The sequence below is a fragment of the Clytia hemisphaerica genome, unplaced genomic scaffold (genome assembly GCF_902728285.1).
Source record: "Clytia hemisphaerica strain Z4C2 unplaced genomic scaffold, Clytia hemisphaerica genome assembly, whole genome shotgun sequence".
Taxonomy (NCBI): Eukaryota; Metazoa; Cnidaria; class Hydrozoa; order Leptothecata; family Clytiidae; genus Clytia; species Clytia hemisphaerica.
Window position 1 is genome coordinate 182,563 of NW_027104475.1, and position 54,883 is coordinate 237,445.

Genomic DNA, 54,883 nt, shown 5'->3' on the forward strand with positions numbered 1-54,883 from the left:
AAGACTAGAACCCCCAATACGAGACTTGCATGACCGACAAAAAATCATCATCATCAAAACTTGTTAATTATCAGAATCATTTACTCACTGGAAATACGCAAACTTTCTGAAGTTTTTTTTTTTTTCGGTTGTGCTTCTTTTAAAATAACGAAGATGAAAAGTTACCTCAATCCCGCGAGTAAAAAAACTTATTCCGACTAGTACGAAAGTGCGCTCGCGCGGCGAATAGAATATCTCGCAAATTAATATATCCAAAAACTGAGGAAATCCTTTTTTTTATCTTAGGTGACGTCACCATCGATCCTGATTGACAATGGAGACCAAATTTGGCAATGCATAATTATTACGAGCGGCCGCGAAAGTTGTGTGATGCAAATTGCGCGAGAAACCAAGGACATGATAGGTAGCTGGACTGAGTCAACGGCTATTTCTCTTCTCTTTTAACACGGCGCGTAGCGAATCCGCGAACCCCGTCAGCGGTTGAGAATTTTTTTCAATAATTAATAATTAGTTGTGCAAAGTTTTAGTTCTAAGGACTTTTTTTGCCAAGATTATATTTGACTTTATCTGATAAAGATTTTTAAAATAAATTTGATTTATCAAAAACCTTGAAAAAACCGGAAAAAAGTAAATTGAATACGTAAGTTATTTCAAGTTTTTTTCAAATATTTTAAACAACTCTTAGAGGTTGAAGTTGAAACTGAGAAGAAAAATTGAGTAAAAAATAGCCTAAACTCCCTAAACTTTCACCAAAGTTTCCAATCTTAATGGCTTATCAAGATGTCGAACAGGGAAGCTACGCATATACAGCTGAAAAGCCAAAATCTAACATCATTCACGAAAAAAATTTGTTAATGATTGATGTTAAGGGTAATAAAACTCATTGAGTAATTGTTCGATTTTGTTTTTTATTATTGCTATCATGTCAAAGGATTTCATAAAATATCTTTAGCAACAAACTTTCCGTGCAAATTCCATCTGTCTGACGATGGTTTTTCATTGTTAAGTACTTTTATTAAAAAGTATTTCTGATTGGTTGAAAAAACATGAGGAACGACCTCTTATTGGTCAAAGAAAGACAATATCTATTATTACGACGACACACATGGTTCAAAGAAAATAAATTTGTGCTCAGTCCAGCTACGCTATACAAGTGTCCTTGNCAAATTAACATAATAAACTAAATTATTAAGTTGAAGATGACTTTTCTGCCATCATAGTCCATATAAAAAACGAAGCTTATTGTTTTAACTTTTTGTTAGCTCTTGGGATTGGTTTAAGATTTAATCACATGATCAAAAAGCGCGCAAAACAAATAATTTCTCAAACACAAGTTCAAGTAAGAAACAATGGAAAGAAACAACTTCCAGACCGAGGTTTATTATATGGACCATGCTGCCATCAACAGCAATAGTATTTTTGAAAAATATGTTTGCTAGCATTGCAAAACTTCATCTAGCCTGGGAATCCAAGCGTTAAACTTTCTTCACAGTCTAGTTTATGATATTTTTGCTGCTGGTTTAACGCTTGGTGCAGGTAACTCGCCTGCAGGGAGATTTTTCCCTGCAATGCAGGTTCGGCCTGATTGGCCAGCTTTCGGCGTATTACTTAGCAGTACTTTCGCGCGCATTTTGATAATTTAGATGCGCGCGCATAATTTATGGAAAAAGCTGACTTTGCAGAAAAAAGGAAAACAAATGAAAATGAAAACATAGATTCATTTAGAAACAAAATGGCTGTTGACTGGAAGTCTAAATACATGTGGCTGATGTTTTGATGTGGTTTTTAGTAGTTTTGAAAGTCTTTAGAGCTTGTGAAAGAGTTTTTATGGTAAGTTGATTATGTGTGTTTGCCTGGGTTTCCAAAGTTCAGAAAGTCTGTCAACAAGGGTTCACACACAGACTGTTTATAACATTCTGTGCCAGACTAATCTACCTGCACCAAGCTCTATAATTTTAGAACTTTGTGAGGTGAGGTATTTTTTGTTTTTTCTAAAATTATGAGCTTGGATTCCCAGGCTAAACTTCATCTTCATCAACTTAAGTGTTTTTGCTTGTGCCCATCTAGCTTTAACACGCTTGATTCTATTTTGTTCTGACGAAAAACCCACTTTTTCTTCTTTATCAGTAGATGGCTTATGATAATGCAAAAGCTCTTTTATTTTCTATGACAATTAAGCTAAAAACTATAAATAACAATGCTCAAAATTATATTACAAAGATTACAAGGATTACAAATTATTTATCTTCGAGTTCTTTTTTTTCTTATTTCAAGAATATAGGTATGTATATATGTTACATTCTTGACATTGAAAATGTTGAAAGCTAAACACTGTCTCATGTTATTTTTGTATTACACACATTGAGTTTAAAGCCCGAAGGGCTAGAGTAGAATCTCTTTTCAGGCAAGAAAAAGAGAAGCCTTAAAAAATGCGCCGTATTTTTGACGTCAAAAAGACTTGAATCTAGCAATTCCTTTGTTTACGATTGATATTATTTTCGAAATTTAGCGGTAAATTTTAGTTTCAATCTTTCATTTGTGTAAAAACCAGGCGAGCCGCTCAAGGCCGTGCAGCTTTGGTAGGATTTGTTGGCTTTTTCCAACCAAAGAGATTGACTTCTAGCATTCGGCTTCTACTTCATTGATTATTGAGAATATTTTCTTTTGATCGCTGAAATTCAAAGTCTGAATCATTCAGTTTCTAAAGTTGGGCTTTCTATAAGATCTCTAGTCTGGGCACCGCAACAATACCTAAAGATCAGTCCAGTAGATGAAATGCTTCTTAATTAATAATGGGACTATTTTCGATGAGACATAAATTCGAGGGCAAATTCTAAACCGTTATTCGTAGTCTAATCCTCATCTATTCTTTATATATTCCTTTTTCAACATTTCCTTCAACTTGCAAAGTTTTCTTCATCAATTGTGAGGAGGTAGCAACCATCTTTTTCTTCAAAATGAAAGCACTCAGGGCGAGAATGATTACTCCTAAAACAGCAATCACTGAAATTCCTTCTGGTCTTGCGAAAAACCCTTCATCCTTTTGTGCTGATGAGTGTCCTACAATATGAAAAGTTTAAAGTTTCATCCCGCTTTATGCCACTAAGAGGAGGAGCTAGCAAATATCAGACAATCATAAAATTCGTGTACGATTTGCGAAAATCTACATTCTTCATATTTACTTATCAAGGGCTCATCAATCGTACGCCATCACACATGAAAAAGCCCCAAATCACACCATTACGGGAAGCAACTGGAGTAGATTCTGTTGCCTAGTTGACAATCGCTCAAAGACAGTTCTTTTGCTAGATAGCTCCAAAGGTTTGACTCCAAATTGGGAGACATATCATAATCAATTTAGTAAGACAAGGACCTAAACCTAAAATTCTAACCTTGGTTGTCTGGAGGGTTGATTATGAAAATAGGTTGACTAGAGATTGTTGTTTTCTCAAGAACCAATGAATCACTGACAGCTCTTCTTTTTCTGTTTGTCTGACCACATCTTTTGCATTCTTCGCTCAAATCAGCAAAATCTTCATTTTTACAAATCAAAACTTCACATACGATGATGACTGCATTAGAGTTTCCAAAATACCTGAAAGCTAGCATTTCCCATGAGAACTGATGGATTGCACTTTTTGAGGATGTAATAGCTGTTGTCACGTCATTCTGAAATAAAAAGATATTTTTCATGTTGAATGTAAAGTCTATCTGACTTCCCAGAGCTGATTAGGGGGAGGGGTACTAGCTCGGTCCTCTGAGAACCGGCCTTAGCCCTTTCCGTACCCATGTCCAGTATATTTGACATTGCGGAAATTTTTGAGCAGCTAATGGCAAGTATATTTGTCATTGTGAAAACTTTTTGAGCAGCCGATGGCATATATTTGGCATTGCGGAAATTTTTCGATATGCCTATGTCAATTAAATTTGACATTATGGACCTTGTGGCTAACAAGTGGATGACAAATATACATGCCATCGGCTGCTCAAAATATTGTAGTTATTTTCACCCGCCGATAACAACTGCATCGCCTCGAAAGTTTTTGTCAATTCTTGTGTTATTTTTTCCCCATGGGCACGGAAAGGGTTAGGGAGACCAGATGATTCTTAGGAAGAAAGTGGAAATACTATGTTTTCAAGAGAGATTTTTTTTATTCTTTGGTGAGGGATTTGTGAAATACACAGGGCACATCATTGGAAAACTTTACTCTCTCGAGATTTCTGAATCAATCAAAACATGAAAATCTGTGTGTATTTTTGTTCTAGTGATCAAAACATTTTACTTAATTCATGAAAAATCTAACTTATAAGGTTAAGGATTTAAGGTTTAAACTGCTTTGTTGCCTTAAGCGATAAGACATTATATACTATCAGTATTTTGGAATAATTCCGGACGATTGCTCATTTGAAATACCCTTTTAAAATGTCTAACCTGTCTTTAATCAAATCATATCTTCCAGAACCATCAGTTCTGGTTGCATAACAATCTTGTGGAGAAGTTTTAACAGCATTTGGAGCATCTACAATATCTAATTGGAATTCCAATTGTTCATTAATTGTCACCATTTGTATTTCTTTGCCATCGCCTGGCTTTGTCACTTTCATTTTTAATGAAAATTCAGATGTACCGTCTAAATTGAACATACAAAGCGCATTAGATACTCTTCGAACGATAGAAGCTCAAAAATTGGAACGCAAAGTTGTTTTCCCTTGGTTAATTATTCAAAATGCAAACTAGCTTTACCAATCTATTTGAGAAGATTTGTTTTTAATAATTTTCAGGGATATTTACACCATGGTGAAACTTTTAGGCGTTTGCTCCTGAAATTCTGACTTGAATATGTTAATAAGATAAAACTTCACAAATGTTTTTTTAATATCACCATGTCCGAACCAAGTTTCGAAAATCGGCTCTTAGAGAGTCTGATTTTTTACATACTTAAGAAAGGATTCGCTGAAGCCCGATCTATGACATCAATATTCAGTTCTTCGGTAAGTCGTCTGTCAAGGAAACATTGAACAGTGAAGTTATCATTAGAATGGCGATAAATCAAATCTGAATCATCTTTTGGTCCATATGAAATAATGATTTGCTTCTCAAAGACAATCTGATCACCCGAATGATAAGCCTCGACGCCACAGTCCGTATAGTTTGACGCCATCCAAAGACGGCCTGTAAAAAAAGGTTTTATTTTTACAAAAGTGTTCCCGTTTCATATCAGACACATATTTCATATCAGTACAGTGTCTACCTTTTGTTATATCATGCTTATATAAGCAAAAAAATGTTTTTCTGTGCCTCTTTCAGACGGAAAAACATGAAGAATGTGATTTACACCCAGAGGTAGCAAAGGTGATTCTGAGCCATTTTTTGTGAGAAAGAAGTCATCAAGAATCAGACGGTGGAAAACAAGTTTAACTTGAATCAAATGACAAATGATATGCCCGAAAAAATATTTACAGGTAGGTTTATAACACAAGGTGTCTTGAAAAAAAAGGCTCTGAATATTCCGCTTTTCGGATTTATTGTGCTTTGTATTATCGACAAAAACAAACTGATAATTGTTAAAACTTCTTTTTTCGGACATTCTGTACAAAGGAAGATCCTCGTAGTTTCTCAATTTTCACATAAAATACGATTTAAATTCTCTTTTTATTCGATACTGTCAGAAACATTTGCGCCTGAAAATTTCAAAAAATTAAGAATAGCCCAGTCTGAGCCAAAAATTGCAAGTTCTTATAGAAAAACGTGTATTGTAGGTAGAAATACACCTATTTCCTATTATCAGATTCATGAAAAAACGTCGAGTAAAGCTCTGACCACATCTATTGCCTTTAATCGAAACTAACCTGTCACTATACTACTACCGCAAGAGGTTTATCAATCGAAACCAATCAATCAGCAGTAATATGTTTTCTAAATAAGGTTTAAAGTTCAACCAAATATATAATTTGTAAAGGCCAATTAGATCAATATTCAAAAACTGTTACTATAAATAGATATCAATTGCACTTCGAGTCTCGAATTGTTCTTATCCTGTTCTTATTTATAAGGTGTAATTAACCCTATTCGTACTAGGGGGGGGGGCTCTTTCTGTTCGGAAGTCAAACTATTGGTAATAGCTCCTGAAATAATAGAGCTTTTGCCGTGAAATTTTCTGTAAATTCCTAACTTTTATTTTGCTTCAAAATAAAAAAAAATTTGACACCTAAATATTTTCACACCTTGAGCATGATGACATTTCTGACAGTAAGGTGTCACAAAAATTGACACTTTTCCAATACAAATTTATTTTTAATGTCAAATATATCGTTTAAACCGTAATTTATTGAATATTTAGGATAAAATAAGCATTTTAAACTCTGGCAACTTTTTTCTAAAGCCTTTGTTAGAATACAATAGCTATTTATAAGAACAATGGAAAATTTCGGTTTTTGCTCACTTTGGGCATGATGAGTGACGTCATCAAAAAAAAAAATTTGTCAAAAGTTACCTTATGTGACAAGGATCTTGTGTGCCAAATATCATCCAAAAAGACCCACTAGATCAAAAGTTAAGGGGTGGTACAGGAAAAGCCCCCCCCCTAGTTCTGAACCGCCCCTAAAAGCCTAGTATGAATAGGGTTAAGGTATATTAGGCGTCATACCACTTTTTTACTACTTTGATCTCTAAATTGTTGATATGGTATGATAAATCTCAGGCTCAGCATTTGTTCTTTAATTGTTCTAATTCTTTTGACGATTTTGAGCCTCATTGTTCTTATAAAAAAGTGTAATAAGACTGGTGACAAACCCCTTATTTTTCATGGATGTCTCTGTATAAAAGATAACGTTACGAAAGACTAAAAAAAGTTAGGCGTTTTTAATGCAAAATTAGAATAATTTATTTACTCTCAGTAAGACTTCTGATAGTTTCCTTGACCAAAAGAAGTCCCTATTTAATTAATGGTACTCAATGGTTTAGGAACAATGACCAAATGGTCTAAAGCGTCATTGCCTAGAGCTAAGGGTTCCTGGTTTGAATCCCCACCGTTTCCAATGTCCCGTTCATCCACAAATAGCCGAACTGGCTATACCTGTGGACCCCGTGAAAACAAATGGAAGACTGTCTAAAAATTTTACATTGTTGAGTTATCCACACAGAATATCGACGCAATTTATTAATGACAACGAGAAATAAATACCTTTAGAGATCGTGTCAGTGGAGTTCGCATTAAATATTCCGCAATCTTTATTACCAGCAAATTGAATGGAATATGGTGCAGGCTTTTTGCTCAAACCCTTCATACTTAAACCAGCGGCAAAACCATATGGTTGACACGTTAGATCCATGAATTTTTCATCTGTAAATTGTAAACAAATTTTATTTTCGTGTTTCTCAAGGGGCAGTAAAGAAACGTCAGGCAATCCATAGAGACGCCTCCATAACTCGAAAAAGCACGTGGAACTTACATTATTTGATTTATAGATTAATTCCTAGTGTCAGTTATGAGTTATGGTGATTTACATTTTTAAGCCCGTGATATTGAAAATATACAATAAGGTTTGAGTTAACTCCAGTTTAGACAGCCGACTTTGATCACTGTTATTCTATTTGTTGGAGTAGGTGAAAAGTGGGCAGAAAGTTGGTAGTCAAATCATTGCTTAAAAGATATCATTGTATTGAATAACTCTCTATCAGAATACTGTATCTATCAGAACTCATTTATTGATGTCAAAAAAGGACAATGCATTGGCTTTAGACAACTTACTTTCTACCCACATTAATTCACAAATAGGCAGGGCAAAAAGTGGACCGTCTTAACCAGAGCATATACATGCTTACCTGTACAATTCGTTGGCAAAATAGCTTCATAAATTTCATTTTGAAGAAAGCTCAATTCATCTGGATGATCGCAATGAAAGACCCTGGTGCTGTCACCAGAAATCAAATCTAACTCCCTACTATTATATTGCGATCCTATACCGATTGATATAACTTTAACTCCTTCACCATGGATCTTTTGTACAGCTTCCTGTAAAATAGTGTATCCCTTACGGAACTTCCACGCGTTTTAAATGCATCGAATTTTTCATTGAAATTTGAGTTTAATTGCAATTTAAATGTAGTGAAACCTGGACCTGGACAAAAATGTTAAACGAATTTAAATCGCATTGCTAGAGTAAAAACTTTGTAAATAAAATGCATCATGGAATAGCATACAGTATGCACTTTAATTGCATTGAAATAACATTTGAAAAAATAGGATATATAATTCATTAGGATTTCATTTCAAATGCATTGACTTTTTTGAAAAATTTTATAATTTGTTGATACTTCACAATTACAAATACATTTTTAACATGAAAAAGAGAATTGTGGAAAATTATAAATACATTTTTAATGAACGGCGTCAAAATTAAAATCCACTTTAAATAGCGGACAAAATTTCAAATGAATTGAAAATCAAAATTTAAAATGCCTTTTCAATATCCGAAATATTTCTTATAGGAAAGATTTTTCATAAGAATTGAGAATTTGTAATGCATTATTTTTCTTTTCTTTGTAAGAATACCACTACCAGTATTCGGGTCCTTATAGGGATTTTATCAGGGCATTTTCTGATTATTTTCCAAGGTTTATCGATGCTTGTAAGGGGTATACATTGTTGAGCTGTATTCGATGGGTTATTGGCTAATATTCACTCAGATTAACTGCGTTTTGAGATACAGGATACAAGTCTAATCGTTTGTATTACAAATGGAATTTTTTATTTAGTAGAGTAAACAGAAGTTAAAGTTAAAATTTACAACGAAAATTATAATAAAAGATTAAAAATTAAAAAATTGAAAAATAAGATGGCGTCTTCGTCTTTTGTTTGGTATATCGTGATTTTAATCATCCTTCAATTGTGTGTCAGTAGTCCGTCGGTATATTATGGTTTTACCTGAAAGTTAGAAAGAAAATAAATATTAATAGATAAATTTTGGAAATAACATTGGAGTTGTTAAATGTAAGCCAAGAAGAGACTCTTCCTAACATAGCTCATGGCCTGACGGACATTTGACTGACACAACTGACAACTTGGCTTGCTAAAATAAAACTTTTAAACATCAATTTTCTCAAATCTTTTGTGTTCTAATTGCTCGTAATTCAATCAAACTAAACCGCCAATACACAAAACAATTTAGCTAACTAATTTGCTACAATTATCAATGGAGCAGAGCAATTTACCCAAATTATTCGAAAAAAATAAATGTATTATAAACGTATCTAAGAATTTTGAACGTAAAAAAATTGTCACAAATTTTTACAATTTTGGTTAAGTTTCTTCTGCATTGAAGAATAAATCAAACATCAAGAACGATATTTTCTTTGTGATAAAAACAAGATTTCTGTCCTTATTATTGTGAACTAACTCAACTTACAAATCCATGGAAATACTGTGCTAGTCTCGTTTTTACAAGTAAGACAGAAAATTAGACCCTAGATTTTCATTTTTTTTGTCAGACAAAAAAGTTTTGATTAGAATCAGAAAAAAAGTTGCGCCATTATTGTGAAATACTATATGATATGTGATAATAATAACATCAAAAACTTTTGTTCATAATTTGCGGAAAAATTCATCCTACTTCAGGATCATGCGCTACTTGCAACTAAAAGCTAGCATAATTCTGTTATCTTGCGCGTAGAGCTTCTAAAATGGCTGCTACGCGCTCGCTTTTCCAAGTTTTTCGAATATTTAAAGTATTTGTTGTTAGACAAATATTCACTTTTTGTCCGATAAAAAAATTATCGAAAATTTATCTGGTTCAGAGAAAAAAAGTTTCGTTATTAATCGTGAGGGCGGCTGGGTCACTAAAATTTCAAAATTTTAAATGATTTCCTGACCCGCCCTGCATTGTGCACAAAAAGCTTTATTTGATTTTTTTAAAACTCGTGCACCGGTCGTGCTCTCAAAAAGACAGAACTCCTGAAAGTACTTATCTATTTTCTGACATCATTTAATTTTGAAACCTACCACAATGAACTGTAATTTTTAACTCATGAAAAATAGCATATTCAATGACATTATATATTATTTTCAGATCCATTTTCTGACACCCCTGTCTCAGTGCCCCTGTTAAAGTTATTTAGCCAGTGAAGATAAAATGAGCTATGCCAATGGGAGCTTGTTTTTAAATGAGCTGGGATTTCAAATTCTAATGTTTACAGCTCAAAAATCCAGTGAGGATGGCCTCAGTGTCTCAACGTTTTTTCCCAGCGGCATAATAGAGCTCTTGTAGCTTTTCAATGGGGATGGAAAATTTCAGGGTATTTTTATCACCGGGACCATTTTTTGGCGGTTTTTTCCAGTGAGGAGGGGTCCCATGGAGTCTGTTTCTAGGGGCTGTTTCCTCTAGCTTGTGAACAGCTGCGAGAGAGTTGATCAAGGAGAAGATTTAAAAAAAACATGATAAACATGGATCAAAGATTTAAAATTAATGGCGAAATACTGTACTGTCATCGCAGCGTGCCTTATTTTTGACGATTACGATCTTCATTGTAAGGGTGCGATTTCGCGATAGCCGCATTCTTTTGTGGTAAATACGGTTTTAAAATTACAAAAACGCTGGGTCTTTTACTTCACCACGGAAAAGGTTAGCTTGAAATAGAATGTTACACTGAAAGAAAAAACATGGGATTTCAATTAAGTTTCAAGAATTTTGGTAACATTTTATTTGAAAGCTTGCGAAAAATCTCCATTCTGCAATGAATTCAAATAGGTGAAAATGGAAATTTTTGGTAATCCCTGTACCATTAATCATTCTATCTCTTTTCTGAATATCGAATAGACTGGCTATAGTTTTACTTAAAATATATTAGGTTGCATTTAGTCTTGTGACTATTTACTCTGGTATTAATCTTTACTAATTTAAACTAATCTAAGCTAATGGTTTTAAAAATTTAGAAAAAAAATGAATCTCAGCAAAAAAAATTAAAACAGCATGGAATGGAAAGTGCATTTTATTTGTAAAACTATTTGAACTGCATTTTATTTCATCAAATTCGTGACCATATCGAAAAATTTAGTTTCAATACGTTTAAATATCGAATGGAAAGTGCATTTTATTTGTAAAACTATTTGAACTGCATTTTACTTTATCGAATTCATGACCATATCGAAAAATTTAGTTTCAATGCGTTTAAAAAATCGAATGCAAAGTGCATTTTATTTGTTAAAATATTTGAACTGCATTTTTTTTGTCAATTCATCAGCATATCGACAAATTTAGTTTAAATGCGTTTAAAAAATGGAATAAAAAATGCATTTTACTTGTGAGAGCATCTGAATTGCATTTTATTTTAGTGAATCCGTGGTTCACATTAAAAATATAATATTACTACATTTAAAAAAGTTAATGGAAAATGAATTTAATTGAAACAACATTTGAATTGTATTTTTTTTGCTCAAGTTCAACGTAATCTTTTATTATACATTTATATGTAATTTAAAGTCTAGAATTTAAATACATTTTGATAACCAATGAATTAGAAATTCATCAAAGTTTTGAACCTAGAATTTTATTCTATTTTAATGCATTCTATATTCGTTTTCAATGGAATACGAGCATTTAGTTTCCGTAAGGGATTGACTTGTATACGGTGCTATCCAGTTATACATAAACATCACCACAACCTATAATTTTAAAAATGTTAATTTCATAAATTGACATGTTAAAATTGCTACAATGAAGTTTTACCAGAGTCTACATTGAATCAGTGTTAAATTATTGAGTTTTCATTCTTAAGTTTGCGAACCTTAAATCTTGTATATAAATAAGCAACCAAAGAAAGGGATTTTCGTAAATAATTTTTGAAAAAAAAAGAAGAAAGAAGTTATAGGCATGCTATAAATGATTTTTTTTCGGACTCATAAGAAATGTTTTATTAAGGATTGAATCTGAAGCTTTCCTAGGCCTTAAAGTACCAATATGGCTCATTAAAGCAAAACCTCCGTTTTAGGGGCCTCCGTTTTGGAGAACCATATACTTTAAGTAATTTTGAGCTTTTGTTTCGTTTATGTTCTGAATTGCTATTGATAAAGGGACTTTTAATCGATTCTTTCCTACGGATGTAAACCCACCCAAAGATCTGGTCTATTATTTCGATTCCTTTGAAGTAACATTACCGTAATTAATTTAGTAATTATTGTTATACATTTTGGAATCAAGTAGAAGAAATTCATTTTAATTACACTTGGAGATTTCTTGGAAGTTTGTCAATGCAGTCTGCTAGACATTAATATGGTAATATTAATATTTTATTTTTTCTAAATACAGTGATTACATTGACACACGCGCGATAAAGATTATACACTTGGTCGTCAGAGGTTGATATGTTCTTTGAAAACTCGACCTCAGATACTCAGGGTACCAGGATCTTAAATGTAGCCGCACAAATTCATCAAAAATATTTCTTTTGTTCGCTTTTTTATGATTTCAGTACCATTTTCAAATCTATTTTGGTCAATAATTTTCCAATATCATTTCTATATATGTTACACACTTTGGAAATTAGAGCATAGTCGTTATAAAAACTCTGGTCTGGAAGGATTTTGTTTTTCTTATTGTCAAAAGATGGAGCTTACGTACCAAAATCTATTTATTTGCAAACTTTTTGATCATGTGATTGGAAAATAGACCAATCCCAAGAGGAGCTTTTAGTAATGTGATCAAAAAGTATGCAAATCGCAACTTACTTTTTGTTTGTAACAAAAGAAAATTGAACAAAAAGCTAAAACAATACATTGCCAGACCGGGTTTTTTTTGTCACCGGAGGAAGCCTAAAGCTTCTGAGGATGGCACTCATAGCTTCACGCATAAGGAAGTTGGGCAAACATCTCATAGTTTTGCGCGCGTTTTTCAGTATTCTAGTTCCGCTTAACGGTAGCATTCTTATCTTAAGGTCTCTCTATCGTTTTATCATCATCAAAAAGACTTTTCCAGAGTTATTTTGATCTGATTACTCATTTTGAAATGTCAGTTTGTCTTTTTCTTATCCCTGGAGAGTTAAATGAATCTAAGGAAATTCCCTTTTCCTACCACAAGTAGTTATTAAGCGCTATTCATAGGTTAAAAATATTACTCGACTTAAAGTATTCGAACAGTTATGTTGCTAAACGTGTACATTAGTAAAATAACATATGAAGAGCAGTATCTTCAGATATATACGCTTTTTATAGGAAGAACCAGTACGTCATATGATTCTGGCTGGGCTGTCTTAAATTTATATGAGTTTTTCAGCCTTAAATGTCAATATTAATTAAAATGGGAACATGTACTTCTCAGTAATTTCTGAAATCTGAGATTTAGATTCTTCTTAATTTGTTTTTAGGTTTTGGCCCAATTTCAGCCTCGTATTCTTACGAAATTGTTCTTATAAAAAACGTGTAAGACAAGGCACGGATGTCACTCTAAGTAGACTGTAAATCACTCCCTTGACACATTTGTTAGCATTTGAAAGAATTTTTTCTCGGGATGAGAGGTCACTCTTAACAAAAATTACTGTAGGGCTAAGAACGCAAATTCAACTCTATGTGTTCGTTTTGCTGCGGTGGCACCTTAATGAAAGTTATGGCTAGTTTAATGACTATGAGGGGGGGCCACACTGGAAAATTAAAGCATGCTTTTTTTCGTTGTCATAGAAACAAGTGATTAAAGCAGTAAATTTATATGTGACGACCGTTTCATGCTTTGTTTATTTCTATCTTTAATTTTTCAGTGTGACCCCCCCCCTATGATTAGGAAAGTTATTTCACTGATGTTTATGAATGTCCAGAAGAGTTTTGAATGACAAGAAAATTGAGAAAATTGAGAATTGAAGAACCTTCTTAAGCTCAACGCCATTTACGATTCTTTGGATATTAATGTGATTGAGATAAGGGCTCTGACCATAGTAAATTTTAATATTTGTCACGTATTTGTTGCGATGCAACATATTATTAACGTCTTTTTAAAGTTCACGGCAACGTCATTTTTACAATTAATTTCTTAATTAAATATTTCCTGTTTTCCAAAAGGGAAATATTTGTTAAAACGGGCCTTCTTCTCCGTTTTCAGATGTAAAAAGTTGAAACCAAGTTTTCTTCCTCCAACTTAAATTTCATCGATAAAACGAATTTAAAATCTACACATGCGTAATTTTGCTTACTTAGGGACATTTCGATAGGAACCTCTGTGGGGCATTCTTAGCGACAGCTACTTGCTATGTCAGTATTGACCTTCATTTTTATGGAAATATTTAGTCGCAATTTTGCGATTCTTGTTACTTTTAAGGGATTTGAGTAAAAAGCAATTTGTGAAGGCAATTCTTTGTTAAAAGTGTAAAGGAACCTGAAACATAACTTTTATGCCAAATACCAAAATAGATTTTTTGACTATGGTCAGAGGTCAAAGCCCTTATAAAAGTTAGAATAACAAATTTTCTTGAAAGGTTTCTCTTACATTTTGGTAGTCAGGTCTATCACCATTGTATTGTTTGAATATAATTTCCCGTGCGTAATCTAATGCTTGGTTTCCAGGGGAAGTACTTCCAGCTAATATTTTGAAATAAAAAAAATATATACAGTATATATTAACAGTTGACTAAGTTATTATTTCATACTTCAAAGTATGACTCTAGCCCTCCCCCGGGTGTCTCATCTCTTAACCATATTTGAATTGTTTAGGCAAATTTGGGTACGGGGACGTGCCACTGGTAAGGGTATCTTTTTTAGGCTGTGAAGATATCTGAAAGGGTCTTAAATTTACTGATTTTCAAGATTTTTATCTGATGGGGTCGACTTTTGGTAATTTTTGACAATTTTTAGGGTGGAAAATTATCAAGTTTTTCAATTGTCCGTCTACTTTTAGTCATTTTGGCCACTTTCAGGTTGAAAATCTGAATTTTTTTTTTCTGACAGGGTCCAAAATTTACCAGATACCAGATATAATTGACACGTCCCCGTTGGCCGTCAAGATCAGTGCATTATTAAATGTAGATGGACCTTAAATTTCAAAACAAAGGCTGAATAAAGTCTAAACCAGGCTCTATCCGATCTATCAATCAAAACAAACTTATCGAGAATAAAACATTACTTGTTAAAACGAAAGTGACACACAAAAAACAAACAAATAAACAGACATACAGACTACGGCTATTAATATATAGATGAAGTTTACTTACTTCGGACAACCATATAATTGTCTATAAAATCTTTAAAAATGTCAAGATTTGTCGATGGAGGGTCTCCTAAGTAGAATTGAATAATCGTCTCTCCTGAATATAATACCAATGCCACTCTTGTTTGATTGACACCCATTGTGAAGTTATTACCCGCAATACTTTCCATAAAATCATAGACCAACTTCAATTTATCTACGCCAAATGCAGACAAGTTATTATCGACAATAAATGTGAGATCGACATTACAAGCAGATAAGTCTTCTACTTTTTGAGTAAAGACATATGGTGCGGTAACTATGGTGAAAAAGAAAGAAAATTACTGGAATTATATATGCGAAGAACAAGTGTAAAAATATATTGGCGAAAACAAAATATATAATGGCCATTATGTCAACAAAGTATATCAAAAGGCTAGAGTTTAATTTTCAATCTTTTCATGCTAGAGAAAGAGTTGCGTTATTAGATTTGTTGTATGTTACAGAGGACAGGTTGAATCTAGTGTTTTGTTTGTGACTCCAGCTGGGACACAACGTTGTTTCAACTTTCATAAAATGTGAGATGAACGTTGAAACAACGTTGTGTGCTAGCTGGGACGGATCAAAAAATAAAAAAACTTACCAATTGCAATGCATAGAAATATCATCGAAACTGCTCCCATTATGTTTAAAGTAGATATTTCCTAATAAAAAAAGTAGAATAGTCTAGTGGTCACCAGCCGAGCCTAGAGTAAGGCAGTTTGTCCCATTTTCGCTGGGCCTGTGAGATCGAATGTTAATGAAGGGGTATCAAATATACTTTCTATACACTCAACTTTACTCCAAGCTACTAACTGATTTGATCAGATTACTTTATCTAAGGGGCCCCCAACGATTTGCATAAATGCGTGAATGGGCCTTTTCACTTGCGTGAATGCATGAAAATTAAAAAGAAAGCGTGGATGCGTGAATTGGAAAGCTTTGCGTGAACAAAATTTGCAAAGAAATATTGTATGAATGCGCGAATTGAGGGTCCCCTGGGGGGGGAGCTCTCAAAGCTACTCATTCGCTGATTTGAGATCGAATCTACCAAAAAATCTCGGTTTGCAAAGGGGTAAAGCACTAAAAAAAATCAATAACAAAACCATAAAAATCATAAAAATCAATAAAAAAATGAAAAAAATCAAATAAAAAATAAAAAAAAAATAAAAAAATCGACTAAAAAATGAAAAAAAATCAAGTCAAAAACTAAACAAAATCACAAAAAAATCACAATAATCACAAAAATCAACTACAGAATCAAAATAAAAAAAAAATCAACTAAAAATAAAAAAATCAAGCAATTGAGTCAAATGAAATAAAACAAATCACAAAAAAATCTAAAAAATCAAGAATAAAAAAAAACTCGTACATTGGAGTGCTTTACCCCTCGGAATGCTCTACCAACTAAGCTACCCGCTACCTGGCTTACTTCTAAATATGCAATATCAAACTTGAGATACAATTTATACCTAAGAAATAAGATGCTAAGATTGCGACTTAATTGTTGTTTGATAAAAGTTATTAAAACCTTATGAGATTGAAAAGATTAAAATATTGTCGAGACATCTTATACACTTCATGCTTTATCATTATTGTATGCCTCGAAAGCCAAAAAAGTCGTAGAAGAGGTGTGTTTTGTTAGGGTCTTGTTTCAGCTCTGATTTGGACCAATGTTTTTCAGAAAAAGTCAACTTTTTCAACCGGATTGGGAAATGATTTGGACATCTCAAAGTATATATGAGTGCAAGCGCAATTAAATATTTTTTCCTTACCTTATAAAATCGTGTGCGTTAGAAACTGGTGCATGTAACCTATAAGGATGCCTAGGGGGTTCTAGGATTGGCGGGTGAGGGGTATGTGCAGACGGGACCTCCGAAAACAGACAAAATTGCTAAAAATGTGACCCTTAAGCCATGTGTTCACTCCGGAAAGTTTGCAACGGATCAGTACGGTTTGGATTGGTTTCTATTGTTCTAAGGATTATCTTTTTCCAATTTGACACATGTTTGTTTCACTTGAACAGTTCGATTGTTTACGTGCTTCGATCGAAATGGATCGAAAAATTCCTATTCGTGGTAAATCAAAATGGATCGGAATCTTTTCAACCAATCAAATGTTTCAAAATAGGTCACATGACTAGAAAAATATGTACAAGAAGAGCAAACAAAATTTAAAGGGATAAAAGAATTACTACGAAATAAAATCTTTTTATTCTACTTGTTTTTTAAAAACTTTATCATAAGAAAACTGTGTGTATGTAGTGCCTTAAAAGCAAATTCTCCTTTCCAGACTCTTTCGGCAAAAATCCTCCTCACCCAAAACCTATGTTTTCTTATCTTTAATGTCTGTTTTAGTTTCTTTTGATGGTCACGTTTCTTTTGATGATCACGTTTCTTTTGATGGTCACGTTTCTTTTGATGATCACTTTTCTTTTTTAAGGGCAATGTTAGCATCAAATTTTTTTTACTTTTCTTCATTTTGTTTAAACCCGCTCAAAAAAGAGATGAACGGTTTTCAACTTACTTGAAGGCGCGTAAGGAAGAAGGATGATTACAAAATGAAGAAAAGTAAAAAACTTTTGCTGCTAGCATTGCTATTAAAGAAGAAACGTGATTATCAAAAGAAACTAAAACAGACATTAAAGACGGAACGAAAATTGAACCGAAGCGTACAGATCCGTTGCAAACTTGCTTTTTTGATCTGGGTTAAAGTTTTTTTGAAATGACCCTAGTGCAATAAATTGCTCCTTTCCATTCTCACAAACCTTTTCACAGGCCCACTGGGAACCCTTCCCACTGGCGAAATTGGCCAAAATATTGTCCCCAGTGGAAAATTATACTCTGATTTTTGTCCCCGTTGAAAATAATTAGATAAGAAGATCCTCACTGCAAAATAATGTGCTATTTTTTCTATCCCCATAGAAAACAATATAATTCAAATCCCAGGCAATAAAAAATATGGTAATATCAATCCCCATCGAGTTATTTTACCCCCACTGGCTGATAACCCCTACGGGTCTATGAGAAAGGGGTGTATTCTCCGGCAAAATATTCAATGAGGTGTCATTTATCGAAATTGAGGCATCTTTAATGATAGAAAAACCAAAAATTAGGGCACACTTAATTTTAAGGAATTTTTACTTTATCGTCAAAACAACGATGTCAAAAAAATGTTAAACATTTAAAGCCAAATCTCAAGAAATGATTTGCAGCGGAGAAAAAAAAGGTTACTCAAGCCCATCCGCTTTATGTGTGCACTCTTTTTTTACCACTACTTTGAGTATCAGAGGTTAAGTTTTCAAAGAATATATTAACCTTTGAAGACCAATAATAGAAATTTTATCGCGCATGTGTCATCTAATCACTGTAGAAAGTTTCATAAAATATACTATCTTTACCTACAGACCTTATGCGGCTGCGGTCATAACTAAAACTAACTCAAAAGAATACAAAGGACTGTAATATGCTATAATATAATATATGCTAATATATGCTAAATATACAATGACGTAATACGTATAATTATACTTTCTTTTCCGACACTCCCGCCACGGCCACGAACGTTAAAGTGTCTTTTTCATCAACAAATTTGATAGTGACCTTTTCGTCGGTCTCTTCATTTTTCCTGGAATACTCAAATGAATAAAGTTTGTTTACTGGGCGTTTATAATTCATCAATTTGCCGTTTGTAATAACCGATAGTTCACAGGCTCGAACTTTACCGTCCGTGCTTCTAATAAGTTTTGTGATCTTACCCAGTTTCCAATTCTGTCTTTTGACTTTGTCATCGTGGATTAGTACCACGTCATCAGTTCTAGGAACTACGTCAATATTGGACGTTTTAGCAATGTTTCTCGATCGTTCACGAAGTGATACGAGATATTCATTTGACCATCGATCCCAAAATTGATCTAGAATCGTTTGTAAGTAGACGTAACGTGTGTCCAAATCGACATTTTCGTTTTCTTCTTCGTTCAAGTTTGGCGCGATATTCGTGTTCAGGTCACGCCCATAAATTAACTTATTGGGTGTCAAAGGATCAACATTTTCCTCAGTGTAAAGGTATGTCAATGGTCGATTATTCAAAATATTCTCGACCTCTTTCAAAATAGTTAACATTTCCTCATAGTTCAGCTTAGCGTTTTCGATGGATTTTCGTAAACAACGTTTGACGGATCGGACAAGACGTTCAAAAAAGCCTCCATACCACGGAGCTTTTGCAATGTTAAATTTCCACAGTGTTCCTCTGTTTGCCATGAAATTTTGTACGTCTGTTGAGATAAAATTAGTCCCGTTATCAGATATCATGACTTTTGGCGTGCCATGAGTAGAAATCAATCTCTTTAACAGGTTAACACAAGTCGGTCCGGAACAGTCTGAAACGAGGTCTAAGTAGACGGCCCTCGTTGTTGTACACGTTGTTAAGGCGGTCCAGGCTTTGTGGGTTTCATTGTTCTTTGCGTAAATGTCTTTCACGTAGACTGGTCCGAGATAATCTATGCCCATATTTTCGTAAGCATAGTTTGCAGTAACTCGTTCTCTCGGTAGTGATGGTTCGTTTGGGTAACCATACGGTTTACCCTCGTGTTTTCGGCATGTGGTGCATTCTTTGATCACCGTTTTGATTAAGTTTCTTGGTTTTGTAATCCAATAGCGTTTTCGAAGGTTTGTAAGAGTCTGACTTACTCCATTGTGCATGACGTTTGCATGTGATTCTCGAATGATCATTTTCGCTATTGGGTGTTTTCTGTCTATAAGAAGGGGGTGCTTTTGTTCATACGTTAACTCAGAGTTTTTCAACCTCCCTCCACAACGCCACAAACCATTTTCGTCTTGGAACAAGTCCAATTGTTTCTTCAAATTTGTAAAGTTTTTGCCATTCTCCAAACCACGCTGGGAATCTTCAATCAATAAATTTCTTGCAAGTTCCAATTCAACAATTGATAACACACCACCACAATCTTTATTGTTATGTATTATTTGTTTTGTTTTATTATTTATTTGTTTGGTTTCTATTGTATCTTCTTCTTCTTTCTTGAGCGTGATTTTACTCACGAAATGGATTGCCCAAGCTAACACTCGGGATGTTTTACTAAAATCATTAAACTTTTTGTAATCAATAATTTCACTAATATTGATTTTTGCTGCACTCAAATCAGTTGAGGCAGGTGTAGCTGTAACAGAAGTTGTATTAGTTTTAAAACTAAAACCTGGTTTTAAATCTGGCCAGGCATTCTCCTTCTCAGTCAAGAACTGAGGTCCGTAAAACCACAATTCATTACGAGCAAGACCGAGAGGGTAATGTACCTTTGTCAAAATGTCAGAGGGATTAATCTCTGAAGGTACAAGTTTTAGGTGGGATAGAGGCTTTTTAATGACAGTCTTAATTTTCTTCACTCTATCCTCTACATAACTGTCCTCATTCTTTTTCTCATTCTGGACCCACGCACAAGCAATGGACGAATCTGTCCAGTAGAAAGTTTCAGAAATATTGTAAGAGTTCTTAAGGGCTTCTATAACCGCAGGACCATGCGAAGTTGCCAAAAGGATACCATTTAATTCATTTCTGGGAGTTGTATTGTGTTTTGACTTTAAGGTTTTAGCAGATATAATTCGATTTTTGGACGAAACAAGGGCTGTTTTTACACTACCAGACTCCAATACGAATCGTAAATATACTGCCGCTCCAAACATATATTTGGATGCGTCACTGAAAATATGAGCTCCGACTGTTTTAATATTGTCATGGAGACTCTCTATACAATAGGGACGATCAATTTCGATTTTGTCAATTTTGTTAAATTCAAGGAGAATCTTTTCCCAACGCTCAGTTAGTCTATCTGGTAAAATGTCATCCCAGTCAAATTTTTCCTCACAGATATCTTGAAATAAAGTTTTAAACGAAACGAAAAGTGGGCTTATCAGTCCCAAAGGATCATAAATCGAAGCCATGTTATGTAAAATAGCACGTTTGGTTGGCATGGCGACGAATTTTTCACGAAGCTCTCGAAAATTGAAATAAACGGTATCATTGTTTCTGTCCCAATTCAAACCTAGGACCTTTTGTTCAGATGAAAATTCTTTATCCTCAGGAAATAAATCATAAACAATATTCTCTAGTTCTCTATTGCTTGCTTTGAACTTTCTCAAATTAAACCCTCCATCGTGGAGGTTTCTTTTTGAACTCATATAAAAGTCAACAGCTTCTTCAATTGTGTTAGCTCCTGACGTCATATCATCGACATGTAAAGAATTTTTCAACTTCTCTTTGTTTTCGAGAGAGTCTGTACAGTTTGTGATATGTTTGTTTAACGTGGCTTGTAACAAAAAGGGGGATGCATTCAATCCAAATAAAACACGTGCAAAACGATATTCACAAAGTTTATTTTCTTCAAAATTTTCGTAATCGATACTGTGAGGGTTTTCAAACCAAATAAAACGAACAAAATCTCTGTGTTCTGGTGTAATTCCTATCTGAAGGAAGGCTTTCTCGATATCAGCCGTAAATGCATAATTGTAACTACGAAATCTCAATAAAAACATCTCCAAGTAATTCTGTAATCGACGGGCCAGGATTCAAAGTGTCATTTAAACTTTCTCCTCCCTTGTAACTTTTGCATGATGCATCAAATACTATTCTCACTTTCGTAGATTGTTTATCTTCTCTCACTACCGGTCTGTGCGGCAAGTAATGTGTTTGACCAATTTCGTAATGTTCAACTTTTTCGATCACCCCGGCGGAGAGCTGTTGTTGTAAAATCTCATCATAAGTTTTCAAAAATTCTGGGTTGTCTTTGAACTGTTTCTGAACCATATTTTTCAAACGAATCTTACTTCTGGCGTAGTTGTCTCCCAAATTTGTAATCTCCTCCTTGAAGGGTAACTTAATTTCATAATGACCATCTTTGAAAACTGTGTCACTTTCGAACTCATCAAGAATCTCTTGTACGTTGGGGTCACTTTTCGGGTTTGTCTCAAAACACTTCGCGTAACTTTCTCTGATCTGTTCATCAGGACTAAGACTTGTAGCACATTTCATCGTATGCGTACTAAATACTGACGTTTTAGAGCTTCCGGAATTCTCATCAACCGGACCACTCAAAATAAAACCCAAATTCGTTTCAACAGCAACAGGACCCGAAGTCCCTTTAATTTGATTACTCCCAACAAATCTCCAGTAATCTTTGCACCCAATCAAAATATCAATTTTCAACGGGGAATTATAGAGATTACTATCTGCAAGCTCAATCCCTTGTAAATGGGAATAGCTTTTCACGGCAACCTCAATGGGTTGATTCTCAATAGGAAGACAAATATCAGACACTAAGGCCTTCACCAAAACTTTTTCATTGGTTTTTGAAATCACTTCAAATTCAACAAGTTCTAAATCCTTTTCAGATTTTCCGTTTCCGAAGGATTTGATGCTCACTGTTTTCTTGTCAATTGGTTCTAGTTTCAAAAGTTTTTTCGCTTCAGGGCTGATGTAAGTTTGCTGGCTACCACTGTCAAATAAGAGACGTAAATTTTCCGAATTCTTTCCGTTTTTGATTTTTGCAACAGCAGTTTGTAACAAAACAGTTTGAAATTTCGCAGAAGTCAAGTTTGATGTCGTTGTGTCAGGCTCAGTTTTTTGAGTTGTAGCAGGAGGGGTAGGAGCTGGGCTTTGTGAATCGTTTTTAGACTCGTCTTTCTTTTTAAAGGTACAGATGGCGTTGTTATGTCTACCGCCACATTTAAAACATTTCCACTTTTTCGAGCAATTAGAAGACATATGATTAGCTGCAAAACAAATAAAACAACGTCTTTCTCTTTGCAAAATTGATCTCCTGACTTCAGGTTTTGTTATTATTTCACAGTTTTTAGAGGCGTGGCCTCGACGACAAAAGACGCACATTGGTGAATTCCTTTCTCTTTGTTGTTCACCGCTCTTTCTTTCCTCTCTCTTCTCTTTGTGATGATAATTATTTCTTTGTGAAACGAATAAACTTTCTGTTGTTGAATAGTAACTGTTTTCGGTAGAAAATAAATCTTTCGAAATTTTCTCCCTCGCAGAGAGTTCATTTTCAAAAACTTTTAAAATGTCATTTATATTCCAAATTTCTCCTGGAGTATTCCTTGAAACGAGTAATCGAAAATCATTTGGCAATTTTTTAATTACAATTGGAATTAGCATTGGCCCGAAAGTTTCACTCTTGCAGTCTAATGCCTCTAGGCTTCTGACCTGCGATTCAATTCGGTCGAACAGTTTTCTTAATCCTTTTATGTCTTTTTCTTCGTCAACATTCTCTAATCCCAATAATACGTCCATATGGGCCGAAATAAGGGTTTGTTTATCACCAAATCTTTTAGCTAAAAGTTCTCTAGCATTCTCATAATTTTCATTCGTAAGATTCAAGCCTTTAATGCATTCAGACGCTTCTCCTTCCAACAAAGATACTAAATAGTTCATTTTTTTCGACGTTTGATAAATGAACCATTTTTATGGATAGCCTCTTCGAACGATTGAGAAAAGGATTGATATTCTGTGGGGTCTCCTGAGAAAGTTTTAATTTTCATTTTTGGAAGCGCAACTGATTTCGCTTTGTTGGACGATACACTAGCCTCTGTAACTGGTTGATACTGCTTAGCTGGCAAACTGGCCCTGATCCTGTGATCAGCTTTGTTCATGAGAAGTTTATATTTACTCTCAATTGCATAATTAGCGTTAACAAATGTGTCAAACTCACCGTCTGATTCGATGGTTTCTCCGACTTCTTCACATGCTTGTACAAAACGATTGGTTTTATCCAACATCATATTCATTAAACCAGTTAACTCATTAATCCTTTCGGTATCAAGTTTTTCATTTTCATCTAGAATTCCATTTATATCTCCTTCGATATTTTTCAAATTACTAGTCAACGATCTGAGCGTTCTTTTTGTAGCCATAATTGCAAACTGTATACAACAAGCCCAAGAAACGATTTAAAACAATTCAAAACTCAATCAACAAACAGTGTCTAAAATATATGAAGTGATCAAAACAACTTTCCAACCACAACCATAAATTCAAATTTTTATTTATTTTTCCTTCTTGTTACTTTTTCTTATTTTCTATCTTCTTTTATTTTTATCCGGTTCGGTGGACCATTTCATAAAATATACTATCTTTACCTACAGACCTTATGCGGCTGCGGTCATAACTAAAACTAACTCAAAAGAATACAAAGGACTGTAATATGCTATAATATAATATATGCTAATATATGCTAAATATACAATGACGTAATACGTATAATTATACTTTCTTTTCCGACAGAAAGAATCAAATGTATAACAGTAATTACTAGATTATTAATTATGGTAATATGACTTCAATGGAATCGAAATAATAGAGAAATCTTGTGTTATGATTCTCTATCACTGACTTTTATTAAAAAGCATTGATGACATTTTTGAGTTGTGTTTTCAACAACGGGAATAAAAATATCAACTTCGAACTTCATCCAAGATCTTGGATGGTCATCATGGTTACTTTTCTCTACGTTGATTGCGCGCTGAATAAATCTCGATTGGTCGGCACAGGTCAATATATGATTTTGGCCTGTGCTTTTCACGGTACGTGGAAACCCGTCAGTGTAACTAGAACCTTAAAGCAAATGAACATTAATTCGAATTTTATCAAAAGTTATATAATTTTTCATCTCTGTGGCAGACCATTTTTAGACAATTTAAGATAAATTTAAATTCCAGAGTGTCTGATTTTATTGTAAATAGATCATTGTCTATTTCGTCATGACACATTGAAAAGATTTCTCTGGCGATATTGGCAACGATTGTGGTTTTGAGAGAATCTCTACAAAACCATAAATAGATATAACAAGACGGTTCCCGTCGTCGCAAACGTGGTTTAGCTTGCGTATCAAAAGCCCTTATTAGGATGATAAAGATGGTATTGTTGATGTTCTCTAACTTTATCTTTAAGGGGTATTTTAATTAGTTTTTTATCAACCACGGGAGTATATCGAAGAGTGTGAAGATATCCCGTAAATACATTTTTGTGCTTCAAATGAAATAAGAGGCTGGGACTTGAAATCTTCACCATCAATATGAGCTTAGTAAATAATAAGCCTTTAATTATGACAGTTTTTTCAGGAAGTTTAAAAGCGATTTCAATTTAATCGAAATGGGAACTCGTCAAAGTAGAGAGCGTCAATATATCATCTGAATAAGAACGAAAAAGAGTTTTCGAATTTAAGAAGGCTTGGCACTTTCTCTTTTTCCCTTTGAAGCATGAAAAGGTTACCGTGAAAAGCACATGCCAAAATCATATATTGACCTGTGCCGACCAATCGAGATTCTATTATTTCGATTCCATTGAAGTAACATTACCCTAATTAATAGTTTACTGTTATACAGGCTGCGTTTAGACCAACTGGCATTTGTAATTTGGCATTTGCTCATGAGGGATTCGATTTTAATAGCTTTTCCATTGTATTTTCTGTCATTGCATTTAAGGAATCGTCTTTTTAGAGTCATTACTGAAAAGGTGATTCCCTCAAGTTCAACTTTGACAGATCAAACAATGAAAAGCATGGAATTTCTCAAAAACTGCAGTCATTAAGACTGAAACTTTTTGCCGTAGGGCTAGGCTATGGCAAATCTTGCAAATTTTACAATCTATAGAAAGAACTGAATAAAAAACGTGCAAATACTTTAAAAAATCAAAAATGTCATTTTTTCTCTTTGTTTTGGTTCCCTTGTTTTATTTGAAATGCCAGAAAAGGGGATTCCTTTGCTCAAAATGGCATTTCAAATGCCCACGAAATGCCAACACGCTGGCATCATTAGGCATTTGACAGACCGAACAATTGCGCGGAACAATAGAATTCAAAAGAATACTGCAAGCAATTACAAATGCCAGGCTGGTCTAAACGCAGCCACAGTTGGGGAGCATAAAAAAGATTTTTTTTTAAAGAAACTCATTTCAATTACACTTGGAGGTTTCTGGGGAATTTGTAAATAGTAAACTGCATACTGATACATTCTGCTAAACATTAGTATGATAAAATTCGCTCTTCACCTTTGATTCTTTCTACAGTGATTAGATTAACACATGCGCGATAAGATTTATATTATTGGTCTTCAGAGGTTGATTATATTCTTTAAAAGCTCAACCTCTGATACTCAGGGTAGGTGTTTCCACATGACCAATTATCCTGAATAACTCCAAAGTACTGAATAGTCTGGCAAAGAAAAATAGTTTGTATCTTTTTTTAAAAGTTGTGTTAACGAAGGCAACATGTTTTGATCAATAGGACAAAAAAAAACACAAATTCCCCCATTTTTGCTTTGAATTATTAATTAGGAAATCTCTACAAAGTACTTTTTTACACTTAAATTCCAGTGTAAAAAAAAAACATAAAAGGAAATTCAAAAGAAATATTTCTCCAAAGAAGAGTTATCTTTAGTCTCCCTAAAAGTCGGTTTGGTATCGTCCGTTTGTTCCAAACTTTACCGCCATTTTTCCCTGTAAACTGCCATGGCGGCTGTAAATTCTACGCATATAAATTTTCCCGCATTTACTGACCCTCTAACGGACGATAGCATCGTCTAAACTTGTAGCCTTCACAAAATTTGCGTCACTAGATTTAGAACGCCATGCTTCTCACCCAATCAGTTCTGAGGTCTCAGATAGACTTTACATTCAAAATAACTTCTTGTCTCTTTCAGATGTGAGGATGACGAGACAACAGCTATCTCCTCCTCAAAAACTTCAATCCATCGGTTCTCATGGGTAATGTTAGCTTTCAGATATTTTGGGAACTCTAATGCAGCCATCATCGTATGCAAAGTTTTGATTGGTATTGTAAAAAGGAAGATTTTTCTGACTTGAGCAAAGAATCCAAAACATATGATCAGACTTCAAACAGAAAAAGAATAGCTGTCAGTGATTCATTGGTTCTTGAGAAAACAACAATGTCTAGTCAACCTATTTTTATCATCAACCTTCCAGACAACCAAGGTCAGTGTTTTATTTGTTAAATAGATCAACTGTTTCTTGTTTTGCCCATTTTGGAATCATTTTATTTCCAAAAAAGTACTTCTAAGTTTGTGAAATGTTTGGTATGCTCGTACAAAGTTCGAAAAACGATCCTTCGAATAATAGATTTCGGGATAAAATTTAATAGTATTTAAAAAAACTGTGAAAGACTTCTTTGTCCTTCAGACCGAGGGGAGCCTCCTCCTCCACCCCCTGTCTCTGTGCCCCAGTGGGTGTTAAAAACCCAGTGCGGTGGGTTGCGACAAGTTTAAAATTCACTGGGTTGCAAGATATTTTCTAAAAATTGAGTGGGGTGATCAATCTTTTCTTGATTTTCACTGGGGTGAGGGGAAGTTTTAGTCAATTTTTTGTGTGAAGTTAGAGTAGTTAGTCATTATCATCACCATGGTTCGACCGCAGTCGAGACCACAGCTTTCACCATTTCCCTCCAGACATCCCTGTTCTGCATGGCTGTATTCAGGTCTTCCTTACATAATCCAATATATCGGGAAATAACGTCTGGAAATGATAGTCTTATTTGAGTCACAATCTAAAAAAAGAGTTAATCCAAACACAGTAATAATATTTCGTCGATATTCCATTTTCGTATGTCCCTATTTTATCATAGAGCTTCTATTCTTGAAGTCCATATTTTGAATATAACTGTATAAATTGTTTTGATTTACCGTCAGGTTGAACATTTTCATACTGAAGCCAAGTTTTTTAGTCATTACAACAAGTTTTGGGTGCTTCAAAATTGTTAGCCGGTTTTTGAGTCTCTTAACCGAATCAATAAGAAGAAGATTGCTAAATCAATTTCGACCTTTGATTTTAGTACATTATAAACAAGGATTCCTCATGACAAGCTGATTAAAGAACTTTCAGAAGTCATTGATTTTGTTTTTGATGCTGGTAATTGCAAATACATCGATATTTCAAAAAATGATAAAGCATATTGGTCAAAAAATGTTTTTCCTCTACCAATATGAACAACGGTACATAAGCAAGCTCATCGAGGAAGATAAGAGGTTAAAAGCTCGCCATTTTAATTCACAAAGAGATTCATTGACGATTCGTGTGCTATCAATGAACTTGTTTCAATCTGTGTATGGAGAAATCTACCAGAAGAACTTGAACTCAAAGTTGAACATTCTGGATCTCATGCTTCTTTTATTTCCATCAAAGAGGGGATTTTTATTTACAAGTTGTTTGATAAGCGCAACGCTTTTCCTTTTTCTATAGTTCGAATGCCACTTTTATTCTTCGTTTGTTGGTGAACTTCTCAGGATTGCTCGATCAACGTTACTTTTCGAGGACCTGAAAGTTAAAGCTGAAGTTTTTATTGAAAGAATGCACCGTCAGGGTGCTGAGAACTCAACCTAGATTGTAGTCTTCCTAGGGTGATTGTCCGTCATATTTCAGAATTTTCAAGATTTCAACTCTCCCAAGATTCACTCAGTCAAGGGGGTACGGGGCTTCGAACCTGGTTCTTGTCAAATTTTTTTTAATTCTCATTCTTTTTACCACTCTTTCCATCCTCTTCTTTGAACTGTAAAATGTGTGTGAGAGCCATAGGGTTGGATAGTGGCAATCCAATCCCAGTTCCTTTCCTTCTAGTATACTTTCTACAGCTGTGGCAGAAACGTGTCAAAGGTGTGGCAACTTTGTCTAGTAGAAAGTATACTTATTTGCTCATTGTTATTTTAGTTTCTTCGGCTGGTTCCGTGGATTTTAAGAAATCCTGTGTATGTCGAAAACTGAGGAACAGATTATGTGTTTTCTTGAAGTATTTTTTGACTCATATTGAGTTACTTCCTTCCATCTTAACTCATATTGAGTTGCTTTCTTCCTTATGTATAGTCATTTTAGATCACTAGTTTTGCATTAATGGATTTCTATGTCATCATATTTTCCTTTTCAACTCAACCTGATTGATTTCTTGTGAATGTCCATTGTAGATTTTTTTTGTAATTTGTATTGTCTTTTTGTTTTGTGGGTTTTGTCTTCGGTGTTTACATTTTGAGTAGTTGAAGGTTTTTGTTTTTGGACGACATGTTGGACGAAAAGTCACGTGGACCTCATGTTGGATTCATTTGCGCCGGCCTTTACCGGTTACTTTTTCGAAGTGGGCTACCCGACTTTTTTCGCTATGCAATTTGTTCTTTTTGCATGACGACGGGCCTACATCACACAGAGTTGCCCGTCGTTAGGAAAATTCATTGCGAAGTCACTTTTTCCAAAAAACTAGCCGTATTGTATAAGGGTTGTGAAGCGATCCAGACTCCACCTCAATTTGCAAGTTGCTAGCAAAATAAGAGACACTCTAAAACTCCCTCTAATAAAGCCGCTATAGAGACAGGGTTGTAAAAGCCTTAATGCCAAACACACCACATAATCCACGGCGGCACAACACCCGTCGCTGCCCCGCACATCACTCTTTATTTCCTTCTAGTTATTGTAGTGTAAATGGTGCCTTAATAAAATTGAGCGATATTCGTCGAATGATCGAAAATTTTTATTCAAATCACGAATCGTCTGTCGAAATCATCAAAACATAAAAATAAAACAAAAATGTACAAAGATGGCTTGTTGGTTATTGGGTAGTTTTGATTTAATTCTTGACAAATTCGACAAATTTGATTACCTCCGTACTTCTTTATCATAGAATATCCACTTGATTTTGCAAGGTAAGTTTCGTTCTTATCTGATATTCCGATGGCGGATTAGCGGCCGCCCACGCTAAAGCTCTAAAGGGAGCGAGCCAATTTCCCATCGGAGAGGAATGATAGTCGGCCTTTGGATGTGCCCGTAAACGTAGAAATATTTCAGTTGGACCCGCCAATCCCCCGAAAAGGAGGGCTGGGTTACCAGACCTCCTGCTGCAAAATTCTTGACGCAGTCTCGCAAAATTCCGTAATGTAAGCCTTCCAGATGTTGAAAATTTTCCCAACCTTCAGAGCTTTAGCGTGATGGAAGAAAATTTCACCATCTGGGTGCCAGATAAATTTCGTTCACTAAAAGAGCACTCCTTCCGCCCGCGCGACTTGCAAAAACCTCTCATTGATTGACCTTATTTGATATATGATACTTGCTGTTAAAAGTCAAGGGATGATGAAGATCCTTTCTGTCACCGTTCAAACTATTTTTTTTTTCATTTAACAGCAAAATAAACCTTTAAAACTTAAGAACCACTGCTTAGATAGATTGCTTAGATGCGTGCCGCCCGCGCGACAATCTGACCAACTTCAGATTCTAAGTCCGTGTTTCGGCTTCCGGTAATTTTTTTTTCTGTTCACTGCTAGGGTACACCATTTTAAAACGGCATTTTTCACAGTCCTAGCTACCAAATCGAGAAAGTCTTCGTGGCTTTAAGGCAAACCATTCAAGTGCATTTTGATAAAATCATCGGTTTGAAGATGTGATTTATATAGCAAATTTTCGCTTGGGATAGATGTTAAAGGTACGTGCACAATATAGCAAAACTGCTTCGCTCATAAATTCGCTTCGCAAAAATGAACACTGCCTTGATATCATTGGTCTAATCTTTCATCTTTGACGTCAGAAATTGAAGCAATTTTTATCTCTTTTCACTTGTTTTTTCGCTTTTTTCGATATTATTTCTGGATGAAGCGCGAAAAATAAATTGAAGCTGAAAGAAACGGTTAACAAACACAATTAGAACCGGTTTTTTCTAACCTGATAACAGCTGTTCATAATTTTCTTACGCGCACGGTAAACCTCTGAAGGCGCTTGAAAATTATACATCTGAGGAAAATAGTCCTCTCGCCTGAAATTTTACAACGAGAATCTTGTTGTGCGCCAGAAAGTCAAAAACTGATACGGTGCCCTATCCCTTTCCGGATGCACGGGCCACTGGGTGGCCCATGAATCGTGTTCCTATATGACGCACGGGCCACCGGGTGGCCCATAGCTTTGTAAAAGATTTTAACAGTTTTCGCGCCAAAATACAATAACATGGTTTTGAATAATGATTTTGAGATGAATTTCCCGTAACCTGCAAAAAACTGCTTTTCGATATCTTGTTTACAACTAGAATTATAAATTTTCAATGTTTGTTGTAAATTTATTCAGACTAAATCTGTAAGGGAAAAATTGCTCAAAAATTCACTTTACTCAGATTCTTGGAAAGCTTTTGACATGAAATTTTTTTTACCCGGTCAGTAATTCAATTCTCTAAATCATATTCAAAGTTCAAGGCGTAAAGCAAATGCCTTTTACTCTATTTCTTTATTCAAAGTCAAAAATTTTGCCTTTCCGAAAAAAAATATGCCGATTTTTCAGTCACGTAACCAGGTGTCAGCCATATTTAAAATTTTTTTGGTATTTCAAAACATGTGAAAAAAATGAGGTATTACTTATCGTGATATCTTTTATCAATCACTTTCTATTGCAATTTTAGTGAAGCCAGTCAAAAATCAAATTTTTGTTTGCGTCATATAGCCGTGAAATCATGCGTCCGGGAAGGGCTATTCATAAACACAATCACGCAACTTTGTTGTCATCCCCAGTCATATCCCAGACGAACGCAGTCATTACGATTTTGAGATTGCATATTCGTCAGATTATGTTTTCACCCATACCTTTTAGAGCTTCAGCGTGGTGGACAGAAAACAACTAGAATCTGATCTCAGGTTAGTTTTTTTCGGACTGTACTATGAAATATTGCCCTCGTTCAACGCAACAACCTCGCAAGCTCGATCATTACTTGACTTCGGGCAATATTTCTCAGTACAGCCCTCATAAACCGGTCCTTATTGTATTATTACAGCCTATTACACGAATATTACTAGTCATTTTATTAACACGAATTGAAGAATTTAGTGTTAATAATTAAACCCCTTAATTAAAGCCAGCCGTGGAGTCCTTGAAAAAGCAATAGAATTCGTGTTAATTTTCGGAGTGTTAATTTCAAGGCTGTTGAATACTTGCCTAGTAATATTCGTGTAATAAGGTATTATATTATTGGAATAAACTCTTTCATCGAATCTTCTCTTCTCTATGTTTATTTTTACTTGTGTTTCGATTGGTTTAGCCTTCATCCGGGGGGGGGGGTACTTAGGCAAAAGGAGGGTCATCCTATGCTATCGTTTTTGTTCTCATTAAATGTGCGCTGAAATGATTGGTCAAAGTGTAATAGTTATTAACTATGATACTCGTGGTAGCCATTTCCTCAATCTTGAACCCAAAACTACTTGCATCATAGACTTGATACAACCCTTTCATTGGCTCTATATCAAAATTAAAAAAAAATGTGAAGTAAGAAATCGGCCACGAGTTTCCCATTTCTTTTATCTCTTTAAGAAGGAAAACATGGACAAGTTAAGCTGCATCTGAGCTTTAACACTAATTGGATGGAGTATACTCCACAGATCTGTTATCGAAAAGTGAAGCCTAGGTTTGGAAGGATTTCCTACCAAAGTCACGTGACTAAAATATGCAATTTCACTGGTTTGAGAGATGTGAAATAGCGTTTGCCGCCTACTTTTTTTGATCTCGCGCTCCGAAAACAATTAAAATACTAGATCCTATTCATCGGCACGAAATTTAAAAAAGTCAAATTTTTGCTTCACTTTTTTTTGCTGGAGAAAGATTAAAGTTGCCTATCTAGCCCTTCGGGCTTTACAGATATCTGTGGTATACTCAGTCTCTTTTTTAGATATCAATGTCTTTTTATCTCCGCAATTTCACGGATCAATGTTATCAATGTTGTCATGTTGGAGTTTCTACAACCCATGATCATATTACAATATCCATAATAAGTTTGAGTTTATCGACCCAGTGATTCATTGTATCAGTTATGGGCAATCCATGATGCCTCATTACAAACAGCGGACAAACATCCTCCACCTTGCCCAATGGGATGGGGAAAGAATCTCTCTAAACGTACACAATTGTAAATCTCGTTATCCAAAGCCACCTTAAACTTCCAATATGATATTCACACTTTATTAGAAATAAATAAATATACTCTGTGTCTGTCCCTGATTCATAAATATTATCTTCGAAACTTGAATAGACAACGTCATCTACGTAAAAATGATATGATATGAATGTTTTTTGAATCTACACCATGTATAGATAAAGTTGTTTTTTTAGAATCCGATAATTGGAGAAAGGAGAAGGTATATATGTGAGGTAAATAAATTTTAAGACTGGTGTTAATGACAATGAAATCGACATAGCTGTTTCGGAAGTTGGCGCCAATTCCATGATAACGGTAACCGATAAATCTAAATACTATTGATACTGTTGATGCAGCTTACCAAACAACCCCTGTTGCAGTTACTCCGTCAGGTCTTTTGGAGAGTTTCCTCTAGTTTCCTCCTGGGTTCAATGTTGAAACGGTTACAATGTAGGTAAATATCAGAAAAAAATTTTGAAGCCTGACTGGTATAAGAAACGGGAATATTGGGAATATTTAAAAATAATCCATGGAAAAAATAACTTAAAGGTTCTTTAAAAGAATGTGAAGAACAACGGTAATCTGCACCCATTCGGTAATATCTTCATGTTGCTCAAAATTATATTCTCCTATTTCAATATCCGCCTTATTAATCTGGAGATTTCCGAAAGCAGCCGGTGAGGCGACCTTTTTTTCCGATGTGTTCTGAGAGTATGTTTCAGCTAGAAATTTTGATCTGTTCTGATAAGATCTTTGAGAATTAATCAGCTAGAAATAATGATGTGTTCTGACGAGAAAGGGGTATAATCAAGGTCATCAAACGTGTTGTTGTTGTCTAGGTAGCCCTAGAAAGCTTCAGAACACATCTTTTAAGGAGACAGGGGTATAATCAAGAGCGACAATTGATGTGATTTTGTTGCCTAGTAACCCTAGAAAGTTTCAGAACACATCTTTCGTGGAAAAAAAAACAAATATCTCACAAGTATATCTCAGCAAAATGTTTTTCCTAGATTTTAGAGCACCCAACCATAAAGTAGTAATAAGTTTAGGGAGACAAAAAGTGCGATAAAGGTTTCCTAGAAATCAGAACACATCATTTGTATAAGAAAATTGAAGGTCATGACATGTGGTCTCCTAGAAGATAAGAACACATGTTTCTAAAAAATCTCTCCGCCGGCTGCTTCTGGATTTCTGAAGTTAAAAAGGTTAGTACCAGGGGGGAGTTAATTTTGAGATATAGGCTGCGTTTAGACCAGCCTGGCATTTGTAATTGCTTGCAGTATTCTTTTGAATTCTATTGTTCCGCGCAATTGTTCGGTTTGTCAAATACCTAATGATGCCAGCGTGTTGGCATTTCGTTGGCATTTGAAATGCCATCTTGAGCAAAGGAATCCCCTTTTCTAACATTTCAAATCAAACAAAGGAGCCAAAACAAAGAGAAAAAATGACATTTTTGATTTTTTAAAGTATTTGCACGTTTTTTATTCAGTTCTTTCTATAGATTGTAAAATTTGCAAGATTTGCCATAGCCTAGCCCTACGGCAAAAAGTTTCAGTCTTAATGACTGCAGTTTTTGAGAAATTCCATGCTTTTCATCGTTTGATCTGTCAAAGTTGAACTTGAGGGAATCACCTTTTCAGTAATGACTCTAAAAAGACGATTCCTTAAATGCCATGACAGAAAATACAATGGAAAAGCTATTAAAATCGAATCCCTCATGAGCAAATGCCAAATTACAAATGCCATTTGGTCTAAACGCAGCCATAATTTACTTTTAAAAGTGTAAAAATTGAAACATATCAATCATTGCAATCTATAATATAATAGAGTGATGATTTTTTCTCTTATAAGGTCAAACCGAAAGGCCATATCGATGAGTAGTAGTGCAACGTCATCGTTCATTTGATAACACTCGCATTTAGATTAAATGAATTATGGCCAAGATTAAAATTATACTTAAGAGAGATAAGGTTACAATATATACATTAAAGTTAATATTTTTTACTTATGTTTAAGAAGACACGACTCGGTAACAATAACAAAACGCTTAAAAAACTTCATTCGTGAGTTTTTTTTACATAAAAGTTTATTAAACCTGTACAAATGTTCAGTTAAAGAATTTTCATATTGAAAAGCACTATGGACGACGGTAAAACAGGCAAAGGTTTCGTCAAAAGACATGGCAAGCTTCTAAAAGGACTGTTATTCACAAGTTTGGGGATTGTCATTATAATGCTTATAATTACATTAACAATATGGGTTATACTGCCTTCCTTTCTAACCTCTGAAAAAACTGGAGTAAGCCCAAACAAGACTATTTGTTTTTACGCTAACTGGGCACAATACCGAAAGAACGAAGGTAGATTTTTACCGGAGAATATTGATCCGTCATTATGCACGCATATAACATACGCACATTTGAAAGTTGATCTGAACACTCACGCCCTGGTACAGAGACAACCAAATGATGATTTACTGCTGGCCCAAATTGTGGCACTGAAAGAAGTCAACCCTGAGCTGAAAGTTATCATTTCTGTTGGTAAGCAAATATTTTTTGGACAAATTTTTTGGCGTTTATAAGCTACTTTCCTGTTCAATGAAGAAAATAACGGTAAAGTTAACTTAATCTAATTCGATCTTCAAAGGATTTAGAATTATCTTCGAATTACGGTATTTTATTTCACTTTCCAATTAAGTGAACCAATGATTTAGTTCGAATTACAGAAACATTCGAATTAACAGAGAGTTAACTGTATTTTTGAAAATAATTAAAGGATAACAAGAGTTTCAGATTTGACGTTTTCTGTGGGCAACCTTCGTAGTCCTTCTCACATTGTATTTGTGTCTTATTGAGTAATAACCTTTTGAACCAGCATTCTAAATGGGTCTAGATATCTATACAATATATTCTTTGTCTAAATTGCTCCCAAAAAAGCTAACAATTCTTTTTCTTGTTGTTTTGACCATACCTAACACTGACTCGTAGACGTCCCAAAAGAAAAGTTTTTTTGAATCTGGAATGATAACTTAGCAATCTAAAAGTTTATCTAATACTTCAATTGCGGATTGATGATCGCCCACGCTAAAATGAGCGAGCCAATTTCCCATTGGAGAGTAATGATAATCTGCAAGTTGTACTGTCTCTTCAGTTAACAATGCCTAATATCAATATTACTCCATTACTCGAAATTTCCATATCTTGAACAAATGTGTGCTTCTCGTACTGGTGCGAGTTATGAAAATCCAACTGTTTCTTGATTTTTAAGGTGGATGGAATCATGAGAAAGAACCACGATTTTCGAATATGGTACGAAATCAAACAACTAGAGGAATTTTTATTCAATCTTCCATATCATACATTCTTCAACATCGGTTAGATGGGATTTCTATTGATTGGGAATATCCGACACATAGAGGAACTTCAGGACCGGAAGATAAACATAGGTAACCTTTTGGAACACAACATTGTTTCAACATTTATCTAACGCTAAATGGACGTTGTGAACATTAAATGAACGTTGAAACAAAGTTATTTGCCAGCTGAGATAGCCCTGTCCCAACTGGGATACAACGCTGTTTTAAGCATCAAAACGAACCCGTCTTAGTTACCAAGTGGGAATCTGTCAAATGAAAAATAAGAAAGGCATAAAAATATATAGATCCAAAGTGACCTAAATAACTCGCAAGGGGTGCAAAGAAACATTTTTTAAATTATGCAAGCTTCCCAATTATAGAGGTTCAAGCAGCAGACATTCGAATTGCGGGGTATAAAATAACATGGTAAAGAACAGCGATGGGAATTTACAATTGCTTGTGGTTTGGACGGGCTGTTGATATTTTAAATCATACTGTTTAAGTTCAAAATCGGTGCGAATGTTCGAAAGCATGAAATTTAGTCAAAAAGCAATGTATTGAAGGCTTTATTATGATTCCTTTATTATCAGGTACACACTTCTACTAAGAGAATTCCGGGAAGCTTTCACACTGCAGCAACTCCCTTTCACACTCTCAGCTTCGGTGTCCGCCGGCAGAAGAGTTATATCTAGTGCGTATGAAATTCCTGAGATTGAACAGTACGTCCATTGGGTTAACATCATGGCGTACGCCCTACATGGGGCGTGGGAGGACGAAACAGGCCACCATACTGCGATGACCGGTGGCCTACCAAACGTACCAGACAGTATTGAAGCTTGGAGAGAACTTGGTATGCCAGATGATAAAATCAATGTTGGAGTTGCTACATATGGAAGAACATATAAACTACTTTTCAAAGAAGAATTCGATATAGGAGGTCCAGTACTTGGTGCTGGAAACGCTGGAACATACACCAAAGGAGCTGGCATTTTGTCTTACTATGAGATATGTGCTCTGAACTGGACCCATAGGACGCCGTATTGGGAGAGTGTTGCTGGGAAGCCTTACGCTTCAGACAAAGACCAATGGGTCGGTTATGAAACACCTGAGAGTATTGCATCTGAAATCCGGACACTTTTCTCGGACAGATGTTATCATGGTATAGCTGTCTGGAATTTAGGCTATGATGATTTTAATGGAACATTCTGTGGACAAGGAAAATTTCCTCTTTTGAAATCAGCCGTAAAAACGTTGCATGAAAGTCGGAGTTGTAAAGTGACTCAATCTAATGCGTCTGTGCCTTAAAGAGCGAGGGGTAGAGATACGGTATGCATTAATTCGTTAAATTTCATTAAAGTTTTTCGAAGCCTACTGATCAACAAATTTTAAAAAATTGAACCCAGTCCTTAGTTCAATTTTTATGATTTCGATAGCGCTCACAATTGTATCACCATTTTAGTAAAATCAAAAAGTGGTGCAATTGGATCTGGGTATAGATTTGTAAACTTTTCTTATTGGAAGATCAAATAGTTTGGGAATCACACCTCTAAAAGGATTAACTTCTACCGTGAGCGTCAGGGTTTAGTTCTCTCTGAAATTCATACACTTTGATACTCATGGAAATTAAATTCACCATGTGAAAATGATACATATCACTTCAATGGAACAAATATGGATCGATTTTTAAGACTCTAATGTTTGATGTACACATAAACGATGTTTGACCTAGCCCACGGGCCACTTAAAGCTTTGTGGTAGACTGGATGGTGCTGATACGTGGCCCAGTGTAAAATTTGACTGTCTCCATCCAATGGCTTGAGGTTGTAGCAAATCAATACCACTAGATCCAGTCCCTTTTTGGAGACAATTAAACAGAAAAATATGATAAATATACCAATTCTTTTCAACATTGGAGGTATCTCCATGTATTTATTATAGTTTCAGATGGAATTTAAGAATATATTTAATTATGTTAGTGCTTTAAAATAAATTTTGAAAGCGAAAAATTTGAAAAGAATAAAAAAAGATGACAATTTCCCTAGTCTTTTTCACTGCACTCAAAAAGTTAGTGTGTCAATGGATTGAAAGAAACGACCGTTTGTTACAAAAATTCGGCAAAATATTTATCATATTTAATCAAGTTTTGTATATTTAATTTATGTCACTTATTTATTTCCAATGTTTAAGTTATGTTTAAAATCGTGCAGATAAGGTACATATTAGGTAAAAAGGTTTAAAAAAATAATATTTCATCAATTTCATTTTTTATCTTATTTTGAAATCTGTAAATTTTGAAATTACATAAATATGCCGTAATACATAGAAATAATAATATATTCTTAATTTTGATAAAAATATAATATTTCTGAAATTTACCAAAAATAGTTTTAAAGTCTCAAATATTTTATTCAAATGGAAATCATATTCTACCACAAAATCAAAATACTTTACATATCAATTGCAAAAGGAATGTCTGTAAGATGAGACGAAGAAGGGAAGAAATTCGTCGATCATTACACAACAATGACTTTATTTTCTAATTCGTAAACTCAAATTTTATTTATCATTTTATACATTCATCTCTTCTTGTCACGTTAATGGATCGTCTAAAGTCTACAAAAACATAACAATATCAACCTAAAATCTCTCAAGGCCAGTAAAGACTCGATCATTGATTCGTATACTCATTTGATGTGTTCAGACGTGATCGGAAGCTTCTAAAAGCATGACCAGAACAAGACAAGCTCAGAAAATTAACAATGGAAACACACTAGATAAAGTCAGACGGGAAAACCTTTCTAGGTATTAAAGAAAATAAAACAATTAGATCTCTAAATACACTAAATTTGCTTAAAATTATCCCGATCAAAAATACAATGAATGAATAAATAATATAAGATTCATCTCAATGTTTTTATGCTATACCATAAACTCCTTGCCGGGCTGCATTGACGAGTGGAAATTTGCCTTCATGACAAAAAGTACCAGTGAAGTCATCATATCCCAATTTCCAAATAGCGATCCCACCCAATCGGTTGTTGTTCTTCTGCATCAAGTAGGCAATGGACGATCGAATGCTTCTTGGTGATTCATAGCCAATCCATTGATCACCTCTTGAGGCGTAAGGTTTTCGGGCTTTGCTGTCGTATGAGGGAATTTTATGGTCCCATTGCTGATCACAAAACTCGTAGTAGGATAAAGCTCCTTTGATTCTGGTATATTTTCCTGGTTTTCCGTGAGCAGGGTTTGTGACTGGCGCTCCTAGACCATAGTTGGTAGGATCTTTAAGTGTGAACGTACGACCATAGGTTGCAACGCCGAGATTGATTTTCTCATCTGGGATTCCTTTTTCTTGCCAAGCGTTTAGGCTATCTTCAACATTGGTTGCTCCAGTCATTGTTGTGTGATGACCAGCGAATTTTCTCCAAGCTCCATGTAAAGCATATGCCATCACATTGACCCAGTCTAAATACTTGATAAACTTCTTGTGCTCGTAAACTGTGTCGATTTTCTTGCGGCCTGAGGACACAGAAGCGCTCAACGTAAGCGGACGCTCTTCTTCATCAAAGGCAGCTCTAAGCTCCTTTAACAGCAATGTGTACCTATGCTTATCTCCAGGGCCGGAAGTACCTCGCTTCGTAGGGTACTCCCAATCGATCGACAGACCATCCACTTCTGTTTTTTGAATCCATTTGAGCACTGATTGGATGAAAATAGCACGTGTTCTTTCATTTTGGACCATTTTGGAGAAACGTGGCTTATATTCATGTTTCCAGCCACCTGAAATCGTAAATAAAAATGTTATAAAAAATAACTTAAGAGCCAGGGGTACTTGGTTTACTGGGTGGGTGGTGCGTCAAAATGTCGAAAAGAGGAAGATCGAATATCGATCCTTAATTGACCACTGATCAAAGATTGACCGCCGAGAAAATTGCGTTTGAAGCTGACACAATCCTTGAATTTCAGTTTTCTCACAGTACTGAAGGAGTAATGTTTTTTTGGTGAAAGGTCGCGTCTGATTTTGAAAACAACGATGAGGTAAGTCGTTTTGAATTCTTCAGATTTCTCAATTGTTCTTAAAATGTCCTTAACTTTACCATTTTGTGAGTGTTTTTATGGACATAATGCCTTAAGATAATACTTGTTCTTAGTATTTTGTTGGCTACGGAAGTCTTATGCTCTTAAGACTTTTAGAAGATCTTCATTGGGTCACCAAAACAAAGCTCTGAAGAAGAACTCACCGACTGAAATGATAATTTTCAAAGCTGGATTTTTCTTCTTAAGTTTAACCAACTCTTTCAACAGAAATTCGTCATTTCGTTGTCTTTTGACCAACTCGTGAGTTGTGAGGTCAACTTGAAGATGAGCGTAGGTGATATGCGTGCATAGGTCGGCTGGAATTTGGTGTGGAAGAAATCTAAAACACAGAATAAGTGTCTTCCATAGTCTGAGAATATCCCTGGTAGAAAATCTTGATAAGATCTTACCAAGATCTTTTAAAGAAACTTGGCAAGAACTTTGTAGGTTTCTTCTCAAGATCTGTGCAAAGAACTTTAAAGATCTTGACAAGATCTTGACACGATCGTTTAGGATCTTTAAAGATCTTTAAGGATTCTTGAAGGTTTAAGATCTTTCAAGAATCGTATTCAAAAATATACACACCCAAAAGATAAATCTGCTAAATTTTCTCCTTTCAACTAATAAAGAAATCATGAGATTCTTAGACCTGAATATTAATGGTTCCTAAATTTTAGAATATTTGCCTCGACTTTGACAATTACAAGATCTCAAAACAGATACACATGAGATTTTTTAACTTCAAATCAGTCTAACTGACGAGTTAGGCTAACTGTCTAGATCGTTATTTATCCGGTATTATACTCCACCTCATTGTATTCTTCGGCCTTACTTGTCAGCACTAAATTACTCATTGTGGTGTATACAATATAGACTCGGTTGTGTAGCAATCTACTAATTTGCCGTAATTCTACAGATGTCTGTAGAAATATGAAATCTACATATTTTGTAGAATAATAATTCTACCCTATATACCCTATTTGTATGGTTGTATGTAAATTTGATATCTAAATTCTTTAAAAAAAGTCAAAATCGAAGATTTTATCATAACCACAAATTTACGTGTTATTGTGTTTATTCAACAAGATTCTTAACCCGAACTTTATAAGAAACACTAAGAATCTTAAAGTTTCTTTGCATATTTGTCAATTAAGATTTGGAAAGTCTCTTTATAAGAACTTGAAAAGAAACGCTAAGAATCTTAAACTATTTTATGGTTGCAAGATTTCATAAGATTTCATAAGATTCTTCTTAAGAACTTAATAAGAAACCTAAATTTTATTACTATGAATGTGTGCGAAGAATCTTGACAATTCTTAACAATTTCTTGACACGATCTTTAAAGATCTTTTTGTAATAAGAAATTTTCAAGATTGCATAAGAATCTTTGTAAGATCTTACAAAGATCTCTTAAGATTCTTACTTGTTAAAGATCTTTAAAGATCTTTAACGATCTTTTCAGATCTTATCAAGAATTTTTACCAGGGATATCATATACCTCGTTTTTCTTTAGAGGGCGTTGCTTTTCATATATTTTCTCTAATTTTCCGTGAATATTACGGAATTGCAGTCGAGCAAGAATCATCGACTGTTTGAATCCAGTCAAAAATTCAAAAAGGGGCCTGCACTTTAACGATAACGGGCTTTATTGCTAAGCAAGATATGCAAGACACTAATATTGGAAATAATGGAGGTCACTCGGAGACACTCTATCTGGAAACTATCGCATGTGAGAGCCAAGATCGTGAGAGCTTAAAAATTGGACCTATGATAAAATGTTGAAATTTTTCCAATAGATTGCAGCTTATCACCGTAAATTTTCGCGGAGAATAACGGTGAAGTTTTTTTTCAGTTTCTTTGATGTTTACAAATTATGCTTTTTGTAATGTCAAAGGTAAAGTTTGAATTTGAGAACGACCTTGAAAAGGTGTGAGTACTTTTTGCTGAAGCATAACTAATAATCTTTCTCACCTGCCACGCCCTTTTCTGTATTGAGCCCAGTTTGCGTAGAAACATATAATCCTCTTGTTAGATGATGATCGTTTGCGTTGGATAACTGTTCCAAAGGTTACAGTGCAGCACACTACAGCAAAGAGTGTAACAATTGATAATGATCTCATGATTGGTCGATTGTTGCAGATGTTTGTGTTCCTCTTTGGTTGCTACTCTAAAAAAAGAGGTTCAGAATTAGTGTCATTTTTCTGCTTGTTATGACAAACCTATTTGCTCCCATAGTTGATAAAACACCTGAAATAATTGTATACACGCCTGCGTCACAGACCCACCGCAAACCCCATCCCATCTAAAAATTTGGCAATAGAATTACTAGAGTCATTGGGATTTCAATAGGAATTTCTATCCCCACTGAGAAAAAAATTTCCACCGGGACTGTTAAAAAGGGGTGTTTGTATGAAAAGTCAATTTGTCCATCCGTCATGTACTTTGTAACAGACTCTACTTGTCGTGGTTACTTGTCGCGGAACTAGCAATTACTTCATTCCGATAGTACTTTGTCAGCGCCTTGTGACATTGCAAAACTCCTTTAAAGAAAGACCCTAAATAATTACATGTTATTTATTTTATCCTCAATAGTTTCAAAAGTTTCACCATGTCAGTGATAAAGGTGTTACTCTATACTTCTCCAAAACCTCCTATAACCGCTTCCAAAAAGCTCTCTAAAGAAAATCACAACTTCCTTTGCAAATTTATAGGATTTTAGCACAGACATAATATGATCTACCTTGCACCAAACAACCATTTTTGACATAGGTGTACTATTGCTACTATACACCTGTTGGGAATGCAAAAATTTCAAGGAGGAAATTAACAAAAGAAGCTGTTCTTGGTGAAAAAAATTTCATTTGATACTTTTTAGGACAGCGTGGTAACTAAAGTGATTTGGAATAACCCGCAATTCTAACCTGCAAAAATTGAGGACGGTAAGTGCTGAACGTCCTGAGTTGATCGAGACGAATGAAAAAAAAAACCCGGAGAAAAATGTGTTATTTGTTACTTTTTAGGACAGCGGGGTAACTAAAGTGATTTGGAATAGCCCGCAATTCTGACCTGCAAAAATTGAGGACGGTAAGTGCTGAACGTCCTCAGTTGATCGAGACAAATGAAAAACGAACCGGCTCCGTCCGTCGCTGAAAAAAAAAACACTCTGTCTCTGTCTCTGTTAAACTCTCTGTGGTAAATGTTCTCGGGTCAGGTTTGAAAAATATTGAAGATTGCTAATTTAGTGGTTTTTAAGTAAAAAGTGAGAAGATAATGTCATGACGTCTTGTCTTGTACACACAAACATTTTTTCCAAACTTTGCGACTTCTTCGAGTATTTGGCAAACACTAAGTGTTTGTTCGGTTTCCAAAGACATTCAATTTTTGACGTCACTTTAAACTTTTTAAAGATTCTACAAAAAATATAGCACGCATCAAAAGGACTTGAAAGGCTAGTACAACGCAAAAGTATTTCCAGCATTACCTTACCCCTTCCAATGAAAATACCCTGTTGCGGTTATTATTGAGATGTTCAACCAACAATCTAATCCGAGAAGACACAGGAATCCCACTTCTTACTTCTGAGCGCCGTGCCCGTGACAGAGAAAAGTGGAAAGAGTTTGTCTCCAAGAAGTATGCAAAGATCCCCGTGGGATTATGCACTTAAGTCAAGTAAGTAAGTCAACCAACAAAATCAAAAATGTTCTCAGATAACAGGTTACTTACATCCAAAGTCTTTATTGATTCTTGAATCTTCGATCTTCCAATTATTAGATGTTTGTTCTTCTATGGGCCAACCAAAATATTTTTCTGTCAGTATTTTTCATTTTTAGTCTTTTTATACTGTCATATAAGCTGACGTCAGCATTTTGATCACGTAGATTTTAAGAGTACCATTTCTTAATCGTGCTTATCTTATATATCGAAACTAAAATATCCAAGCTAACACACAACGTTCCATTGATTTTGTGGACATTCAAATGACGTTATTTTAACGTTCCGTGTCCGCTGATGTGTTACAATGCCCCTACCATGTAGTGTTGATATCTCCAAATAGTGTTCTGATTGATGATAGCTCCGGAAAGTGCAGAAAATATTTTACTAACAAAATCTTTTATGTTTTTAAAAGATATTAATCAAAATTACTGTCTATCCTGGAAGGTTACACGTTTTTTTATAAGGAACCTTAACTTTGCTCTGAGCCTGGAGTTCCTTATTTTTACAGAGAATTTCAACCTCAAAGTTCCTTATCGAGTTCCTTATTTACATAGCTGCTAAGTTTGGATAACCATCTCTTACTGTTCCTTAAAACTTGATTTCTTATTCTCAGCCTGAGCAGCTCCTTAAAAATTCCTTATTTTTCGGACTATTTTCAGCCTCGAGTTCCTTATAAACGTGTTCCTTATAAAAAAACGTGTTTTAGAGTGAAAGCAATCGCAAAATGGGTCCGGTGAACTAATTAATTGACCGGTATTTCTTATCAATGAAAAAATTGACACTGAGGGGGTCCGAAATTCCGAAAATTATTTGTCTTACTACAGAGCCTACATGGAAACCTTTCTTCTCTTATTTTTTTTTTGTGTTCTACTGAGTGATGGAGGACGTTTCTGTTTTTCTACACCTATATTCAATTATTCAATTTTGAGCCCCTCCCCTTTTAAACGGCATACCTCATCACGCTATCACGCTAAATCCTTACTCTCGTCACGATCACAAAACTCGTAAAATTTTGTTCATCGCTCAAAAAAAATCGTAAAAAAGGCCAAATTACTCATCTTGCCGAAATATTAATCACGCCGTCACGCAAGTGAGAACCCTCAATCACATTTCACGCAAGCTACGGAGGAGGGAATGCTAGTTTATACGTAGCATGTATATAAGCTTTAAAATCAGGCTTTTCAAACAGCCATGTCTTCGATTTTCTAAGAGTAAAACAAGTTTTAAGAATTACCACAAGTACGTTGGGCCATTCTGTATGTAGGGTATATCATTCCTACAAGGAATATTTCAACATGATCTGTTTATTTCAACAGAAACAAAAATTCCAAAACAAGTTTAAAATTTCAAGACCGTGTTACTTTCGAAGGTGGGACTTATATCGTGAACATGCCCAAAGTAAACACAGACACAACAGGTGTAACCATAACCAAATAGAAATCAAATAGACTCATATAAAGTTCAGTCTTCTAGCTATATGCTCGAATAATATTCTAAGCTCTGGTATAGACTGCCCAGTTTTCGCCCTGGCTAAAAGACAAATAGAATAGAATGGCTTATCTCTATAAGTACTCTCCCCAGTGGCGGCCTGGCAGGGGGTGCAGGGTGTGCAGTGCACCACCCAGAAAGACCTGAGAGGGGCGCCAAAAAAGCTTTTCAAGGGGGCGCCAAAATTTTTTTTGATGTTTGGTCGGGCGATTTGGCGCCCTTTGACACGTTTTTAGCGTCTTTCTATAAGTGCAATGTAATATTTTTTTCGCCTGCGGCGCTTCGTTTTATTTTACGAATTTTTTCAAAACTACTATCAACATTGAATTGCGAAAAGTCAAAGTAAGAGAAGTGTTGTGTATCCACCAGGGGTTAAAGAGGATGCTCACCCTCCAAAATGAGAGATTGATCGAAACTGCTCGCTGTGGTTTTTGTGGTCTTATGCGGACTAACTTTCTTCTTTTTTGAATATCTTTTAAGGTGTTTGACCTTTCTTACACCAAATTTTTTTGCCTGCGGCGCCACAATTACTAAGAACCCTTATTCCTGCCAACTTTCGGAATTTTAGGGCCTCTTTAAGCCATTGATCTTTAATGCAGAGTAAAGTAACACCAGGAAATAACAAGGAAATAGATATCAAGTTATCATTACCACCACCTTCGTATAAATAAAAGTTGGTTAACTCAGAGATTCCGGGCGTTACTTTCAAACAGTCACTGATCTTACAGTTTAATATTTTCACTTAATGGTGGAGGGCGCAAATAAGGACAAAAATACCAGGGGCGCCAATTTCATAGTTTGCACCACCAAGAAAATTAAGCCAGGCCGCTACTGACTGACTCTCCCAGCAAGGTTTTATTTTCTAATTTTCATCCCGAGTATCCGTCTGGGTTTATAATCAAGCCTTCCCTATTTGTGAGCACCTATCACCCTGGGTTTACAATCGGGCCTTCTCTTATCCCGAGCACCTATCAACCTGGGTTTACAATTGGGTCTTTCTTAATACCGAGTGCCTATCACCCCTAGGATTACATCGGCCTACCATTATCCAGAGAGCTCATCACACTGTCTTAAAAAAGTGTTTACAATTGGGCCTTCCACTTTCACACGTACACTGAAGTTGAGCCTAGTGCTATAGCACGTTACAGTTCAACACAGCACAGAATAAAAAAATTTCTCTTGATTTAGGAACGTTTTTTTTTTATTCTAACTAATCTTTTGAGTATATCATTCTATCGTCTCTACAGGTTCACTAAAAAGGGAACAATTTAGGAAATTATCTCATCGGCCCATTTTACACCGGTCCTTGTTGGCATTATTTTTGGGCTCGTGGCGTAATAAGGGCCGACGTTAAAAGGGCCGGTGTAAAAAAGGCCAAGATTTTGCAATTATAACCTAAAAGCGGCGTTAATTTTTTATCATTATTTTTCAATTTTGAAAGACTTTAGGTATGATTCGAAGACGAAAATTATTCATTGTTTTACTCTATATTTGAAACTTATTCAGTAAAATGTTTAATATATTTAAAAATCAGTGATTTTCGATGGAATTTTCAACATTTTAATGTAAATTTTACTCATTTTTTACTAATTTGAAGCATAAGTAGCCATTTTACAAATTTTGGCGTTATTAACGCCCCTAATTGGCGTAAGCTTAAAATTAGGCTGTGACGTAATAAGGCCCGGCGTAAAAGGGACCGGCGTTAAATTAGGGCTGGCGTAAAAAGGGTCGATAAGGTAGATAAATTTAAAAGCGAAGGTAAATCCGGGAAGGAGTTAAACAGTGACCGACATATTTGCTACGTTTGTCAGCAACAAGGGTCGAAACCTAGATACTTTATGTACCCTTACAATATTGTCATCGGATTTGTCTTTTCATTGGATTCGTCTTTTATACTGTGTATGTCCGATGGAAATGGTTATTTGTTTAGGTGTGTGGCATTGGGTTGACGGATGTGTACTAAGGCTTGGATAATGGCAGTATTTATTTCATTTGGAAGGTCTTTTTAGCGGGCCCCGGGGGGGGGCGTACTTAGGCAAAATGGGTGCCGGGTATGTGTGAGCCATAAGGGTACCTTTTCTCATTCCTCAAAAGTCTCTCAAAGGGGTACAAATTCAAAAGTTAGTCTCTGAAAGGGTCCCAAAATCACGAAAATCTAAAATTTCTCTCTCAAAGGGTCACGATTACCAAAAATTTTGACCAAAATTTTGTGAAAATCAAACCAAAATTTGGAAAAAATGGATCAAAGTTTAGGAAAAACTCTCTCAAAGGGTCCCAAAATCACCAAAATTTTGTCTCTCAAAGGATCTATTTTCGATTTTTGGCTCGGACATACCAGTCACCTCGCAAACCTAGTATCCCCCCCCCCCCGGGAGCGGGCCTGACTTGATTAACGGAGAAAGAAAGGGTTAAATTATTATAAAGGTTATATGGGTTAAGCCTGACATCCTCTAACTATAGTGCACCCTGATTTTAAAAATTCAACAAGGGTTATTCCTCTTAATCTCACCTGGCTAACAAATCTTTCCCTGGGTTTGTTTATTTGTCGTTCTTCAAAGGAATCTTTTGTTTTATTTCGGTTTATTTTTACACCAAATTTAGACATCACTCATAAAAAGAAGTGTCTTTAGTTGTTTGGAGTTTTGCTATTGTGTGCCTTAAAAGTTCTCAAAGCTATTGGGCTTTTTCAGAAAAAAATCGTGCACCCTCTGTTGAGGAGGTCCATTTCCGTTCCAAGGGGGTAAGGTTTGAAATGCAGTGAAATTTCGTAAGAGTAGACGAAAATCCATCAAAAATAAGCGGAATTCCAAGGGGGTAATGATTGAAAATTTGTAAAAATTCGGAATTCCAGAGGGGTATGATCCTAAAATTGCCTGGAATTCAAAAGGGGTAGGTCACAAAAGGTTGGACCTCCTCAACGGTTTTTTTTTCTGGAAAAGCCCATTCCTAGGTTTAGGTTTAGAATAATCCAAGAATAATCAGAGACAGAGGTTGGAGAAACGTAGGCATGGTTAGCGTCTTTGCATTTCATCTCACTCGTTTGGCTAAAACCACTATCCCCGGCATCTTGATTGAGTGATGGTGTTTACTATGGTTTTCAATATAATCGAATAATGAAGCGTATTAAATGGTAGTACATCAGCTGTCTACTGCACCCTAATACCCGAAAACGAAGGTTTAAAGATGAATGTTTACCTAGATGTCAAGAATGGGACCTTAGATTTACCACTTGTTGATAAAGTTGAGTCTCCATAACTCGAACACGCATGGGAAACAAAAACTTGTTCGAGTTTAAGAAATTTCGAGCTATGGAGATTGGTTTATGGGGCATTGTTAACTGAAAGAACTGGAAAACTTGTCTGAGTTAACCCTTTAAGTACGTCATTTTATTCTAAGTTTTTTAAAGAAAATCGCTATTTCAAAATTTAAAGGCTCCGCATCTAGAAGGAGTTAGAAGCTTGTTCAAAGCTCGTTGGATGGCTTAGAGTCTCCTCTTTCTTTTAAGTGCCTTAGGCGCTAGCTGATTTAGGAAGGGCGGGGTGGGCGGCGTCTAAGGGGGTTGGTAAGGGAAATCAAAGCATTAAAGCTGCCTGAATGATAGAAAGGTGCCAAGTATAGTAAAACTTCAAATTAATTCGCTAGAGGACAGAATCAAGTCACTCAGGGTCAATTTTGGAGGTTCTTGAATCACTCGTTGACAAAAAATTGTCAAAAAACGGTCAAAATCTTAAAAAAGTGGATATTTGTAAAAATTTTGTATTTTTTTAAATTTTTGGCTTAAAATCTCACTGGAAAGACTCACTTTTGATTCTTTTTTGCTTGACCATGAAACCCAATCCAATTCCTAAGAGTTAGACCAAAAATGATAGTTTCTGACTCAAACTGGGAATTACAATATATTCACATAACTCCTATATAGAGGCCCCCCAGTCGATCCTCAAATCACGTATTCATCACACACAAAATTTTGTCAATTCACGTATTCAGGCGCGAACAAAACCATTTTCACGTTCACGTGCTAATTTTGCTTTTATATCTTTGGTTAAAACGATTATGACCTTATTGGGTTAAATATATGACCTTTTATGTTTTTTTTAAGCAGTTTGACCTATTCTTATACCAAACATTTTCGCCAATATGAAGTTTTCTGCAGTTTTGTGACCTAATTCTCGATAGCATCGACCTTTTAAGGCATCTTTTACAGCTATTTGCGCTTTAATAAAGCAATTTTTTAGGTCTGCTGCACCAAAGTTACAAAGAGCTACCCCTCTAGCGTAGGGTGGGCTTTAGGTGTGGGATTTGCTTCCTCGCAAACCCGTAAGAAGTCTTTTTCAATTTCAAATCGAGGTTGTGCCAATCATATGGTTTGAGAAGCCGTAGACTCAAACACAATGTCCAGGTGGAGCGGTAGTACAAGCAGAGGACCCAAATGTATGGAAAACCACAACGCGAGCGAAGCAAGCGCGAAATTTTTCGACTTTCAGTCCTTTTATGACTGAAAAACGGCCTTAATACGCTATTGTTAGTCAAGTATGCCTTGTTTGGTCGTACACAATTATTTTGAAAATCTTTGATTTTATTTAACACTGACCATTTGTTGCCAAAAAATCTGGTACAGTGAGTGACGTACCTGCCGTACGCGGTGCGGCGTTCCAAGAATTTCGCCAAAGAGAAAACCTTTAAAATTTAGAATGCCTAGATTGCTTGAAAACGCATCATGTGTATCATTATCTATGAGAATTATTTTTTAATTGTTCGATGCTGCATACATACAAGATGTTTTAGAACTACCCTGAACCATAGTATAAGAAAGCTGCAGCTGAAATGATAACATCTGAATATCTGTTGTTCTATCTCTGTCGTATTTGATGACTATTTGTTGATCAAGAAATCAGTAATGTAGCGGTCGTGTTTAGACCAAGGTTTAAAGCAATTAGGTCTACATGTTTCTTTTATATTCCTTTTGTATTTAACGGCACGCTTCTCATTAGTTAAACCAAAGTTTAAAAAGGAATCACCCTCTGGTTTAAAAAAAAGTTTTTACGATTTCGTTACAGTTTTCTGGATAGACGAAATCAGAATTTGCAAGTGAAAAGCATGCTCCTTTTGTAAATGAAGAAAAAAGAACGTGAGATTTATGACTTAGAGACGCTCGGAGCATCTCTAGCAGTAATGGCTTCAACGAACACGAATTAGTGTTTTGCAGAGGGATTCCCTTTTTTGTTTCAAAGTATCTCAAGGGAGAAGATGACATGATTTCAAGTTAGGAAAGGAGATTCCTCGAGATCGCCAATCGATGATGACAAAAGAAAAGTGATTATAATTGAATTCCCATATCAACAAAGTACTACTTAAACCTTAAACTTAAACTTTCAGGTCTGAACACGACCAGCATCTTTAATAGTAAATTTTATTAGTTTGTCGTTAATACAAAATGGCTGGGCTGAAAGAACTCAAAAATTAATGAGGTGCCTCGAAATGCCTTCACAATATTTCAGTGAAATCTTCTTTGAAATCAATGAAAAAATACATCAAGATAATACTAAGATATGTCAAAAATTAGTTCAAGTGTTCTATTGGGTACAGATTCAAAGATATCTAGCAACAAAAAAACTTTTTGTAAAGGAAAATAATAGAAAGATTTCAAAAACTATCTACCAATAATAAACTGAGCATCTTGATGTTCTTATAAAGCTCGGAGACAGAGATGGAACAGCAATTAACTGAAAAGACAATGCGGTACATATTCCAACTGCGGCTTTCTTATACTATACCTGAACTACCTACTTTGCAAATAGACGATATCGGCTTAACGAATTCTCCCCGAATGATTACCCATGATGTATTGCGCAAAAAAAATCACGGACTATATTGGCTTACTGAATTTTTTTGCGCAATGTATCATGGGTAATCATTCGGGGAGAATTTCGTTAAGCCGATATCGTCTTTTATTAAAGGAGCCAAATTCTCTAAGTTAACGCGGTATCATTTTGTGTATTGTATTGTAGTAACAATATAAGTGACTACGGAGAGACGACCATTATGAAACGCTGACGGAGAAAATGTTCTCTAGACTCTTCTATTTTGGCTAAAGATGCTCTCGTTGGATGCAGTATTTGCATCACAAAAATTGTCATTAAAAATGAAAAAATACGCCCTCAAAAGAATAACGAAAATATTTGTTTAGATATCTTTGAGAATTTTAATGTTATAAAGTTTTGATTATTTTGAATGACTTTACCATGACAATAACTTAATATGACAATAAAGTTAATCCAAGACTATACGAGCAAAGCGAGCAAGAAAACTTTACAGATTTAGGTATCGAGGTCTGAGATATATTTTTAGAGTTTCCTTGATTTGCTTTTCACGTTCACGCTAAAAATCTCTATTTACGAATTCACGGTGGAAAAATCTTATTTTCACGTTCACGCTGATATCTCAATTCATGTATTCACGTGCTAAAAAATCCAATTCACGTATTCACGTCAGAAAAAAGGCTCATTCACGTGTCACGCCAGCCTCTGGGGGAGTCCCTATATAGCCCATTTCTAGTATACTCGTCATTGGTACTTAAAGAGTTTAGGAGACATTCGAATTAAAATGGTTCGAATTAAAGAGACTCTACTGTACCCTGAGTATCAGAGGTTGAGAATATTTCAACCTCTGAAGACCAATAATAGAAATTTTATCACACATGTGTCAATCTAATCGCTGTAGAAAAAATCAAAGATGAAGAGCAAATATTACCATATTTATGTGTAGCAGACTATATCAGTATGCAGTTTACTATTGACGAATTCCCCAGAAACCTCCAAGTGTAATTGAAATGGTTTCTTTCAAAAAAAATCTTTTACATGATCCCCAAATGTATAACAGTAATTACTAAACTTTTAATTATGGAAATGTCACTTTAATTGAATCGAAATAATAGACAGACTTTAAGTTATGATTCTCTATCACTGACTCTTTTTAAAAAGCATCGATGACATTTTTGAGCTGTGTTTTCAACGACGGGAATAGAAATATCAACTTTGAACTTCATCCAAGATCTTGGATGGTCGTCATGGTTACTTTTCTCTGCGTTGATTGCGCGCTAAATAGAATCTGGATTGGTCGGCACAGCATCGATATATGATTTCAACCTTTGCTTTTCATGGTAACTCTACTGTACTACATCTATCTACGCTGGTTAGCCTTCCGGTGAAACTGGTTAGAAAATTAAAATAGTTTTGTTGGTTTTTATGAAAGATGTATTGCTTTGTGGCTTAGAAGGGTCGGATGGAGAATTTGAAATGAATCAAATTGAAAATAAATTTATTTCGACCTGGAAAAACTACAAAATATATATTCCTAATTTGAAAAATATAACTATCTGTCATAAATTAATTTAAAATTACTAATTAAAAATCATTGCCTTTTTGAACGTAATTATAAGTTTCAAAGCACTCATACGGCGTGAAGAAAAAATGATGACCTGTTTCCCAGCTGGTACACAACGTCGTTTCAACGTTCATCTAATGTTCACAACGTCCATATAACGTTAGATGAACGTTGTAACAACGTTGTGTGTCAGCTGGGTTGTGTTGATTTTGGGTGCGGTATGGACTTCTTCAATAAAATGCTGCGACTCTGTTTCAGAACAATAGAAATCATCAAATTTTCCTGCCTCTCGTTGAGACTTTGAAATGTTATTGCCACCGGAGGAAGCCTAAAGCTTCTGAGGATGGCATTCATAGCTTCACGCATAAGGAAGTTGGGCAAACATCTCATAATTTTGCGCGCGTTTTTCAGTATTTTAGTTCCGCTTAACGGTAGCATTCTTATCTTACGGTCTCTCTATTGTTTTATCATCATCAAAAAGACTTTTCCGGAGTTATTTTGATCTGATTACTCATTTTATAATGTCAGCTTGTCTTTTTCTTATCCCTGGAGAGTTAAATGAATCTAAGGAAATTCCCTTTTCTGGGAAATTCCCTTTTTATACCACAAGTAGTTATTAAGCGCTATTCATAGCTTAAAAATATTACTCTACTCAAAGTATTCGAACAGTTATATAAACGTGTACATTAGTAAAGTAACATATGAAGAGCAGTACCTTCAGATATATACGCTTTTTAAAGGAAAAACCAGTAAGTCATATGATTCTGGCTGGGCTGCTCTTAAATTTATATGAGTTTTTCAGCCTTAAATGTCAATATTGATTAAAATGGAAACATGTACTTCTCGGTAATTTCTGAAATCTGAGGAATTCTTCTTAATTTGTTTTTAGGTTTTGGCCAAATTTCAGCCTCGTATTCTTATGAAATTGTTCTTATAAAAAAACGTGTAAGACAAGGCACGGATGTCACTCTAAGTAGACTGTAAAGCACTCCCTTGACACATTTGTTAGCATTTGAAAGAATTTTGTCTCAGATGAGAGGTCACTCTTAACAAAAATTACTGTAGGGCTAAGATCATTCCTTTTGAACGCAAATTCAACTCTATGTGTTCGTTTTGCTGCGGTGGCACCTTAATGAAAGTTATGGCTAGTTTAGATAACATTTTTAATCCATTTGGTATTTTGACAAATCTCATTCGGTTTAAGATCCACTCCATAATATATTGTCAATATAGGCTTTGGTTTGTTAGGGCAGTAACTTTCCAATCCCATAAATTTGCATTTCTTCAAAGGAAAAACAAAGTCTTTCCTCAACTCTTGATGATAATCGCTAAATACTCTAACAGTATCATACAGCATATCATAAGAATATATATCCAATCGCAATCCAGAACTGATTTCAATAAGCCTGCCGATAGGCTCTACAAAAGCACAACTATCGACTTGAGAGCTAACCTGTTTTCCTTCACAATTGAAACGTCTTCTATGTTCTTCAGGCAGTTTCCAATCTTTCTGTATATACAAATTAAACCCATTTCGTTTACCATATTTAAGTAATTTTTCAGTATCGTGTATACTTACAACTAAATCAATATCCGAATCGGTTGGGATTAAATCACCTGCTCTCCAGGCTCCTAAAAGTGTTCCGAAATTTAAAAAATACAACACTTTATACACTTTAGTTATTTTAATCCATTCGATAAAAATCTTTTTCAATTCGC

At 35.1% G+C, this 54,883-nt stretch overlaps 6 protein-coding genes across 7 annotated transcripts in view; 1 reads left to right on the plus strand and 5 right to left on the minus strand.

Annotated features, from left to right (window-relative positions):
* Positions 1-1,183: 1,183 nt before the first annotated feature.
* On the minus strand, positions 1,184-15,866 carry LOC136821398 (uncharacterized). Its single transcript, XM_067077635.1, has 9 exons — positions 15,806-15,866; positions 15,188-15,481; positions 14,467-14,558; positions 7,826-8,015; positions 7,185-7,343; positions 4,940-5,173; positions 4,433-4,631; positions 3,393-3,669; positions 1,184-3,060 (listed from the first exon to the last, which is right to left on the minus strand). Exons 1-8 carry the CDS (start codon positions 15,843-15,845, stop codon positions 3,660-3,662), a joined length of 1,218 nt encoding a protein of 405 aa, XP_066933736.1. The 5' UTR covers positions 15,846-15,866; the 3' UTR covers positions 1,184-3,060; positions 3,393-3,659.
* Positions 15,867-18,725: 2,859 nt separating this feature from the next.
* Positions 18,726-21,437, minus strand: LOC136821387 (uncharacterized). The gene has a single exon (XM_067077624.1). It carries the CDS (start codon positions 21,435-21,437, stop codon positions 18,726-18,728), a length of 2,712 nt encoding a protein of 903 aa, XP_066933725.1.
* Positions 21,438-21,723: 286 nt separating this feature from the next.
* Positions 21,724-22,974, minus strand: LOC136821388 (uncharacterized). Its single transcript, XM_067077625.1, has one exon. The coding sequence runs from the start codon at positions 22,972-22,974 to the stop codon at positions 21,724-21,726; it is 1,251 nt and encodes a 416-aa protein (XP_066933726.1).
* A 12,209-nt stretch (positions 22,975-35,183) lies between these two features.
* LOC136821406 (chitinase-3-like protein 1) lies at positions 35,184-37,882 on the plus strand. The gene is made up of 3 exons (XM_067077641.1): positions 35,184-35,687; positions 36,415-36,592; positions 37,093-37,882. Exons 1-3 carry the CDS (start codon positions 35,288-35,290, stop codon positions 37,805-37,807), a joined length of 1,293 nt encoding a protein of 430 aa, XP_066933742.1. The 5' UTR covers positions 35,184-35,287; the 3' UTR covers positions 37,808-37,882.
* A 1,450-nt stretch (positions 37,883-39,332) lies between these two features.
* Positions 39,333-44,393, minus strand: LOC136821417 (chitotriosidase-1-like). Of its 2 annotated transcripts, none has more exons than XM_067077654.1 (4): positions 44,303-44,393; positions 42,551-42,746; positions 40,744-40,919; positions 39,333-40,282 (listed from the first exon to the last, which is right to left on the minus strand). In XM_067077654.1, exons 2-4 carry the CDS (start codon positions 42,697-42,699, stop codon positions 39,417-39,419), a joined length of 1,191 nt encoding a protein of 396 aa, XP_066933755.1. In that variant the 5' UTR covers positions 42,700-42,746; positions 44,303-44,393; the 3' UTR covers positions 39,333-39,416. The 2 variants fall into 2 exon arrangements, with proteins under 2 accessions (XP_066933755.1, XP_066933754.1); XM_067077653.1 differs by lacking the exon at positions 44,303-44,393 and adding an exon at positions 43,147-43,256.
* Positions 44,394-54,314: 9,921 nt separating this feature from the next.
* Positions 54,315-54,883, minus strand: part of LOC136821389 (uncharacterized) — a 962-nt gene continuing 393 nt past the window's right edge. The window contains exon 1 of the mRNA XM_067077626.1: positions 54,315-54,883. This exon is cut by the window's right edge and continues 393 nt beyond it. Within this exon, the coding sequence (XP_066933727.1) occupies positions 54,315-54,883 (569 nt within the window).

Bases quoted from the DNA above. Each gene is read 5' to 3' on its own strand.
- LOC136821398 (XM_067077635.1), bottom strand. From the start codon at position 15,845: ATGGGAGCAGTTTCGATGATATTTCTATGCATTGCAATTG. The intron at 7,344-7,825 runs GTAAGCATGTAT...TACAATTTACAG, and splicing joins TTTGCCAACGAATTGTACAG to ATGAAAAATTCATGGATCTA. The intron at 4,632-4,939 runs GTATGTAAAAAA...TGTTCAATTTAG, and splicing joins TTCAGCGAATCCTTTCTTAA to ACGGTACATCTGAATTTTCA.
- LOC136821387 (XM_067077624.1), bottom strand. From the start codon at position 21,437: ATGACGTCAGGAGCTAACACAATTGAAGAAGCTGTTGACTTTTATATG.
- LOC136821388 (XM_067077625.1), bottom strand. From the start codon at position 22,974: ATGTCTTCTAATTGCTCGAAAAAGTGGAAATGTTTTAAATGTGGCGGT.
- LOC136821406 (XM_067077641.1), top strand. From the start codon at position 35,288: ATGGACGACGGTAAAACAGGCAAAGGTTTCGTCAAAAGACATGGCAAG. The intron at 35,688-36,414 runs GTAAGCAAATAT...TTGATTTTTAAG, and splicing joins GAAAGTTATCATTTCTGTTG to GTGGATGGAATCATGAGAAA. The intron at 36,593-37,092 runs GTAACCTTTTGG...CTTTATTATCAG, and splicing joins GGACCGGAAGATAAACATAG to GTACACACTTCTACTAAGAG.
- LOC136821417 (XM_067077654.1), bottom strand. From the start codon at position 42,699: ATGAGATCATTATCAATTGTTACACTCTTTGCTGTAGTGTGCTGCACT. The intron at 40,920-42,550 runs GTGAGAAAGATT...TCTGTGTTTTAG, and splicing joins TACAGAAAAGGGCGTGGCAG to ATTTCTTCCACACCAAATTC. The intron at 40,283-40,743 runs GTGAGTTCTTCT...TTACGATTTCAG, and splicing joins GAAAATTATCATTTCAGTCG to GTGGCTGGAAACATGAATAT.